The sequence below is a fragment of the Amphibalanus amphitrite genome, unplaced genomic scaffold (assembly GCF_019059575.1).
Source record: "Amphibalanus amphitrite isolate SeventyFive unplaced genomic scaffold, NRLGWU_Aamphi_draft 000054F_arrow, whole genome shotgun sequence".
NCBI lineage: Eukaryota > Metazoa > Arthropoda > Thecostraca > Balanomorpha > Balanidae > Amphibalanus > Amphibalanus amphitrite.
This window is the reverse complement of record NW_024881550.1, coordinates 546,531-618,619: the sequence shown is the minus strand read 5'-3', so window position 1 is coordinate 618,619 and position 72,089 is coordinate 546,531. Positions and strand designations below refer to the sequence as shown.

The following is a 72,089-nucleotide window of genomic DNA, read 5'->3' as shown; positions in this document are numbered from 1 at the left end:
CCATGATACCTACAGTTCAACTCAAGAAGCGATGGTGACGAGAGTGACGCAGCCAATTTTTCATCATAAATAAATGTTAAACACAACAAATCTTAATAAATAATTACTTACGAGTCACACTGATAGATAGCAGACACCACTGTAATGATATCGCGATGAAAGCTAAGTAAAATGTCCATAATTTTACGGAATCATTGACACGTGTCACGTGGCATCACTTCCACAATGGCAGCCTTGCAGGCGGCGGCCATTTGCATTTAGGCACGAAACGCACGGAACTGCATAAAATAAAGTTTTTTTTTCTTTTTTGCTTATGTACACTTAATTAAAAAATATGATGTTCATATTTTGGTATCTTTAAATTAATTCAAGAAAAATTGTACGCCGCTATCGCTAAAAATGAAGAACAGGAAAAACAATGTTGCTCAATTATTTTAAATTTTCAGCTACATCGGGTTTTGGCGCAGCTGCGACATTTAAAAGTTCTTAGATGTGTTCAGTTTTAAACTGCTATTTGCGAATCAAGCCAAGACCCAATCATATTTTAGGAATGCTTTTGATTACATTGCTAGCGATTTCTATCTGTTGAGGAGAGCAGGAAAGAGAACACTAAGTAAAGAAAATAATTATCCACAGGATATTTTTGAAGTTGAACGAAGTTGAGAATTTGTGGGGTGATGATGAAGTGATAAATGCTGCCTTCAATATTAGATGATATTGGTGAAGCTAGTGCTATAAAAAACAGGGTTTTGACTTTTGGATAATGTAACCGCATTGCAGTGAAATGGAGAGCAAGACAAGGTCAAGATCAATCACAGACTTCTCAAAACAAAGTCAAATTTGCTACCGATGAATGCTTTGGAAATTTTGAGTAAGGTAGAGTATGTTTTCCAGTAAACAGTGAGTTAAACATTGATACATGTTTAATGTAATGTATGTAATATTTAATGTACATGTATTGCACATTATCTTTTTTGTAAGATAATTATCCTGATGGTATTGGAATTTGCTGGCACTGATAAGTTGCCATTTAACATTGGTAGACTGATGTGTTTGATGTTGCAGTTAACATCTTTGCCCATTTGTTATGACATCATGCATTTGGGAGAAATTTACATATATAAAAATCAAAATGTCTGTACGTATGTATGTATGTATGTATGTAACGCGTCAGTCACGCTTGGCGGGCTATTGCTCCGGAACGGTGCGGGCTACGGGGGTGAAATTTTGGACAGAAGTCGGACGCGTGCATCTGTTTGTCGTATTAAATTTTGGTGGGGGTGCGCTCGCCGGTTTGCACGTGGCGGGCGCATCTTTGCGGGATTTTGGGCCGCGGCCGGTTTCGAGCAGACGGCACGCGCCGTAGGCTCAGATTGTTCGCTGCGAAAACTGAGCAAAATCAGAGCCGGAAGGTCACTGACCTTTGCCAATGAATACCGGAACAGGGCACCGCCGGCCAAGAGGAGTCACCAAATTTATTCTTGCAATTACTCGGCCGCTACTGGGCCGATTTTAATCAAAATTGATTTATTACGCTGCGCGTAATGCTCGGCACCTAGTTTACATATATAAAAATCAAAATGTCTGTATGTATGAAACGCGTCAGTCACGCTTGGCGGGTTATTGCTGTGGAACGGTGCGGGCTACGGGGGTGAAATTTTCGCGCCGAGTCGGACGCGTGCATCTGTTTGTCGTGTTAAATTTTCGAGGGGGTGGGTTCGGGGGTGAGCACGTGCTGGGCGCATCTTTGCGGGATTTTGGGCCGCGACCGTCGCCGATCAGAGAGCACGCGCATTAGCCTCAGTTTCTTCGCTTGCAAAACTGAGCGAAATCAGAGCCGGAAGGTCACTGACCTTTGGCAATGAATACCGGAACAGAGCACCGCCGGCCAGGAGGAGACGCTAAATTTATTCTGGCCATAACTCGGCCGCTACTGGGCCGATTGCAATGAAACTTGATTTATTACGCTGCACGTAATGCTGGATTTACATATATAAAAATCAAAACGTCTGTACGCATGTATGTATGTATGTAACGCGTCAGTCACGCTTTAAGGGCTATTGCTGTGGAACGGTGCGGGCTACGGGGGTGAAATTTTGGACTTAAGTCGGACGCGTGCATCTGTTTGTTGTATTAAATTTTGGAGGGGGTGCGTGCAGCGGTGTGCACGTGGCGGGCGCATCTTTGCAGCATTTTGGGCCGCGGCCGGCGCCGAGCAGTGAGCACGTGCCTTACTGCCTTAGGCTCAGTTTCTTCGCTTGCAAAACTGGGTGAAATCATAGCCGGCAGGTCACTGACCTTTGACAATGAATACCGGATCAGAGCACCGCCGGCCAGGAGGAGACGCCAAATTTATTGTGGCAACAACTCGGAGGCTACTGGGCCGATTTTAATGAAAATTGATTCAATACGCTGCGCGTAATGCTGGACACCTAGTGTGTCACGATTGTCCTTATTCTTCATCCAATGTCATTTAGCAAATCAAATGTAAGTTCAGAAGGTTTATAAAAAAAGTGTTTTAACTTTTTATGACAGTATAGTTGACTTTTATAATACCGACAAAATACCAAATGCTTTTGGTATAAAATACCGAATACCGAATCGGTATCGGTTCGGTATTGGTATACCGAAATTTTGGTAACCGATTGACACCACTAGTGTGTTGCGAGTTTTGTTTTTGGCGTTTCTGATGTGCTCGTAAAAACGATCCCGGACACGTCGCTTGGACTCACTCACCTATGTAAACTGCTGGATTGTCGGTGCACATGTTACACTCAATTTTGTATACCGCGTTCTTTGTGTGACGACTCTCGAGTCCCGCTTTGCAGGTGGAACAGCGCCTTTGACCAGCCGGGCAGGGAGGGCACTGTAGAGCTCATTTGGTCAAGTAATGGCTCAGTGTCTTTCCACTGACCCAAGCAACGCGGGCCTGTAAGCCTGAGGACTTGAACACCCCCTCTACCCGGCGGGCCAAAGTGTCATCAATGTAGGGCAGTGATACGTATGTCGTGTCATGCTTGTTTTTTATGTCTTTGTTCTCTTTCCTAGCTGATGTCCTAGTGTTGTGGCCGCTGGTGTCACTAATGACTCTGTGTCTGGTTCTCTGTATGAGTCGATGTGGGTATCCATTGTGCTTGAACAAAGTTTCGATGATGTGCATGCCGCGGTTCTGTGTTTCTCTGTTTGACCCTAACCGTTTGGCTCTGAGCAAGGCCCCAAATACCTAAGCGCTCAGTGCAAGCACCGAGCGCTTGCACTGAACGGGATGTGCTGAGTTGAAGTGGATGATTATGGGTGCTGCCATGGGTCTAATATAATGCTCTGTGCTGTATGTGCCTTAGTTCTGGACAGTGATGAGTGTGTTGGGCAGGAGTCTCGTCTGATTTCTCGATGGTAAACTTTAGCGCTGGGTGAAAGTTGTTGAGAAAATGGAAGTACTCATCGTTTTTTTTTTCTGGTCCGTGTGTCCAGACCCCCAGCACGTCGTCGATGTAGCGCATGTATATAACAGGCTGGTACTGCGCGGCGGGTGCGGTCAAAAGCAGTTCAATGGCGTCCATGGATACAATAGCCAGGGGTGGGCCCAAGGGTCGGCCTACCCTTGATCCCATTGCCACTCCCACGGCTTGTTAAAAGTACAGCCCACCGGTAAAGTAATGTAGGGTTTTACCCAAGGCTATAGAACTCCGTTTTACCAATCTCAACGGTTGGCTTTGACTGGCGATTGTTAAATTCGGAGTGATCGAAAAGAAGATGTCAATAGCTAAAGTTGCAGCTGCAAGGGTGACGATACATATAAGCTACATTCAAAGTTTCATTGTAGTCTGGTTAATCGTTCCTAAGCTTCAGAAGCAGAACATACCCATGACTGAAACCGCACATTACTTCTGCTGTGGACTGTACTTCTCACCGAATCGAACATAGTTGTTGTTTAGGCAGTGGGATAGAAGTGTCTCTATATCTTGAAGACTAAGTCCGAATGTATTTATCTGATCTTTGTGTCTTTCAAGGAGTTTGATGGTGGCCTTAATGGCTTCACCAGTGGGGATATTCCCATACAGATTTGCCACATCCACGGAAAATACTATTGCTCCTGCTGGGAGTCTGTTAGGGAACTGTGTTTTTAGTCGCTTTAGGTAGTCCTGTGTATCCGTGAGATGCGCAGGAACAAACATTAACAGCTGAGTGATCAGTGATAATCCTTTCGAGTAGCCATGTCAGCTTATCAAGTGGGTCCCCACAGGCAGAAACTATGGGCCGGAGCGGCGCATTTGGCTTATGCGTCTTAGGGAGACCGTATAGCTCAGCAGTACCGAGTACCGCATGGGAAGGCACTTTTCAGAACCTTTTCGGGGACCTTCCCTGTCAAAGTACTCTTCACTAGCCTTTTGGTTTCAGCTTCTAGCTTAGGGGTGGGGTTCTCGTCGATCGCTTCATACTCGGCTGTAATGGTTTGGGCTTTTTCCACACTCTGTGTCATTGGTTTCGGCTGTGCGAGCTGAAGTGTCGTACTGAGCTACATCCGAACGCGGTTGATTGTTCTTTTTGTCGATGTGATCTTTCCACTGAAGGGCAAACGTCCCTTTCTCTAGCCCAATCTCTACCTCTTTCACAACGTGTTGTTAACTGATCGGGTTAGGACAAAATTTGGGCCTTTGCTAACCATGTCTACCAGGCAGTCTGGAAGTGCTTTGTTTGTGAGATTCAAAAACTTTTACGGTCGTGGAATGGATCGCTACTTAGCCCCTGTGGCATAAGGTGGGACTCGTCACTATCGTTCGCTTGATGTTCAGTTTCTCGAATAACATTCTCTCTTATACCCCATAATTCTCTTATACCCCATAAGCCCACAGGTGACAGCCAACGACTAGCTGGTAATACCTGCATGCGTCGGTCAAGAACCTGACAATATGCCCAGAGGTTTTGTTTGTTTGCTCGATTTTATTGAATGTTTTCGCATGTTTAGACATTCTACACGACAGTGTGGAATCGGTGCAAAAGATTTGTATATTATTAGGTAATAAGGTATTATTATTATATTATTATATAAATATATTATAATAACATATTATTGTACTATTAATATTCCATTAGTTTATTAGGTATTACGTAATATTGTTATTCAACCTGTTCAGTGCGCGACATGCGAAGCTCCTGCGAGATATAGGTACACTGTTTCATTCGTTCAATCGCGCGGTTGGGTTAATGAAATGTTTTTTTTTTCTCCGCTGATAAGATCGTTTTGTGCGATTCAGTCATTACGCATCCGTGCTCAATGTTTGTACCTGTCTTTCCTGGCGTGCCCCTCTGCAGCCAGCACACCCAGCATGGTTTCCAGGGCGGAGCGCACAGGGCTCTCCTCCGCGGGTCGCTGCTGTTCTTTCCGCTGGCGACTCTGCGCGGCCGCCCGGATGCCCTCCCACGCCTCCATCGCCGCTGCGTCCCGCTTCTCCTGCGCCTCTATGCGTTCGGCCAGAGTTTCATCGCGGCGCCGTTTCGTTATGCCGTCGGCCTCGTCGACTGGCCGGTCCTCGGTGGCAGATGGTGGGGTCACGGCTCTGGGTCTCTTGACTCCGGGCACGGTGACGCCGTCCCTCGCGGCCAGCCCCCGTATTCCAGGGACATCCTGTGCGAGCCCATCCCTAGACGGGAGACAGCGTTCTGCTCGCCCTGACGGCTCTTCATCTGTATCTTCGGGTGTCTGGGGCTGCACACTGTCAATTTTTGACATTACTTCAACATCGCCTAGGAGAGCATCCTGTGAAGTGAAATAAATGATCATAAGTTCAGGAGAAAAGTAATGATTACGGATCCCTTCGCAAACTTTGCATTGCGCACTTTGTTTCATTTTATATTTGGATTTGCGTTAAATGTACAAATTGAAAGAGAGAGAGAGAGAGAGAGAGAGAGAGAGAGAGAGAGAGAGAGAGAGAGAGAGAGAGAGAGAGAGAGAGAGAGAGAGAGAGAGAGAGAGAGAGAGAGAGAGAGAGAGAGAGAGAGAGAGAGAGAGAGAGAGAGAGAGAGAGAGAGAGAGAGAGAGAGAGAGAGAGAGAGAAAAAAGACAGACAGGAGAGATGGGACAGACCGGGTAGGTAGACAGGACAGATACAGTCAGGGAGGACGGAACAGAGAGACAGATGAACAACTCACCGGGAACGACGGACCTGCTGCCCGTACGGCGGCCCCACCCGCTGCGATCTGTGTCCTGCACGGAGGTCGGCTCGCTGCAGTCAGTGGCCTGAACGGGGGCCCGCTTCCGGCGCCGGCTCAAACCTCGCAGCTCGGCAGTCCGGGACCGTCTGGCGGCGAGATATCACTGCTATCGCCCCCCTCCCCCCCCCCCGCGTGGGAGGGGTCACGAACCCCGTGAACTGTATGAGGAGCCGTGTCACCGCCGTCCTATCGCCGCCGCCGCCGCCGCCTCTGATAAAAAGATGCAAGGAACGCGCTCGATAATGTTACGAGTGCCTGTCGTATTTACGCACTGATGTTAGAACTATTGCTAATCACCCGGACAAAGTTCAGAAATGACCAGCACTGTAAGCTTTGACATGCTTCAAAATTTCCAAATCAACTTATTATCATTGCTTATCTGATTATTTACTAGGCACTTAATTGTCGTAGAACATTCATAACGCTACAATCATCGTTCAGTGGCGGATCCAGGATTTTTCGAAGGGGGTGGGGGGCGGCGAGTCGAATAGCTCAGCCTTCGACAGCACAGGGGCGCCCTAATATTCAATGTGGTAAAAACAGCTTGTCACTAAGAAACGATTGCATTGAATCTAAGTGAATCCAATTTTACAATGGATTCAAACTATAATTACAACTTTTTATTAGGTGTCAGCTCTCTTGCCATGTATCAGGCTTGTCGATTGACAAAAAGCTTATCACGAATGTCGAATGCTACCAATACAGTACTAACCTGACCAGCATCTAACACGGATCCAATGCGCACCGCGGTCATCGCCGACAGGCACTGTTTTCGATTGCGCTGGGCAGTAAAATGTATTCACCTAAATCGCTGTAGTGACCTAAAATGTTGCAATAGTAGGCGTGACATTAGATTCAGTGGTTCCCACTACGCCTCCGTATCTAAGAATATTGATTGCGCTAATGTTAGCAGAGGGCTCCCAAACATTCGGATCATACACACTGCCCCCTCCCCCAGCTCCAAATAAAAAAATACTTGCATTCATAGCAGTGAACTAGTGAGATGTCAATCGGATACTAACTTCTTGGTATACCGATAACAAAGCGATACCAACTTGGTATTTGGCATTTCAATCCTAGTTTTTTGGTATTTTGTTGGTATTGCGAATCCTCGCTTATGTATAAGAGGCTGTTACTTTGGTAAAAAGTTGACATTTCCCTGGTATTCCCAAGCACAGGACTGCAGGCCATCGACGCCATTACGCGATCGGCGCTCACAGACATATGCAATGTCAGTATAGGAGACGAAGCTTGGACACAGGCTTCCCTCCCCATGCGGTACGGGGGTCTAGGCGTTAGATCAGTCGAACGTTTAGCTCTTCCCTGTCACTTAGCATCTCTGACTGAGGCATCCTCTCTCGTTTCGTCAATTCTTTGCAATCTATGAAACATGTATGATGTCACACTGGCCAGGAAACCTGCGCTTCACCGAATCCTCCCTCTTAGTCTAATCGGTGAGGCAACACTCCCCGACCCCTCTATGCCAGGACAGCAGAGGGCTTGGGACCACCTGGCATCGGAGGCTAGCTACAAACAGTTACTCCGCGAAACAAATCAAATCCACAGAGCTCGTTTACTTGCAGCCACCCAGCCTCACACAGCCGCATGGCTTCAAGCAGTACCGGTCCCCAGCCTCGGTCTTCTTTTGGACCCGGAATCCGTAAGAATAGCAGTGGCTCTCCGTCTTGGCGCCGCTATATGTGAGCCTCATGCCTGTCGCTTATGCAGCCGTCCGGTTGACAGGTTGGGTCATCACGCCTTATCCTGCAGCAAAAGTGCTGGTCGATTCCCCCGCCATGCCGAGCTGAACGATTTGGTGAAGCGCAGCCTCGCTGCATCTGGCATCCCGTCCGTTCTCGAGCCTACTGGCCTTGACAGAGGTGACGGCAAGCGTCCTGACGGGCTTACCACATTCCCTTTTAAAGGCGGAAAATGCCTGATCTGGGACGCGACATGCACGGATACTTTTGCTGAAAGCAGCCTGACAAAATCGGCAATAAAACCAGGATCAGCGGCCCGGGCCGCAGAGGATCGAAAGGTGCAGCGGTACGCCTCCTTATCATCCCAGTACCTTTTCGTTCCATTGGCGGTCGAAACATCAGGCGTTGTTGGCCCCAGTGCCATCAACCTAGTGCAGGAACTCGGCCGTAGGATCACAGCAGTAACCGGCGAGAGGCGCGAGACGGCCTGGTTATGGCAAAAATTTTCTATTGCCGTCATCCGCGGAAACGCGGTAGCAATAAGAGGCTCTGCTGATCATTCCTCCTCCATGAGCCCCGCCAACCAAACCTCACCACCACGTGCAGCTCCACATCATACACCGAAACAACAGACTTATCATGACTCTCGTAACACTCAGGCCCACTTCTCTCACACCCTCCCTCAGCCACGATCACCAGCTCAATCCAACCCAACAGCACCACCATCCCCAGCGCTTGAAACCCACGACTGCGACACACCATCAGCATCCCATTCTTTTGCCGGACACCAAGACATACCATCATCACCCTCAAAATCCATCAGCTCAATCTCTACTCGCCTTATAATGTATAGAAAGATATATGAGGAAATGAGGGCAAGTTTTGTGCTACAAGGTGTCGATCTGAGCCGCGACCCTCTGGCGGGGCGGACCCAGACCTTGCTCCATACCTCATGCGCGGTGTTACTCAGTAGGGTGTGTCATACTAAGGGTTTTTCTCTTTGATCTTGAGGAGACAGCGATTTTTTATGGCCCATGGTATTATGAAATTGATTTATCAGCACCCGAACACTTAGCATGCGTTAATTGAGTGCCGCGAACGATTTTTAGCGGATGGGCCCGAACCGACCTAATCTACCCCAGCGACATCTGTAATGACGATTTTTATTGGTGGCGCCACCTAGGACAACCGTATTTGATGTGACTGATAGTTGACGTACCTCAGTTTTCCTACGACGGACATACAAATAAAATTAGAAAACAATGTTTTTCTTTCCTAAAAATGAGTTCAGGGGACATTTAATTCTTTTTACGTACATTATCTACCATCCAATTAAAAATAATGTTGTTTTACGAGTGTTTTGTTTAATGCGACTGATAAATATCCTACTTTCTATTTAAATTACCTACCTTTAAACGAATTTATTGCGTTAGCAGAAGCACGCAATAAACAAATATTGGATACAATATTCGTTCTGTGTGAGGGATATATGGGGAAAAGGGTGCCGTTTTGCGTGTGTTATGGCATAAGTGCGACACAGCTGATCTCCGATGCCGAAAACCAGATCTAAAACAGAACATTATGTGTTGGGTCCCAGGTTGGGAGAGGGACCCTGAGACTGACAGAGGCCCTCAAGTCGATAGAGGACCTCCCCAGGTGGGGAAACACCCCCCCCCCCCGATTGATATAGGGCCCCTTGGACGAACAAAGAGCCCCTCAGGCTGACGGAATGCCCTCTCGGTCCAAAAAGGACCCCTCGCGCAAATAGCGGTTCCTTTACACTAACAGAGGACCCTTCAGATTTTAGTCAGAGAGCCCCCTCATGAGCTCACCTCATGACCTCAGAGGGCAGCTTTGAGCGTCCGACAACAAGCCTCGCTTCGTTGGGTGCCCTGGGAGCCCGGGCTACACATTGCTGCTGACGTACGCTGAATCTGACCTGAGTTTGATGATGACTTGGCTATGACTGTGAATTCCCCTCTAACTAACCTGCCCCAGTGGACTTGGACACTTTCCCCAAACGTGTATGAATGTTATGAATGTAATGGATGTGTGACTGTGCTGATAAATTGGGTGGGCTTTCAGTAGTGGGCAGTCACCACTGATTGCAGTGTTAACTACTTTGCTTCTTTTTCGTTCCCCTAGTTCGTATGGCTTTCTCCCTTCTGTTTTTTTATGTTACATTTCATTTCCTAGCAGAGTGCCGCGACTTGCAGTTTTATTTAATTAAGTTATTCTGGTGTTAACGTAAGGTTCTGTGTGTGGCGCTGGGAAAGAGGGAGGGGGCACTCCTGGTCACCTGATAACGGGTGGCGGCATAGAAAAAAAAAACTCCACGCGTTCAGAGCTAAGTAGCTAAGAGGGGCCCTTTCATGCACTCAGAGGGTTTTACTGTAGCTCAGAAGGCCCACGTCAATCAATCAGGATTCAGGGGTCCCTTCATGCGTTCAGAGGGCCCTATCGTCTAATCAGAGGGCCTTTCTGCAATTTAGAGGACTCCTGGCAATAAATCAGGGCCCCTTTATGCGCTCAGAGGGCTTTTCTGCAGTTCAAAGGGCCCCTGGCAAGCAATCAGGGTTTATGCGCTCAGGGGCTTTTCTGTTGCTCAGAGAGCCCCCGTCAAGCGATCAGCGGTCCCTTCGTGCGTTCAGAGGGCCTTTCTGTAGTTCAGAGGGCCCCTGTCAAGCGATCAGGGGGCCCTTAATGCAACCAGAGGGTTTTTTCTCTAGCTCAGAGGGCACCCGTCAAGCTATCAGGGGCCTCTTCACTAGCTCTGAAGAGGGTCCCTCGGACGTCAACCAAACTATAAGAAATTAATATTAAATAAAAATTGAAAAGAGGCCGATCAAAAATAAAGTGGGTGAAGTCCGCCCTAAAAAAATTGGGTAGGGTATACGTAGGTAAAGCCCCCATACCTACATGTGGGGTCCCGATTTGAAACAGCCCAACCCGGAACTTTTGAAACTTCGAAGGGTCCTGCCGTCCACCACACGCGTCTTACACTGTTGTATCGCTTCTAGCAACAAGCAAATCAGCATCCTGTCAGAATCGTTCGTGTGCGACTGCATTACCTAATGCCTGGTCGACTATGGCGCCACCTATGTAACTAAAGCCTTCGGAACGGCCGCTACTGTATAAGCTGGGGTCGCTAGTATCGCCAGAAAGGGACCAAGTCGGCGAACAATTTTGCCTCGCGGGACTCAGTTTTTCATTTTTGACTGGTATTTTTCGAGGCAATCGTCTTGCCATGCTATTGGGCCATAAAATATAACTGTCTCCACTTGATTCTTTGTGGTCGACACACCCTATTACTCAGTGTCCTGATTTATCGTGTCTAGCTCAGCCTTAGCTGTAGTTATATGTGCATATCTGTATGCCTATTTGAGGTGCATGCCTGTACTGGTTACTTTGTTTGTAATATATTCTCGTGTTCCCAAGTTGGTTCGGTTTTGGTAGGTATTCTCCCATGCCTCCCATGGTTTTGGTTAGCATTTGATTTAGTATCGGTATCCTGATTTTCTGTAATTGACTCACTACAGTGAACGATGAAAATGCATGTGCTTGTGCATGCATTGATATCGACTCAATACTGCGGCGGAGGCAAACAGGATAAACGAGCCTTGGGATAAACTACGAACGACAGCAACAGCAATAAGAGCAGCAGCCGGAGACCAGGACGGCGGACACGGCACTGGTGACGGTGACGGGCACCGGTGTCACCTACTATTGTCGAGTCCGCGTGTCCAGTGTCGTGACCTACCTACAGCCAGGGTTACCAAAGCTTGGGATTTGTCCCAAGATCTTGGGATATTGAACCCGACCTTGGGACCTTGGGATTCAACAGCAAACCTTGGGATTTGTCCCGAGCTTTCGACTCCCGCTAATTTTAGCACATTTTTTAATCATTGGAAAAAGGAAAAGTATTAATAAAGACCAAACAAAGGAATCAGGAACACATCTAACACAACTTAATTGTTTTGTTTTTTTGTAAACCGTCCTTTTTGGACGAACACAACCGAGCGTTCTTTCGTTTGGTTTCACTGTACCTTACCAAGCAACCAACGAAGCACGAATAAGTTATCCTTATTTGACGCGTCTTCACTTTGTTTCTCTCGTCTCAGCTCTCAAGTGAGGCAGTTAGCGAAATACCCAGTGGCTTCCGCGTCGATTAAAGGAACTATCCCACCTTCTAAAGCTGTCTAAAGCTGTGTGAGCTGTCCCAATATTTGTTCGGGTTATCGATGCTAGTCAAGAGCGCACATTTTGGATGGTTTTGCCGCCAGACTGAAACCGCGTGAAACGGGAAATAAACGTAAAACCCAGACAGGTAACTTGCTGTGTCTCTGTACCTATGCCTGCGTGTGTAACTGTGCCGAATGCAAGTTATGTTAACGATATTGATTTATTTAGTCAACCAAAGATTTGGAAATACGTCAACGGTCAAATACACTTTATTTGCTCTATATTTGGTTTCTATAGACCATGGGATGCACATTGGGCTTTGATCCTGTCGACCTTGGGATATGGAGCTCGATTTTGGGAAATTCGCGCGGCGATCTTGGGATTTAGAAAAATTCCCGTTGGTAATCCTGCCTACAGCACGATTGTTTTCTTACGCGCCTTTTTGGAAATCTGCAGTGCGGTCTCCATCGTCAGGTCTGGGCCCTGCCTGGTGCCTCCAGACGTTCCTCAGACAGTGAGGCGCGAATCGCGGTGGCCGTCAGCAAGGCCGTATAAGGCATATACCCTGGTATAAGGCCGTCAGGTTCACCCGGCTAAAAGAAGCGCTCCGGCTCCGCGGCCGGTGGAGACTGGGAGTGCGGCCAGGATCAGCAGCAGCACGCTGATGTCTGGAGGAGCTGCTGGGGACACTTTTCCAGGGCGGTCATTGCACAGCCGGGTCGCACTTCCTTGGCATCCTTCCACATTGGCAGCCAGATGTTGTGCTCCGCCTTGACGCCCTTGACCACTTTTGCGTTCCCCAAGAACTGCTTGTATCGCAGGATGACTGGCTCACCTCTGCCCATGGCTTCAGCTGCGCTGGAAGTTGGAAGGAGCCCACAAATCTTTAGGGAGAGTTGCTGTTTTTCGCCGAAGCGAAAACGCCTGACCTCTCGCCTGTGTGAACGCCTGACCTCTCTTGAATGATTTCGTGATGGCCTGCACGCCGTCCCGCATGCCACGGAATCTTTTCAGCAGCACCATGTCGGTGCTGTATTCCGTGCTGGCGCCGGAACAGGCGCGCAGCCACCCACTGAGCGCGGCGCAGCGCAGAGAGGATCTTCTCCCCTCTGAACCCCTCACGGAGCTGGTTGAACACCTGTAAAGCAAACATTTGTCAGCTCCAATAGGCACACGCGAAGCGCAAGCTTTTCGCACCCTATCCAAACGAATATATATATACTTATTTTCGAAATTCGTATTTGGATACCTTGCGCCCCTTCAATCGGTGCCGTTTAACGAAAAAACCTGTCTGTCAAAATTTCAGATCCCTACTTCAATATTTACTGGTAGCTCAACGTTCGTTCGTTCGTCAATGTTCGCTCAATGTCCGTTTCGTCAATCAATGTTCGTTCCCTATTCCTCAGTGGTAACGATGTCTACGACGCAAACTTCTGGGTACATTGTGTCCCCCAGTGATGAACTCCTTGGCTCCAAGCTCTCAGTAGCGGCGGAACACGCACTGCCGACTTGGTCCCATTCTTTCCATGCAACGCCCATAGGGCTGATGTTAAAATGACAAAATCAACCCGTTCAATCAACCCGTTCCGCTGTCTATGCAAGCTCCCATCCGCGGCCAATCTCTCGCCTACTTCCTCCACCGCCACCAAATCCTCAAGGATACGGTCCGGGAAGCGGCCAACCGGACGTTAGAGAAGGTAGAGGAATTCTGGGCCAAGGCTAAGATTCCCACACATGGGACAAGGGGAGAGCGGTCAAGAAGGTGGAAACTCTCTTCGACGAGTGGAAACGCCTAAAAAAGAACAAGAACAGGACTTCCGCCACCCAGACAGGCAACGAGGACGCATTCAAGAAACGTCTGGAAGACATCTTTGATATCGCCCACGGTGACGCAATGTCACCGTGGGCGACACACTCCTTGATAACCATCCCGGAAGATAGCGCCTTCCTTCTCGCCCAACGTGAGCCAGGGAGACGGGACAGAATGACAGAGGCAGGCATGGCGCTCCATTCCCAAGAAAAGAGGAAGAGGAGGAGGGATGACGCCGAAGAGAGGAGGAGGAGCAAGGCGTCTGAGGAGGCGCGGGTGGCAGCCGACCAAGTGGAGCTGGAAAGCCTCGAGTAGCTCCGAATCGTCCCCACTTCGCGGAGCCGTGAGACCTGGCCCCAGCATGGGTACAGTCACTCTGTCATCCCGGAAGCGTGGTCGAACCACGGTCATCACGCCGCAACTTTCCGCTAACGTCTAAAGTCTAACGTGTAAGTGGGTGGGGGTGGGGGTGACCCCTCTGCCGTTTGGCCCCTGATCGCGCTAGAGCTTTGCAGAAAAAGCGTGTTGCCCGTGATGAGAGGAAGCCGATGATATCCAATGTTAAGGTCCTAGGTCATTGGTTGACCTTCCAGGTCAGGTCAATGACCCAATGGTCAGCGAACTCGGAACCTGCTAGAACTTCGTAAAGTGAAACTGTTATGTTTTTTTGGGGGGTGCTGATCATGAATTTCGTGTTAGTTTTGATCACATATGATATCTTCATGCAATTAGACCAGGTCGGGTCAGGTCAGGTCAGGTCAACCATTAGGCGTCCTGCCGGCTATCCATAGTAGGTGTCAACTACCACTGACGGCGTCGTAACATGTTACGAAGGCACAAAAACTACTTAGTAAATGTTCAAATGGATCGCTAAATTCGAAATCAGCCCGAAAAACTACTCTAGAAACATGTACAACTCGGAAAAGTGACCCGAGGTCATCAAAGGTGAGGTCAGTGACCTGACCTGACCTTCAGGTGACCTTGACACCCACCGTAATGCAAGGGACGAACATCATTTCACATGTTTCGACGTTCATAATCGCAAAAAGACTAACGCACGGATAATGAGAGCTGACATACGCTGAATCGCGATTCCGGCCAAACATGGTCTCGAGAAATAGGGCAGGGGTCAAAGGTCATTTGGGTCAGGGTCATGAAATTTTTAGAGTTGGTGTAAAATTGATCAACACGAGGGTACTGAAAGTTTCGTCGCGATCGGCCGCTTTTTACGTGAGTTATTCGCGAAAACCCATGGGGGTCCATCTGACTCCCCACATACGAGAGTTAATATGCATTGAGCCACCAAAAAACATCTGCCGATTTCACTATTTTTGCTTTCCACGTTTCTAGACGAATGGCATCAGTTGAGGGGGCGCAAGCGCGAAAAAATACAAATTAAAATTTTGTATGGAAACAAGGACCACCCTAATATATATATATATATATATATATATATATATATATATATATATATATATATATATATATATATATATATATATATATATATATATATATATATATATAGATATATATATATATATATATATATATATATATATATATATATATATATATATATATATATATATATATATATATATATATATAGATATATATATATAATATATATATATATATATATATATATATATATATATATATATATATATATATATATATATATATATATATATATATATATATATATTCAAGAGAGGTCATATATATATATATATATATATATATATATATATATATATATATATATATATATATATATATATATATATATATATATATATATATATATATATATATATATATATATATATATATATATATATATATATATATATATATATATATATATATATATATATTTCGCCGAAGCGCCCCGTATCTGCTCCGAAGTACGGCTGAGAACCGGCAAGAAGCAGTTTAAGGGAATAGTTCACTTTCTCGAAATAAGTTTTTTTCAACGGATTTATGATTTTTATGCTCAAAATGATCAGAAAGAAAATAATTTTTTACGAAGGAGAAAACTATATTCTATATAAAATATTGTTTGACGCGGAAGCATTATTACGCGTTGACCAACCATATTGCGTAGTACAAACCCATTTGCTGTAAGCAGCATGCTGAATGCACGCACACACATACAGGGTGTGAATTGCGGTCTTGGAATTATCAAATGTTCCGACACACTTATTACACTTATTTTCGTGGTAAAGATTTCAACAATTGTCATTCACAAGAAAACGCGGACTTTATTCTCAGTTTCATTCAAGGTCCCTGCCGTAGGTATTGATAGCGGTCTTTGCATTCTAGAACCCATGGCGACACTAAAAGGCTGCTGAAAGTATTTGGCACCGAAACTGACGTAGTAGTCGTTCGGACAATGCCTCAAGATAACTTCTACATATGTCCTGTTGGGTCAAGTGGAACGCATCTGCATCGTCTTAATATCACTGTCCAGTGGTTCAATTGTAGCTTCTGTGGCCTCAGTGTTTAGCTTTTTCTATATTTTTTTCTATATATACAATGCGCATAAAGGTATCAAGTCTACTTATATAATTTTTGTACTAGAACAGTGCGCTATTATCAATACCCTTGCATGCCTTTTAATGCTAGTTTAACTAGAGTGCTGACTCAGGGGGTGTCAAAGAGGGGCGTTGAGCCATGGTCCCGTGTCCCCTCACCCTTTTTAACACGGCGACTATGGCAGTGCATGAAAAGCACTTGACACCCGACCATCGTTGTCCCCTCCCCTTTCAGCCCCGTCTGGAATCAGCAGTAAAAGTCACACTTACTGGCGAACGTCTACGGCGATCATCCTTTGGACACTCGGCTGCAGGGTCGCAAACTCCTCTGGGTGTTCCACGTACGGTTGGAGCAGGTGTTTCGCCTCCACTATGCTGTTTTTGTATACAAAAACGGCGTCATATAGTGGTCTGGGTCGTTTTTGTGGCGCTGCCGGGCTTGTTCGAAGTTCTCGACCACTGAAAATCAAAGCAATAAATTACAGTCAGTCGTTTTTGACAGCCGTCATACGTAGGTACACGCAGTTATAGCTATCCTTCATCGTAGACAGACAGTGTTTGACTTCATCAGACAGTGTTAATGAGTTGCGCAAAAATGAAGTCCCTTCCCAATTTTAACGGAATAGTCTTGTCGTGAACGGTCGAGCAAAGCAAGAAGTGTTTTTGGAATGCTTGCCTTTCTTGTACTTCCGTTTGACAAACCCAGGGTATGTAGAACAACGGGTACACCAACGACGCGGAAAGCGCCCATTTTACTTGGATAAGTTACATGGTAGCTGATATATTTTTTGAATATGGAAAAAAATAGAGTATTCTATTCTGACGAGTAAAGCCAAATTCATAAAGCAGTTATTTTTAAATTATTTGTACCAGAAATAACATACTGACCATAGTTTAAAACTTAGTCTAAAGTTAGTTGAAAAGCGTATAGTTGATACTAAGATGGCAGGAATCACTAGAAGGCGAAAATGGCGCAGCTGTTTCATTCTTTAATTGTGTTCGCAAGCAGGATTTACGTGATGCTAGCGACATCTATTAATGTAATCGGGGGCGCTGATTGACTGACCGAGTCCGTGAGCAGTATCACTAATATACGCCAGTACAGGGTGAGGCAATGTGCGCATGCGCAGGAACTTGTGCTCTCATGGAGGGGCTTTTGGTACCTCGGGCAGCGCCCAATGCTTTTTGGACCTGTTATGGCCTCCGCATCGAAAAACGCTAGATAAAAAGGTTGTAGAGGAAGCTTGAGGCTACCTTTCCCCACAATAATCTTGGCACTTTATCTTTTAGCTTACGTGTGAGGCTCACTTGAAAAAGGTCGATTTAACATGGAAACCCTATGGGGTAGTAGTTTTTGAGCGCCCATTTGGCCTAATGCTACCAACTGTTACTGGCTACCCCTGGACAAACCAGTCGCCGCCCGCCTGCATACACTTTTCCCATCGTTCCGGCCATCGTTTCCGTCTCTTTCACAAAGTTTTTGACGGCGAACATGACTAGCGTGGGTCTCGTAGTGTTCACCATGGACGCCATCCTTCAGGAACCAAAGAGAATCTGAAAGAGCCAGGTCCGGACTGTAGGGTGGCTGCCGGCTGGGGCATGGTATTCCAGCCCCGTCTCGCAGTCTCCTCGCGCGTGGCGTGAGACGTGCGGTCGGGCGTAGTCATGGTGTGTGGTGATGTTGACAACCAAGCCGGGACTCTTTTTCAGGATCGCTCTTCTCAGTCTCCTCAAGACTGTGATGTAGCGATGGGTGTTCATATTCCACCCAGGTTCAAGGAAGTCCACCAGGATGACACCATCGCTACCCCAGAATATGGTTACCATAATCTTCCCAGCAGAGGTGGAACTTTTCGTCTTCTTTGGTGCCGGTGATCCCGGGTGTGTGTATTCCACGGACTGGCGCCTGGTCTCTGGCTGGTAATGGTGGAGCCAGGGGGCGTCGAAGTCTAGTAGGAAAATCTGGAAATCCCCGGCGTGACGTCACGTCGGGGATGACCGACGGCACCTTGCACTGAAAGATACGGCAGAACGGCTATTTTTGAAAAATGATTAAAAATACTTTTGTGTTGTTATGACACAAAACACTTATCAGCATGTGCCTCATCATGTGATAAACGCAAATCCGTGGTCGAAAATAGCCGAGACCCTCCCAATTTCCAACCATCGACCTGATAAGCAAAGGATGTAAGCGTAACCCTTAAAGGAAATAGTTCACTTTTTAACATGGGTTTTGAACTGGAATAGCAGTTCCGTAGCTTGGGCTGAGACGAGCATAAATCAGGAGCTTTTACAGCCCAACGATCACCCTAGGCAAAGATATTCTATTTCTCGTCCTGAAAAAGGTGTCTTGCGGTGAGGATGTGTGACTTGCATATATTTCCATCCAGTATGAAAAGAGCATGGGTCCCGAGAATTCTTCAGAAATTAGAGAAATTATCTACGAGAACTCTAGAGAAATTCTCGTACTGATCAATTAGGACATTCAGGGGAACATTATCAGATCGAGCAGATCGCCCAAATGCCGGTGGCTGCGATAATTTCTCTGTTTCTGAAGAATTTTCGGGACCCATGCTCTTTTCATACTGGATCGCGTGTGCCTTACAGAAACTGAAAAGTTCTTCCTATATCAAAATATAGAAAAAAAATCTTTTGTTATAAAAAGGTTTTGTTTTCTTTGCTGATTATTTTGAACATAAAAAATCATAATTGTTGCAAAAAAAAATAATTTCGTGAAAGTGAACTATTTCCTTTAAGGGCGACTTTCCGTTACATATCTGTACATATGCAGCCTGATGGAAATCGGTAGTTTGGCGATTGGCGACGCGCGCGACATCTGTGCTGCGACTCTAGCGACGCCTGGTGACTGCTTTTCTGCTGTATGTAGGCATTGGGGTTTTGCCAGATGTGGTTCCTACTGCTACACCACTATGTTGACCCAATACTAGACAAGTTAATTTGTTAGTAAAAGGCAAGCAAATTGAAAGTTGATTTATAAAATTGCTTATAAATGATAACGAGATAATAATAAAGAAATTTCGATTGAACAATTATTTAAATAACCAACCGTGAAACTATATTCTGGTAGGTTTGGTAGAAATAAGTCCGTGCAACCTTGTATTTAGGGCCTTGGGTGGAGCCATGATTCGTCCCCGGTTACCGTTCCTCTGAAGAACGCTTCTCCAGCGTCCCTGTATGCACGGCGGGCGTCTTTCTGCTCCTGCGTCAGCATTTTAGGGACCCTCCTTGCCCAGACTCCGGTAGCTCAGTTGGTTGATGATGCTTACAGTGGTCCGAGTTGGGCAACCAACTTGCAGAGCCAAATCCCGTACCCGGGTTCGACGGTTCTGTTCAATCATCAGTTTTCAACTGCTTCAGGAGTTAAGGCACTTTAACCCGCGCACCGTCGGGGGGGGGGGGGCGGATATCCGCCCCCCTGAGGTTTTTCGTAGATAGCGGGAAAACCGCCGCGCTACGTGCCGCGAAATTTAATATGACTATTCTCTCATCAATTTTACACATGGTGTGCAAGTTTGAACCTCCTAACCTTTAAGGTCAGGTCACCAGGTCACTTTGAATGACCCAACCTCAAGTCACTTTTTTGCAACTTTGTCACCGTTCCAGAGCTACAGTAGATGTCGGAGGCCTTTGAAAGTCGCAGGATGTTATAAAGTCATTAGTAGCTACAATTTGTTCATCTCGGAATTTCGATATCGATGACCTAAGGTCAGGTCAGTTCAACTCCCTGTTTTTACCACTAAAACGGGTCGGAATGGCCCCATAAACCATACATGACTTAATATACGATCAACCTTGACTACTTTGAGGTCTGTTTTGCTGTTGGACAGCTGTAAGGTTATGTGACGTCATCAAAGGTCACCAAAGGTTTTTTGCTAATAACTCCGTACAGGAGCAAGATTTTGCCGCGCGGCTGGTCTCATTGTGTTCAGCTCGTCAAGACGCATCGAATGATATACATGATGACATCGAGATCACGTGACCTGAGGTCAACCTTTAACCTTGACCTTTCGAGGTCAACATAAATATCACCGTTGGATATCAAGTGCGCTGCTTATCAAATACCGATGACGATGCTGTTTTCTGGTGCCAAGCCAGCTAGAACCTCTTTGTCACACTACCCGACCAGAATTGAGTTGCTGAGGTCATTTCAGGTCAAGTTGGTCAAGGTCAATTATATGTGTTTGTATGTCTGTGTGTATACTGATGTGTGCACCGCTTGTTTTTGGGTCCATATTACATGAAATCATTATCTGAGAAGCTTTTACCAAAATTACAGTAAAAAAACTTCACAAAAAGTAGGGTAGCCTGGGGCAAGACGCCCCAGATAATTTATTTTGCTGCATAACTTTTGTCCCACATCACCTGGAAGGCCAAATTTGTGCTCAATGCGTTCTTTGGACATTTTACTTTAAATTCCACCCGTCAAATTCGTTCACTTATGATCGAACTCCCAGCTAGGAAGTGATTTGTGAAGCAACTGAAAATGGGGCATTTTGCCCCAACCCCAGGGCAAAACGCCCCACGGCCTGGGGCAAGAAGCCCCATACTCTAGATTAAAGATTAAACATGCTAGTTGACTAAATCTTATATGAGAGGCCCGTTAGACCTTGGGAGGCACGGCTCTGAAGTTAGCACATTCCATCCTGTCAGGTGTTCAGCTATGACACTATTGTATGAGCAGGTTTTTCACCTGGCTCATAAGGCCAAATAATAAATTATTGCAATGCAAATGTTAACAAAATACTTCCTTTGCCATTAATTTGCTGAGAAAAGCACATAAAATTGCATAGAAACTTACTGTTCGCCAGTTACCGAACATAAGGAAGTGGGTATTCGGAACAACACATGAGGTAAAACGCCCCATGGGGCTTTTTGCCCCGCGACCTACTGGGGCGTTTTACCCCATCACGTAGTTCGGTCAGAGAACAACGCCTTGCACTAAAGCAAGAGATAATTTAAAACGGACCAACCCATTATTATAAGCGTTAGACACTAGTTCAAAATACATAAAAGTCGTTAACCTGATGTGGACAATAAAAGAACGCCATGATGCATAATCTGACTGCAAAACATAAAAATCACTCCAAAAACAAATTTTTGGCTATATCTCCCTAAAGAGTTATCACAATTTCTTTCCAGTTTGCTCATATAATGATCATAGTGCACGTTTTATAGAAGATATGATGTTTCCCCAGAACCTTGCCAGTTCCGAGAAACATCGGTGAGGCGTTTTACCTCGCCGGGGCGACTTGCCCCGGTCTACCCTAAATTCAGCTTGCCTAAAACGCAATTATCTTAAGATGACCTAAGTTGACCTTGACCCTGACCTTGACCCTTGTACATCGTCGAACAACATGTTCCATGATAGGTGGGAGGTAAGACTGGCAAAAAAGGCCGAAATCAGGGTGTCAAAAGCTCACAAGGCCCATGGCAAACGCAAGATGTTGAGAATTGGCCATTTGGGTCATGACATGACCTGAAAAACAAGATCATATCTCCGAAACCAAAAATCACAGAAACGTGAAATTTTCAGTAGACATCAAGAAAGGATAGACGAGCAGCTATACGAAAAATCAGCCTTCTAGCTCTAAAAATGTTGAGTGCAGAGCAGAAAGACTACCTGACTACCTGGGGGTGGCAACCACCCCCCCCCCCCCCCCATGTGCGGGCGAGGGTTAACGTCTTTGTCATGTTGCAATGTCCTAACTTATAATTGTATCTTGCGCAACATAGTCTCGCTGAGGATGATATAGGGAGTATATCGAAACCGGTCCGAAAAAATGTATGTAACTTGGAATGTGTTTTTACTTGCTATCATGAATTCTATCTTCAGTAGAGTATCGATCCAAGAAAAGAAGGCGATAAGAAAACTAGAATCCATTGGAAAAGACTTAATCAGGACAAATGCTGCTGTTACATTTAACCAGATCTGCATTGGTGGATTTGCCGACCTTTCCCAAAGTTAGTTAAAGGAAAAGGGCCACCTTTAACATGGGGATTTAAACTGAGATAGCCATCTTGTAGCCCGTGTCCGAAAACCTAACTGTCTACCTCCTTACGGCCGATTTCGGCCTCCATTCGTGGTTATCGGCAATTTTAAAAGAAAATACGCCAGGAATGCGTCCTTATCTCAGGAATGCGTTCTTATCCGACAATACAGCCACCCGCGGCGAGGCTTTGGTTTTTTACCAATCAGCTCCAACCAGCTCAGCTCTAACCAATCAGCTTATCTGACACAATCCGACGAGTCTGTCTTCTGAACGCTGATTGGCTTGAGTGTGACGTCATCGCTATGCCATCATACAGTAGGTGCCGTAGAGAGTATCAACATAGTACCAATATGTTAAATAGTTTTAAATACTTTTTCGCGAATTGTGCACTTCTGGCACCAGTGTTAAAAAGAAAATGAAAAATAATAATGTCAAAATGAAAACAACGATATCTTCATATTTCACGAAGGTGGCCCTTTTCCTTTAAACTGTGTCATATAGTTCAGAAATGTCCATGGACCACGAATCTGCAAATATTTTTCGTTCATGGTGTACAGCGTCGACGCCACATCAGCCCAAACACAAGGTTTCGTGACAAGCATCGTATACCCGTTTTCGTACGGAGAAAAGTACCAGGTAATGTAGGCAAGAAAAAAATATATATTTGACGGCTTTATCAAAATTTTCGGGGTCTAGCCTGATATTTTAGACCATCGGCTTCACGATGGAAAGAAAAACTTTCGGCGGAATATATAAATACGCTTCAAATGTTAAGTTATCTTATATGCTTTTCAAATTGTGAGTTAATTTTGCTGTTATAAATATTCTGGAATGCCGATATACATGGTGTGTCAAAAGTGGAAATAGCCGCCCGGCTTTAGTTCGCCAGCCTTGTCAATAGATGGCAGTACCACAATATGGGCAGCGGATCGTGCAATTGACGTCAAATTTTCGTTATCTGCTAAGAATTGAATGGCGGATCTTTTCATGCAAGAATCAAGTAAATCGGTCCACAACTTTTCTAGCAACAGAGATATGAAGTCAAACACCCTGCCAGAGCGGCGGCGCGGCGGCCGGCGGCAGCCGTTACGCGCCGCCTGGGAGGCTGGCGGCGCTGAACGGTTCCGATTGGCACTGCACTAAAACCTGTTAACTGCTTGGAATAGTTATTATAGCAAAATTTTCATTCAAGTGAGAAATAACCAAGGGCAGGAAGTATGTATGCTTGTGTGCGTACTATGTAAGCCAAGAAACTGCATTAGCAGATACTCGCTAATATTAGATCCAGCCAAGTCCAAACGCATTCCAGGTGATGTGTTTCTGATGGGTCAACAATATTTATCGTTCGAGGGCGGATACAGTTTTAACAATACAAAAAATATTTTTGCACAGCTCTATTCCTTGAATAATTCTGTTCAACGCCTCATTCCTAGTTAAGCGAATTAGCCCACCCTGGTTGAATAAATAAGGCGATTTCGCCACAAGGTCGGGGAAAACCGACCGAAAACGGCCGCGCTCAACGTTAATTTGGGCATGCAGACTCTTAAAAACTCGCATTGGGCGGGCAGGGTTTCCCAGGTATTGGCTCCAAAACATCGTATTCGGCTCCCGAATACGTCCAAGTGACCCGCCTCGTTCCTAGTTAAGCTCTAATTAGATCAAGTGACTCATAGGGAGCGATAAAGCGACAAAAAGCATGAATTTCCCTATGGCGGCGGGCTGCCGGGTTGCCAGACGGCGCACCGGCTATTTCCACTTTTGACACACCATGAAATTATAAAAAGTCCCGCTAGGTCCCGCTCTTCTGTTATCCCGGCGGCCGCTGGGCCTCCGCGCCACCCGCCGGCCGCTGGGGGGGGGCATATAGTTGCCCCCCCCCTTTACTTCTGCGACGATATCGTCGCAACGCGAAGAGATAGAGAAGCGAAACTTTGCACACGTCTTCCTGAATACCTAGCCGAGGTTGTGTCCAAATTTGGTGTCGATCCCATTTGAAATGACGTCACAGTGACGTCATAAGTGAAATTATAGATTTGCGACTCTCATATTCCTTACGATACATCAGATATATGGGACCGAATATAAAGGGTCGATTATTGGTCAGAAACTAGATGGAAGTGTAGTTAGATGTTTTAGAATGACAGCAGGTGCTGTCTAGTTCATTTACAGTTGAGTTTCATGCTCAGCGTCATCAGAAACGGTCCATATCGGAAAACGACAAAACTTTATGACGTCACGGTGACGTCATCTTAGGTACTACAACCACCAAACTTTCCTCAAACATTGCCTAGGTATTCATTTGAAGCTATGCCAAGTTTCACGTTCGTAGCTCATCAGGTTTTGGAGATATTTCACAAAACGTAAAGGGGGGCAACTTTATGCCCCCCAGCGGCTCGTGGGTTATCTTTATGGTGTTAACCAGTCAATTGTCTTTCAGAAAATGTATTTCAGCTGCCTCAGCCTGCCATAGCGAAAATGAGGGGCATTTTTTTTTTTTTACTTCAGGTCGCCGGCGCTGGCCGTGCGCGGTTACCGCGAGCCGGCCGGAAGCTCTAACAGAACTTCAGTAGTTGTACAAGGTTGTCAAGTGCCAACTATATTTAAGTTTTGTCCGGACATATCCGTACCTGCTTTCGGAGTGTCTGATGCAATTTTCTGACCCGTACTTAATTTGTTATAGTCTATTGTTATGTAGCCTGTGGCCATCAGATTCCCATCATGGTTTTGGTGGCTACATTATTTGCTTATCGGAATTTCCGGTGTCGCCATGACCTGACCTGACAGGTGTTGCCATCTTATCACGTGACCGAACCGAGTCGAGGTCAGCGCAGGTCAACTTATTAGTTAACCAATTAATCAAATAAATTACTAATGATTGATTAATTAAATTTCTCAGAGATTGCTTAGAGAGTACACCGACTACCATTTGTATGATTCTATCATCCCTTTCATGTGAAAAGCGGACACGAAACACGAAAAAGTACCGATGTCGCGCTAATTTTCGCTCCGGTCCCATTGTGCTTCGGTACGAAGTTGGCGCAGACCCCCGGCGGTGCGCGGGTTAAGGCTTTCCAGACTTGTGCTTGTCGCTGGTGCTGTGATCTCCGTTACGAAGCCTCATAACCCATCTCCTGACAGAGGAAATAGCCATGGTTTCTTATTGATACACACCACGAAGCTGTTATGGATTTTTGTTGAAGAAACTTCTCAGAGTTTAACCGGGAACTCAATGACGGCGCGTTGTTTCAGTGTGGAATCCATTATCCCGACTGTTTTCCGTATATTCAAAACAGTAATTCGAAATGCTTTAAAAAGTTCAGCGAGATAGTGACAAGCGCGTGATTTTGGCACAAAACGAAGATGTGCATTTTGTAGAAAATCTCTTGAAGATTTCGATGTTTTTTTTTGGCATCGCGCTAGCGTCAAAAATGTCGAAGTTACAGGCTATCGTCCATTACTTATTGAACGACCTAATGCTATGGATTTCAACTATCTTTGCGGTTGATGGGTCACGCACGGCCGTCCTGCAGCCCGGCCGTCTCGTGACAGTACTTTAGTGTCTCGTCTCAAATAATGACAGGATTGACAGATGTGATCAGGTCCGAGCCGGAGACAATTGTTCACTTTAACCTGGTAGTTAAGAATTTTCTCGGAGCAGGGTTCCCCGGCGTCGAGCGGAGGTCAGGCGGTCGGCGTTCCGTGAGGGGTGTGTAACCTGAACCAACATTGACGTTGACTGTGTCCGAGATTAAATATCTAACCGTGTTTGGTCGATGGGTTATCCAGCTCGGCCCCCGGTCAATGGCATTGGCAGCTTCAGCTCTGGTGACGTAAGCAGAGCGTGAAGGTTTTTTTTATTTTCCCTTCACTAGTGCTAAACCTATGGGAGAAACCGATTTCGAGGGCAAAACTTAAAGTCGATTTATGAACTTATTAGTCGAGATACGTAAAAACCTAGTGTACCACACGACTGCCTGGTCTTTCTTCTATCGATACCCGCATCCACTTTGGCGATGGTACATACATAAAACGCTGAAATATGGCGATAAGCGGGAAAATGTCGTCCTAAACGGTATCATTCAATTACATCTTGATGGTTGCTTTCTCAAATGCTCGGAACGTACCGAGTAGTGATTAACCTGACCTCTGATTCAAGCCGGATCTTGCAATACCACCAGCTTTTTCAGGTCAGGTCAGGTCACTGACCTTTGACGTCATAAGTGAACCTCTGCACGGTCCTCAAATACCGCAAGTTCGCAACGCCCTCAGTGTCAGAGCAGATTTCACAGGGGGATGAAACTTGCAGGACCTAGTATCCTCCAGAAGTCTCACAACGTGTATATCTCGCTTTTTTATTCAAGGTCACATGAGGTCAGGCCGGTCATATGAAGTCACCATTATAAGCCAATGGGAAAACTTATAAACAGCTATTTTGGAGCCCAGAACGATATCAGACTAGCTGTAGCACACGCAACCGTGATTATTTCATGCACTCTTTACAAGGTTCGATGCTTCATTTTTGCTCCAAGAGCTTGCGTGACGTCATTGATGACGTCACTAGTGTCATAAGTTTTTCGACAATAACTTCTGATCAAATTGAGCTAGCGAGTCGGGAAAGCCACCAATAGACTTGGGAAGACCTGCCATATCGAATAATATGTGACATGATCTCCTTCAACCAAGTTCGTGCCCTTGGGATCTCTGACCTCACCGTGACCCGAGGTCAACACCCAAAGTTGGTGTTGACCTTTCAAACAGTTAAAGGTCTCAGGTCAACCGGTGACCTCTGAGGTCAGGTCAAGTGATCTAAGGCACGGGTTCGGTTTTTTGGTAAATAACTTCGCCAAAAATGGTCGTAGAGCCGCAATTTTGGCATCATCGTGTTCAGCTAGCTTAGGCGCATCGAGTGATATACTTTTTGTTCGGGTCAGGTCAACTTCAGTGCACTTCATGCTTTCAGTGCAAGGTGCCGTCGGTCATCGCCGACGTTACGTCACGCCGGGGATTGCCAGATTTTCCTACTAGACTTCGACGCCCCCTGGCTCCGACCACCCAAACCACCGTGCTTTCCGGCCGAAGTCGTTTTGCCCGCCGCGACTCGGAGGACGGCTGGGGCTGGCGCGTATTCCAAGGCCGTTCTTGGCCCTCTCGCGTCCCCGGATGGAGGACGTCGCCTACCACAGAGCCGGCATCAAGCACCTGGCCGAGCTCCTTGACCTTGGCGAATGCGGCGCTGATCACTGATCAGGTCCAAGGCCATCTATAGAAGGTACAGTTACTCCCCCGCCGACCAATCAGAGACAGATCCTGAGTGACGTCACCCCTGATGCTCGCAAGGGGTACTCCATTGCTTTACAACGTAAAAATGACTAACTTCATTTGAAGATTGTTGGTGACACTCTACACATATCGCTCAACCGTTGATGTCATTGAAAAGTCCAACTAATTTTCTAGCAATAAAAAAGAACAGCAATATGCTAAGAAATGGCCAGTTTTGAAGATATTGACGATTTAAAAATTCTCTGCAGTTGCAGGAAAGCAACGTAAAAACGCATCGAGCCTATATTTTTATTTTTTACTATGAATAAATCATTTTTCAGTAAGTTTTTAGATATGGCATCGATTTACTCAACAACTTTATTACAATATTTTTATTACTTGAAACTTTATTTCCAAATATTTTCAAAAATGGCAACAGTTGGCAAGTAGCTTTGAAGCGATTGTGGCGCACCGCGCCATTATTGTCATGAGGCCCCCTTATGATGTCACCAAAAGTGGAGTGACATGGGCCTGATCAGGTCTGGCGGTGTCGGGCAGTTCCGCCACCCGCGACGTCATCGTTGCCAGATGGGCGAGCAGCCGCTGTTAGTCGGCGGCGGCGGGTGGCGCTCTGGGAGGTACAGCACCACGTCGGTCAGCACTGCCGCGCTGAGCTGCGACGACGGCCCCTCCACTAACAGGCACGCTAAATCGTGATCTACGACCGTCGGGACCACCAGTTCCTGCTCCGTTGCGCCGCTCTCCGCAGCAGGGGTAGCCAGTAACAGTTGGTAACATTAGGCCAAATGGGCGCTCAAAAACTACTACCCCATAGGGTTTCCATGTTAAATCGACCTTTTTCAGGCGAGCCCCATACGTAAGCTAAAAGAAAAGGTGCCAATATTATTGTGGGGAAAGGTAGCCTCAAGCTTCCTCTACAACCTTTCTATCTAGCGTTTTTCGATGCGGAGGCCATAACAGGTCCAAAAAGCATTGGGCGCTGCCCGAGGTACCTAAAGCCCCTCCATGAGAGCTCTAGTTCCTGCGCATGCGCACATTGCCTTAACCCTGTACTAGCGTAAATTAGTGATACTGCTCACGGACTCGATCAGCCAATCAGCATCCCCAATTACATTCATAGATGTCGCTAGCATCACGTAAATCCTGCTTGCGAACACAATTTAAAAATGAAACAGCTGCGCCATTTCTGCCTTCCGTTGAATCCTTCCATCTTAGTATCAACTATACGCTTTTCAACTAACTTTAGACTAAGTTTTAAGCTATGGTTAGTATGTTATTTCTGGTACATATAATTTAAAAATAACTGCTTTATGAATTTCGCTTTACTCATCACAATGGAATACTCTATTTTTTCCATATTCAAAAAATATATCACCTACCATGTAACTCGTCCAGGTAAAATGGGCGCTTTCCGCGTCGTTGGTGTACCCGTTGTTCTATATACCCTGCTCCGCAGGCTTACTGTGTGAGGCAGGGGACGCTTGGTGCTGAAGAAGGACTCTGCCGGCACACTGTCATCCCGGACTGGCGCTTAGCGCGACACCGCCGGTCACACGCCGATTAGCAGGAGCACGCGGTACAGGAGTGCCGTGGATCGTTGATCGTAGATGTCGGCTTCTGGGCTTTCCGTGTTCTATATCAAGATACCTATAAGAAACAGGTAGGTCCGATGTTTTGAGTAAAGCCCAGTAAAGCCCTGGTGACGTCACTGACATTTCTTATATGGAGAATTTCGCCCATAAGGAAAATATTTTACATACGGAAATTTGTATTTCATTAGGAAAAAATACATTCTTTCAATTTTATCATGAAACTTATATAATTTAATTAAAAAACTTGAAATCCTTTGAGTGCTTGTCCCAACCCCTGCTATACCTTTGGTCACGTGACTTCCATGATAAACTTTGCGTTTTGCAATGTTATGACTTAAACAGAAGCAATAAATGTTACAAGCGTATTATTTATGATGTTTTAGGCAGCAATCGTGTAATAACATCCTTGAATTATATACATTCTGCTTAAAAGAGGTCACGTGATGTTACCAGATTGTGCTCGGACAGCATCTTCTTGAACTTCGATTTTGAGTACTTTTTACCTTCATTGAGTCCTAATAACGGACGTTTTTAGTTATAAAATGAAGCAATGAATCTATTGAGGGCAAAATTTAATCATTTTTGCACTTTCAAGCCGGGCTATCCTGGCATGAACTTCGGCCGGTTTGTGTGTGAAGCCTATGGTGAAGGGAAAACTTCACGCCCGGCTGACGTCACAGACCTCGGCTACCAAATCGTGTCCGGTGGGGGTCGTTCTATATACTCTGGGCTTTCCACAGAGTGATACAGTCAAGGGTGATCTAAGAATCATTCCGACTTCTGGGCCACGTCGTGACAAGCAGTAAACAACATTCGGTAGCATGTCCAAAATATGAAAGAAAAATGTCAATATTTGGTAAATCAAGTCAAAGGTCAGTTGTCCTGAGGTCGTTCAATGTAAGACATTGCATTTTATCACATTTTTCGAAGCACTGGCACACAATTCGGGAACCAGTCATGGAGACAGCCTACAGCGCAGCGCAAAATAATCGAAGATTCGGTAGCGATTTCAACCTTTTCGGTGACCGTTTGACGGTGCCACTGGTTGACTTCCACTCACCTTTGAACAAGGGAAGCTCAAGTTAGTACATGAAATTGACGTCATGCAGGCGTCACTGATCGTGCAAGGAAATAGATACATCCATTTCCTCTCCTTTTTTATAATTTTTGGCGCTCAGCAATCAGCTGTCGGGTTAGCAGTCAGCTCATGGACATGAAATGGCCCGGCCTCCCCGCATCAAAGCGTTACCGGCACTGACGCCGTCCCACCAGGGCCTATTTTAACATGTTAACTGGGGTGGCAAACCCCACCCCAGTGGTGCGGTTTTCCACCCCAGTCGTCTTACTTTGCCACCCCAGTGAAAAACAGCCCAAAAGTCCGCCCACATATATTGGCTGCCGACAATCACGGATGCGACACATTCTTGGGGCGCAACTCAGCTTGACAGGGGGAAAAGGGCTCACTGAGGCGCCACCAGCACCAATGGGGGTGCCCTCTCACTACTGGGGGTGCCCTGCCGCAAGTGCAACTGTGGCGCCCTACTTCGATTGGGACACACTACCGGCAATCGTACCGGGACGGCCCGGACCACTTCTGCGCCTGCCATCTATCGGGCAGTGCTTGGAACTACAGCGGGCGCCGGCCGGCCGGGCCGCGCGGCGCCGTTACGGGGCTATGGAGGCGAATGAAAGGGTGTAAAACCAGACGAATTTTACGCTTGTAAAGCAAAAAACGAAAAATGTACACTCACCACGGTGTTCAGGAAAGTACTGGGAACAATATGGATATAATTTAAAGCTAGTATGATGCGAACTGTTGGTTCCCTAGAGCAGTATTTACATACTTGTCGGAGATAGGACTTTAACATTACCGGAGCTTCTAAACTGCGCTCGCAAAGTACTTGATTGTAAATATTTCCATTTAGAGGCAAAAATCTAAAAATGTACAGTCAGAGCGTTGTTCCCAATACTTCTAGGTACATAATGAGCATAAATTTAGCTTGAAGTGTCATCACACATTGGTTCCCAGTCCAGTTTAAAGCGACACTTTGTGCCGCAGAGCCTATCTCTTCCAGTGGATGGCGGCTGGCTGGCGGTTGTAGTGGTGGACAAGACAATTCTTGAGTGAAATGAAATCGTTTTCTTTCATAGAAGAATTTTGAAGAACTCGTAATAATTGACAAATGACCGTTAATTACAGTGTATAATTTAAAGTTCATGGCAAATGACAAACTTTTAAACAATGATTGTGAACCCCAGTACCGCTGCGCGAGTAAGCAAGTACTCGACGCACGGTCTGCCCGCCACTTCTGAAAATGGTCCGCGGCCGGCCGGCCGCGACCCGACACGATGGGGCGCCCTACCAGCACTTGGGCGCCTACCACGACTGAAGTGTCCTATCAACATTGGGGCGCCCAGACACGATTGGGGCGCCAACCACCTTTGGGCGCCCTATCAGAAATGGGACGCCGTACCACTACTGCGGCGTCGTAACACTACTGTGACGTTCCGCTGGTGCTGGGGCGCCCTAAGTTTCTGGTGCACCCTACCGCCACGAGGCGCCCTACCACCACTGGGGCGCCCACCACTACTTGGGCGCCCTACCACTACTCCGGCGCCCTGCTACAACCGGGGCGCCCTACCATCACTGGGCGCCCTGACACAGCTGGGGCGCCCTATCACAACGGGTGCACCTTACCACAACTGAGGTGCCGTACCACTACTGGGGCGCATTTACTCTAGCAATAAGTCAAGTAACTAACTCGCCCTTACTGCCACTACTGGGGCGCTATGCCACAACTGAGACGCCTTACAACCAGTGGATCGCCCACCGCTGTTTGGGCTCAATGCCGCTACTGGGGCTTCATTACACTACTGAGGGGTGCCCCGTCACGCCTGGGGCGCCCTACCGAGACTGGAGCGCCCTGTCACTACTGGGGCGCCCCTCAGGGACGCCATACCGCTACTGGATTGTCCTACTATTCAGGCGCCTTACCACAACTGAGAAGATATCTCGGTTGAGGTATCAATGGCGCATCGATGACAAATAGCAATATACAAATTACAACACTGGTCAGTGGTCACCAATGCATCTTTCTTGGCATTACAGAGCCATAAGCTCTTCAAAATCTGGAGAGCGTCTCGAGGCAGTGGCGTGGCGAGATATTGGCCGCAAAATTGAATTGTGATGTGGCTTTGAGACTGGCCGCGTGATCAACAGCGGATTTTCAAACGCACGTGCACGCATTGCTTCTGACGAGGGTATTTCCAAGGCCCTAAATACAAGGTTGCACGGACTAATTTCTACTAAACCTACCAGAATATAGTTTCGCGGTTGGATATTTTAATAAATATTCAATCAAAACTTCTTTATTATTTTCTCGTTATCATAAATAAGCAATTTTATAAATTGACTTTCAATTTGCTTGCCTTTTACTGGCAAAATAACTTTCTAGTATTGGGTCAACATAGTTGTGTAGCAGTAGGAACCATAACTGGCAAAACCCCTATGCCTACATACAGCAGAAAAGCAGCCACCAGGTGTCGCCACAGTCGCCACTTGGTCGCCACACAGATGTCGCGCGCGTCGCCAATCGCCACACTACCGATTTCCATAAGGACGCATATGTACGATTATGTATTGGAAAGTCACCCTTAAGGATTACGCTTACATCCTTTGCTTATGAGGTCGGTGGTTGGAAATTGGGAGGGGCTCAGCTATTTTCGACCACGGATATGGCTTTATCACATGATGAGGAACATGCTGATAAGCGTTTTATGTGTCAAAACAGCACAAAAGTATTTTTAATCATTTTTCAAAAATAGCCGTTCTGCCGTATCTTTCAGTGCAAGGTGCCGTCGGTCAGTCCCGACGTGACGTCACGCAGGGAATTTGCCAGATTTTCCTACTAGACTTCGACACCCCCTGGGTATTTCCAAGAGAAAAATCTGGCGGGCGGCGGTTTAATCCTCGCCCGTATTGGTGTTTTTCCAGCCGCGGACGTATAGGGGAAGGGGGGGGGGGGGCGTTAGACCCCCCACCTTGCCGTTTTGCCCCTGATTGAGCTAGAGCTTCGCGGAAAAAACGAGCGTGTTGCCCGTGACGAGAGAAAGCCGATGATATCCAATTTTAAGGTCCTAGGTCATCGGTTGACCTTCCAGGTCAGATCAATGACCCAAAAGTCGAGAAAATCGGGACCTGTTAGAACGTCGTAAAGGGTGGCTCCTATGGGTTTTTTCGGGGTGCTGATGACGAATATCATGTTAGTTATGATCATAGATGATTCTTCATGCATTTAGGCCAGGTCGGGTCAGGTCAGGTCAGGTCAACCGGTAAGGGTTTTGCCGGGTATTCGTAGTAAGTGGCAACCGCCTCTGACAGCTTCGTAACATGTAGTGAAGGCACCAAAACTAGGGGAGAGCGGGGCCAGTTGAACCACTTTTTATATATTGACATGCACAGCTAGATCTAGTTGTCATATCGAAAAATGCACAATGCCATGAAAAAATATGCTCTTTTGGCTTTATTTTAAGGTATGTAAAATTATGTTTCAAACATATTTTGCTGCCAAACGCATGCTTATAAAACAGCTCTACGCCCGTTTCAAATGACCCCGATGCGAGGGTCAATTGAACCAGCCCATGGGGTCAATTGCACCTATCCTTAACAGTGGGATGTTTTCCTCTTTAAGGCCACTTTCTTAAGGAGATATTTTGTCCGGTTTACTTTTCCAAATGCTACATTCAATAGGTCGTTGGAAAGCTTAAAGTGCAAAATTCCTCATAATAGGTGACATAAAGTACATAGACTATGGTAAAATGGGCGGATGAGAAAAATGAGAAATATCTCAGGCTATAGTGTGCTTTCAAGCAAAAGGCTGGAGAAAAAGGGGTAAAAAATTAAGCTCTTTTAAACTACTATTTCAGTTTAAAAGCTCATTTCAAAGGTGGACTATTTCCTTTAATGTTTACAGCCCCTGAACAATAACCATTGCAAAGGTCACCGGGGTCCATTGAAACGGCCTGTGGCCCTGTTTCAACTGACCCTCAGAGAAGCGTTTCAATTGACCCCATCCGCTCCCGCCATCTCGCACGCGCCGTAAAGCACATGTCAAACGAGCTGGAGAGACGGCATCATGCTGAATGAAAGGCCAAATAAGGTGTTATTCCGGAGCCAGGAGTTCTTCTTTCAGCAAACAAAGGTATATGAGATATCACAAAATATTCATAAAAACGATTTCTCCCAAACGCCCCTCAAAAACACAAAAACAAGTGTCAAATCAAAATTACCGTCCGTTTGCCGCCCAAACGCCGTTGACAAAGGAAGTGGTCGAGCGCGGATGCGCAGTGGTGTCGGCAACGCCATATGTTGCATAGTGTTGAAAATAAAGCCATGTTTCATCTGACCCCGTGTTTCAACTGGCCCCGCTCTCCCCTACATCGTTAATGTTCAAATGATTGCTAAATTCGAATTCAGCTCCAAAAACTATCCTAGAAACAAGTAAAACTCCAAAAAGTGAACTGAGGACATCAAAGATCAATGACCTGACCTGACCTTCCAGTGACCTTGACACCCACCCTAATGCTGGCATGGGAGCAACATCATATCACATGCTTGAACGCTTGAAACCACGAAAAGACTGCAAACGCGCGCCTAATGCGAGCCGACACGCCGAATCGCGATTCCGACCAAACATGGTCTTGAAAAGTAGGTCACTGGTCAAAGGTTATTAGGGTCAGGGTCATAAAATTTTCAGGGTAGGTGTAAAATTGATTATCGTGAGGGTATCAAAAGTTTCGTCGCGATCGGTCGCTTTTTACGCGAGTTATTCGCGAAAAAACGAGAGGGGTCCGTTTGACCCCCCTCCCCTATCCTGGCGACCGGTTAAGTGACCTCGAGTGACGCCGCTGCCTTGGGATGGGAAGGTGTTTTGTTTATCATGGACGGATCGGGGGGGGGGGGGGGGGGGATTTTAGGGCCATCGGCATAAGCAGTAAAAGTTCTCTGACGAAAGGGGGTTGCACCATGCACAGCCGACTTTTGGCTGAATTCTTTCCATGCAGCGCCCGAAAGGGCTATGTTAGAAAAAAACTATGCCAATAAACGCCTCCAGACACTTTCCCGAAACATTAGCCCTTACGTACTACCGTCACAAATAAAAGATTCTGAGACTCGATTGTGTCGCCCCCCCCCCCCCATCGAAATGCTGCGCACATCAGCATTTCGGTGGGAGGGGGGGCGCCCACACAAGAGACAGGGGCGCCACCACTGCCTGGCCACCCCAGTCAAATTGTCTTAAAATAGGCCCTGCGTCCCACTGCCGATCTACCCCCAAGCGCCGCCGGGTGAGGGGTTTCGGCGGATTGGGGGGACGCTACCCTGGCCACCAGATGGGGACGCTGGCGCTCAAAGGTGTGGGAAGGGGCGGGCTGCCATCTGTACCAGTGCCGCCGGGACCGTGGTTTGGGTGATGCTGGAAGGTACTAGATTTGCCAGACACGTGTTGCCAGCGGACAACCACGGCGACCACTTGGTATGTCATTGGTCGTCTTTATGAGAATCGCCGGCCGGCCGTCCGAACGTTGGTCGAACCTTTGTACCTCCTTGCATATTTGATGAATAACGTTGGCATGAGTATTACGGTTGTATATTCTTAGAACCACTCCAATTCATAAAAGAAATTAATAAACCTTTCTGTATTTGTCACTTTAAACACGTTTTCAAAGCTTATAACAAACCAACTGCCGGTTCTGACTGGCGGCGGTTTACATCATTGGCGGTTCTGAGCGCGGTGGCAGGAACTTCGTAAAAGCACACCAACTGCCGGTTCTGACTGGCGGCGGTTTAGCGGCGCTGAGCGCGGTGGCAGGAGCAGGCACACGACGGCCGTGGCGGCGGTGCACGATCACGACCTTTGAAAAAAGGACAGTGTTAAAAACTTGCATATTAATTGACCAAGTGTATTTTCCGCCTTAAGATCACTACGCAAATTATAATGTTCAATAGGCTTTTAAGTTTTCTATGCAGGTGATAAACGGTCGTATTGCGAAAAATGGATCAAAGTACACTGCTTCGCCGTGATTTCTACTCATAGTCAGCAAGCTGCTTCTCTAAATATATAATTAATTACTATAATATAATGTTTCAGCTCTTGTCCTAATTGTCAACACCGCAATCAAAAACAATATGAAAATACTGTATTGCTGGTAACAAAGGTTTCGGACAGACAAGGCTGAAATTTAAGTAGGTAATACCTTATGAAACCTAACTAGGTCACGATAAATTAAGCCACGTCCAAAAGCGCACTTGACATAACTTGACAGTTCGTAGTTTCGTACGATCTTGATTTTTCGTTTCGTTTCTTTCGTTATGTTCAGTTCAGTTCGTTCGTCCGTTTCTTATCGTTTCTTATTCAACTTAAACAAAGATAAGTCTAACTAAACTTAAAATTCGAAAAACAGTAAAAAGACGTAGATAATATTGGTAACCCAAATTCAAATTTATATGGATGTCTCACGTGACGAGCCTTCTTTCGCACTAACCACTTGCAAATGACTGTTCGGCATTTACATTCTCCCCCATTGCAAGACCGAGAGGTCGCAATCAGGAGTCTTGAGTTGAGCGCCATTCTACGTCAACAATCTTTACCAGCTTTGTGATGGGTCGGTCCAGGACAGAACTCTTCGTCTTGACACGTACCGAGCGCACCAGACCATCACGACTCTTTCGTACCTGTTCTACTCTTCCTAGTGGCCATTGTCCCCGGGGTACGGAGTTATCGATCAATAGCACGATGTCTCCAGGAGTCAGGTTAGGTCTTGAACGCGTCAATGGCCCGGGTCTTGTTTGAAACAGTGGTATATATTCCCTTCGCCATCTAAGCCAGAACTGATCCGATAGGTACTGAGCTTGCTTCCACATTTTTCGACCGATCAATTCGTCGCCAGTGCATAAACAAATCTGGTCTGATGATTTTCCCTGAAGAAGAAGGATATGATTTGGTGTCAGCGGCTCTAGATCACGGTGGTCAGCTGATACCGGGGTGAGAGGTCGATTATTCATGATGGCTTCAATTTCACACATAAGCGTTTGCAGTGTTTCGTCTGTCAGTGGTTGGAGGTCGATGAGTGCGTCCAGTATCTTTCTGACGCTTCTGATGAGCCGTTCCCACGCTCCCCCAAACCTAGATGCCCCTGGCGGATTCAGCTTCCATTGAATGCCCTTTTTTGACATATCATCCTCCAAGCGATTTCGATCGTTCATCAATGCCTTTAGTTCCTTCCTCAGTTCTTCCTTGGCACCAACAAAATTTCTACCTTGATCAGATATGATTGTTCGAATTTGCCCCCTGCGTGACATGAAACGCCGAAGAGCGCAGATGAACGAGTCTGTTGATAAGCTCTCTATAATTTCCAAATGAACAGCTCGAATGGACATGCACGTGAAAATTACACCGTACTTCTTCAGCTGACCTCTTCTCCGTTTTACGTAAAACGGACCGAAACAATCGACTCCCGTTACCGAAAAAGGAGCCTGACGAAATTGTAGCCTCTCGTCCGGAAGATCGGCCATTTTCTGTGACTCTGGTGGGCGGAGTCGTCGCCGACATGCAATGCAATCGTTTAAAACCCTCCTCACTTCAGCATTGGCTCTCAATACCCAAAATTTCCTCCTCAAATCGGATAGAACGTGGTGACGTCCTTCGTGACCAGCGATTTCATGTGTATGCCGTATAATTAACTCAGTAGTTCTGGTCTTGCTGGGAAGGATAATTGGATGCTTGCTTTCACGGTCAATAAAGGAGCGAGTGAGTCTGCCTCCTAATTCAGCTTCTTTTTCCGATTTTACAGATTTTAAACAGTCATCAACGTAAAAGTTGTCAAAAATAGTTTGCGCTGCTTCCGTTTGGAATATGTAGCCAAAATCGTTAGCCGTTCTGCGTAAAGCGTAGTTGGCGCAGCTGGGGGAAGACGTTGCGCCAAAAATGTGCACCGTCATTCTATATACTCTTGGGGGCGTGTTTTCATCACCATTGGGCCACCACAAAAATCTCAAATAATCTCTATCGGCTTCTGGGACATTAACTTGCAAAAACATTTCAGATACGTCCGCTGTGAAGGCTATCTCTTCCTGTCTGAATCGGAGCAACACGTCCATCAAAGAGTTGGTTAATTCTGGACCCTGTGCCAGAACGTCATTCAGACATATATTGGTGTACCTTGCGGCGCAGTCGAAAACGATTCTTACTTTATCTGGCTTCTGCGAGTGATAAACCCCATGATGTGGTAGATACCAGCGAGGACCTTGTCCCATTCGATAATCAGGGTTCTTATGAACTCTCTCCGCATAGCCTTTACTTATGAGTTCTCTCATTTGTCTCTTGTAGTCTTCCGCAAAAGATGCACAATTCTTAAATTTAGTCTTCAGAGTCTCGAGCCTCTTCCGTGCTACCCCGTAATTATTTGAAAGCATCGGCTTGTCGCTACTGAATGGGAGGCCGATCTCGTATCTACCTTCACGCCGCCGGCATGTTGTAGCCACCTTTTTTAGCCAAAGCCCGTCCTCCACAGATGATGCCGTCCGAGAGTCTGCTAAATTATCTCTTATCTCTTGTCCATTCATTACGTTCCTCACCAGTATATTACTGACCCTCACCGATGGTCTCTGCTTCCGTGCTCCACCAACGATCCATCCATACCTAGTACGAATGGCGTAGGGCCCTCCATTTTTACTCGGTATAACTTCCAGAGGCTCCATGGCATACCCACAATCATTGCCGAGTAGTAAACCAACTTCAGTTTTGCCATCGTACAGTGTGATGTCACTCTGCGCCAAATAGTCCCACGAACTTAAATCATTAACTTGGACGACGTCATCTTCCGACACTGGAATATGGTCCAATGTAAACAATGGGGGGAGGTCTACAGGATAACTGCGGTCTTCATTGGTCATGCGTAATCCTTGAACTACGTATCCTTCAAGTTGGCGTTCACGATCCACGGTGGTAAGATTTAAAGCGATGCGATTCCTCCTCACAACACCCAATTGTTCGAAAAGTTTCCCCGAACAGAATGAATGTGTACTTCCCGAGTCGAGAAAGGCGCTTGTCCGTAATTCCTTATTTCCAAATTTCACCAATACAGAAACGATCGGCAATTTAGCTCCCATGTGACATAACTGATCTGCCGACAAATGACATGATGTAATAGCGCTTGGCTTTACTTCTCGGGAATCCTTTTGGATGTGTAGAACCGTAGGATGCTTTCCCTGACAAATGCGACATGTTTGGCGATTGCGACAATTTTTACTAATGTGCCCTTTGCCTAGACACCCAAAGCAAAGCCCTTGTTTCATTATAAAGTTCTTCCGTTCATCTGGCTCCCAGCGCAAAAACTCCGGACACTCATGAATCGGATGTTCTTGCGCACATACCTCGCATCCACCGGCTGAAACTGTGGATTTAAGGCTATCAAGAGGTCTTGTTCCGGAGTGAGAGGGTAAAGCCGACGAAGAGGATGCTGCCAACGAAGCATACATCTGACTATCAAATTGTTGACCGTAAGATGGATTCATATTGATTCGTACTTCTCGTTCTAATAATTTTACCAGGTCGGCAAAGGTCGCGATGCGGGTTTCTTCGTATTCGATTCGGTCGACCAGACGCCGCCAACGATCCTTTATCGACGGGTTCAGTTTATCTAAAATCGTTCGTATCGTTTTCGAATCGATTTCGTTAATCCCTTGTGGCATAGCCTTCAACGCATTCCAAGTGCCTCTCAGAAATATCACAAACTTGTCTAAATCATCGGTTTCGGATCTGATAGATGGCCACAAAACAATTTTTTCGATCATATAAGCCACCGTTTGAACAACATTTCCGTAGCGCTCTTGAAGGAGTCGTCGCGCTTCAGCATAGCCTTCCCCGGGCGGCATATACAAACAGGACGAAACAATGTCCTTTGGCTTCCCAATTGTGTACTGATCTAAATAATACAATTTTTCTTCTTCATCTTCAACTCTACAAGCAATTTTGGCATCAAATCCCCGTATAAAGTTGGTGTATAGAGTAGGGTCCCCGTTAAACGGCTGGAGCTGTAATGTAGGCAGTTGCATCTTTCTGACCAGCTCGATACTTGACCTCTCTATGGATGGACCTTGTCTCGCAGTGGGGTTTTCGTGTAGATTCGGTTCGGCTGGTTGGAATTCGGTTTTTATTTCAGTCGGTTTCGTAGAAAGTCCGCCTCGATCATCGTAATCGTTTCGTTCGTTCGTCATTAGATTTTCGTCGTACTTCTTTCGACTGAATAATTCAAAAATCCCTTCCTTCGCCCTGGCTTGTTCTAACTGCAGCTTAAGTTCCATTTCCTCTTTTCGCTGTCTAATTTTGGTTTCGGCGTCTTCGAGAGCATGCAGTTCTTCCATAACTGCCAGCTTGGCCGCCAAGCCCGCCCTTATGGCAGCTTCACGAATGCGTTCAGAATTTGCGTACGATTGGGAGGAGACAGATAAATGGTCCACCTCCCCTTCACTGCCACAGCTACTAACACTTCGTGATCTTCCAGACATAATTTAATTACTTTAGGACCTGGTAGGTTCGAGTTTACAGTTACCGGTTACAACTACTTTACGTTACCCTTACTTCGAACGTCGAAACGAACCTTTGTTACTGTTTCAGCTCTTGTCCTAATTGTCAACACCGCAATCAAAAACAATATGAAAATACTGTATTGCTGGTAACAAAGGTTTCGGACAGACAAGGCTGAAATTTAAGTAGGTAATACCTTATGAAACCTAACTAGGTCACGATAAATTAAGCCACGTCCAAAAGCGCACTTGACATAACTTGACAGTTCGTAGTTTCGTACGATCTTGATTTTTCGTTTCGTTTCTTTCGTTATGTTCAGTTCAGTTCGTTCGTCCGTTTCTTATCGTTTCTTATTCAACTTAAACAAAGATAAGTCTAACTAAACTTAAAATTCGAAAAACAGTAAAAAGACGTAGATAATATTGGTAACCCAAATTCAAATTTATATGGATGTCTCACGTGACGAGCCTTCTTTCGCACTAACCACTTGCAAATGACTGTTCGGCATTTACATATAATATAATTAATTACCTTCCTGGTTTTGCTGAAGACGGAGCCGCCGAGACTCTGCAAGGGCGTCCAGCTGCAAAGAAAAACGAAAATTTAAAACGAACGACAAACTGCCGGTGGGGCAAACTGAAAGGTAATTGCACACCATAATTTTTTGAAAGAATCAAATCTAGATTAGCCAGATAGGACACTACACATAATGCAGCTTGCAGTTTCTATCGAACAAATAGTGGCCCTAGTATGATACACTGTGTTTCTACTTACGTGTGGGTGCATAGGCGTAGGAACGTTTTTAAAAGTGGGGGGGGGCCAGGCTCCCAGAGGCCCAAAACCTAACCTACCCCCAAAACCCATTTTCTCCTCGGATTTCGGCCACATTATTTTCTCAATCATGCTCGAAGAGGTAAAAACAAAATCGAGACAAAAAAAATTGGTCAAAATCTCAGGGAGGCCCCGTCCAGAAACCAAAACGAATAGGAGCGTCCCCCTGTACTTTGCAGCCGTCGGCACCATAGGCTTAGGAACGTTTTTGAAAGTGTGTGTTTGTGGGGGGGGGGGGGGCAGACAGGCTCCCACAGGCATAGGTGCGAGCATTGAGGCCAAACCTCACGCTATCCCAAAACCCATTTTCTCCTCGGATTTCGATCACTATTTTCACAAAGATGTCCGAAGAGGAAAAAACGAGACAAAAATAAACTGGTCAAATTTCAGGGAGACTCCTGCATAAGCGAAGGAACATTTTCAAATGTGTGTCGGGGGGGGGGGCAGAAGGGTCCGACAAGATAAGGTCACAAAAAGATACGTATACCTAAGGTATGCATCGGAGCTCACATTAATCGGGCCTTAACATGCACATTGTACGGCATAGGGCTCATAGCATCGAAATTCTTCTGAAGCGAATAAGGTATTTTTTATTGCAATCAATCACCATGTGTACTGGTGCATGCTTCATTCATTTGACTTCGCATATTATTGGGTCGCGTCCCTTGGTGACGTTATGTTAACCCGACAGCTGCCAAGGACCACTCGCAACTTGCTGGGAAGGGCGGGGCGTTAAATGCCCCCAGCCTCGATAGCTCGTGAGCCAATATAGGCGCAGCGAAACGCGCGAGGCGGCAAACGAAAACTCGCGATGACACTCTTACGATGTGTAATTTAAAGTTTGATTTGGAGGTCACGGGTCGGTTCAAGGTACGGTCAAACACCGTAAATTGGGTAAATGGACGTTGGAACATCCGACATCGTGTTGGACGTCTCTCGTCATTAAATATGGTAAAGATTGTGTAGAAGCTTTCATCGCGGTACTAAATTCATGCAGGGATCATTTAGGCATAGGTCAGGGTCAGGGCCAGGTCAAACAAAACAGGTAAAAACGTATCCCCAAAGTACAATTATATGAAAGAAATACATTGACCTTTTTCCTCGAATCTATAGCAAAATTAATGAAAAGTTACCTTTTTATTTACGTTATATTTCGGCCAACAGACCATTATCAAAGGAAAGAAAGAACAATGTTCTTTGTTCTTTCTTTCGTTTGATAATGGTCTGTTGGCCGAAATATCACGTAAATAAAAAGGTAACTTTTCATTAATTTTGCTATAGATTCGAGGAAAAAGGTCAATGTTTTTCTTTCATATAATTGTATCAATCATGTTCCTCGCCAGAGCACTGGCAAACATTAATACGTATCCCCAAAGATCTAAGTTTGCAGCGGCGGCACGTTACATGGTCAAAATATAGTTTTATACGTAGAACTCGGTGGTGACATCAATTTTATCATACGAGTATGTAGGTTTTCAGGCAAGGAAAAAGTCAAACATCACAAACAAAACATACCTAATATCAAATAGTCTGAGGAAGTCGTGGACACTGGACAAGATCAGCAGTTGCAAAAAAAAAAAAACTTCTACTAAGAAAGAACTTGATCTAGGTACAACTAACGCCAGTCAGCGGATAAATTGCACCGGATTTTTATCCTGAAACCAATGTTGCAGATTTATTTCTGGTTTCTCTTATACTCTTCCTTTTGTTGACATTTTGTCACAGAATACCAAAGTGATAACTATCGAGAATATAAACCCGCCAGTCTTGTGGCCGCGGTCCACAGAAGGCATTCTGACGCAAGCATATATGTATTATCAACACCGATAACTTCACAGGACAGTAGCAAGTAAACTGTCGGCAATCGAATGAGTTGACTTAAACGGGACAGAACAGGACACACAATAACTTGCAGACGCTTAGTACGCTGCGGCGGCAGCCTAACTGGCGCACGGTCACCTTGGCAGATTACTGTCGGACTCGACACGGACGGCGGCGCCGGCTACTGCTTGCCAAAGAAGAGCCGGCGGCGCTCGTTGGCCGAGACGAACTCGTCGAGGATGGCGTCGACGTCGAGTTGGTCTGTTCGATGGCGGTGAATGGTAGCCAGCAGCGCTGCATTCAGCCGCGCCTGGCCCATCGTGGTGCGGAGGAATGTCTTCGTCCGACGGAGGGTCGAGAACGACCTCTCAGACGTAGCTGTGGTCACCGGCAATGTCAGGTAGAGCCTCATCAGTGTCAGGACTTCATTCATCATCAGACAGAAGACTTCACCGCCAGTCGTCTTGGCCTTTTGCAGCGCCTGGCACACGGAGTGCACGCTGATGACCGATGAGTTGCTGGTCTCAGCGACAGAAGCGTCACTGGTCGCCTGAGACATGATGTCCGGCAGCATCTTCAGCTGCACCTCCAGCCGCTTCACGTCCACATCCCTGCCGTGCAGTTCTTTCACGGCATCCGGCACCGCGCACGTCTTTCCCGCGGCCGCGTCTTCCAGCAGCCGCTCGACTTCACCGACTTTGTTCATTGACGGCTGGTTGAACCGCTCCTCCAGCTGCGTGTCCAGCAGGTCCAACAGCTCGAAGAACTGACGGCGGTAGAAGGCCGTCGGGTCTGCATCGTGATGCTCGCCCCCTCCGCCCAGCCGCTTTGGGACCTTCCGTTTCCGCGGGAGTGTAGGCTCTTCCACACGATCTTCATCATCTGCCATCGCTTTGGCCGCCTGGTAGATGGCGTCGAACTCCTCCTCTGTTCGCATGCGGCGGAACTGCAGACGGACGCGCTGAGCCGCCTGTGTAGCCTGTTGCGCTGTCGCCGTGGCAGACTGGAGGCCGCGGGACAGACCTTCAGCCACGGAGAAGACCGCCACGGAGATGTGCAGCCCCAGCACAGTGCCGAACTTTTCCATGACGGCCTTAATTCCGCCTGCCCGCTGGGAGTGGTCATCACTAGCCGAGCTGTTGACCTTCTCGAACGTGTCCAGGAGGGCCGTGTAGTTGCCCAGCACGCTCTGCAGGCACGCGGTGCGGCATGTCCACCTTGTTGGACAAAGCGGCCGCAGCGACGTCCCTGCCGAACCAGCTTGCTGGGCCATCACGCGCAGGACCTCTGTCGTCTTCGGTGAGTTTCTAACAAAGGTGGTGGCGCTGTTGGCAACGTCAAGAGCGTCCCGCACGATCTTTTGCTGCCGCGATGCCTCCTGCAGCACCAGGTTTACACAGTGTGCCAAGCAGTGCACGTGGAGGGCGGACGGACACTCTTGCTGTAGCCTCGTCGCCACACCCCTGAGTCGCCCCTGCATGTTTGCGGCGCCGTCATAGGCTTGGCCGCGGCAGGCTGCCAACGGCAGCTGCATCCGCAGCAGGGCGTCCTTGAGTGCCGCCGCCAGAGCATCTCCGGTCGTCTCGGCTACCTGGATGAACTCCACTGGGTCCTCGTGGATGATCAGGTCGCTGTCGACCCAGCGAATGGAGAGGCTGAGCTGCTCTTCCCTGGCGGCATCCGTCGTCTCGTCGGCCATGACGGCAAAGAAGCTGGCTGCTCGGATGTCAGTCAGGAGGCCGCGGAGGAGACTGTGGCCGATTGCGCGGATCAGCTCGTTTTGGATGACAGGTGAGTTATAGCTCTCCCACGTCCGCAGATCGGGGACATCCCTCTGCCGCAGCGCGAGGAGCTGGTGTAGGTTCCCTTCCTCTTCTTTCTTGCCCCTGATTGGCAGGTTTTGCCGAAGAAGAAAGATGAGGGACTCGATCTCCTTCTTCAGGCACATCCTCCGCTTGGCGTGCTGGGCGGCAGTTTGGGTCACCAGGCGAGCGCTGATCGGCTCTGTTTTCTCCGCCGCCTTCTTCGTGCAGGCTTCACGGTGGGTCAGCGAGGCCTCATGCTGTTGGAACGCTGCCATGGCCTTTTTCCAGTTGGAGAAACCATCACTTACGAAGGCAGCTTCCTTGCTCTTGCTCATCGTGAGCTTTCCCTGGCGTGCCATCGCCACGCACGTATGGCAGAACACTTTGCCGGTCGAGCACACACTCAGCCATGAGTACTTCTTGTACCACTCAGGGCACACAGTGCGCGAGCGGCCACCCTGAGAGCGCGCCGTTTTAGCGAGCGTGGCCGCATCGCGCGGCTGGTTGGGCTGGGGCGAGGAGCAGCAGGTAGAGGAGCAGATCGCGGCTGAAAGAAGAATCGTCGAAAGTTGGACGTATCTTGTGTATATGGCACATTGGTTGTTATTCTTGTTGTTACGAGGCTTCTTTGTTTTGATGAATTGCAAGTAGCCTTTTTCAGTTTTTATCTTTTCCGCAACATGCAAACAACTTGCGTTTTATTTCATTGCTTCGTAACAAGACACGGATTTTATTTTCTCATTTTATGCACGTTAATCATCTAACTGTAATTCTCGGTTATATAACTGGTTGACCTGACCTGACCTGACCCGACCTGACCTGACCCGACCAGCCCCAAATGCATGAATACGTTATTTGTGATCAAAACTAACATATAATTGATAACTCGTGATCAGGACCCCGAAAAGAAAACCCATGGTAACCTCAATTTACGAAGTTCTGGTAAGTCCCGATTTTCCCGACTTTTTGATCAATTGACTTGACCTGGAAGACCAAACAATGACCTAGGACCTTATATTTCAATATTATAAGCTTCCTCTCGTCTCGGGCAGCACTGCTCGTTTTTTTTCGCAAGTTCTGGGCCGAGCGGCAGGGGTCTAACGGACCACCCCCTGCCGTTAGGCACTGTGAAAAAGCCAACACGGGAGAGGCTTTACGCAAAGAAGGACCACATATATGGATATTTAGCACTTCTTTAGATACTTCATATTTTCCCTCATTTGCCTTCACGGGTGTTCATTGCCTCGGCTACGGGCGATGAAAGTGCTCGATTACAGCGACATCTATATATAATTAATGTTGTCATTTGCCGCTTGAGGCACTAGTATTTCATAGCCGTGCGCGGGTTGTGGACAAAAGTATGAACATATCGCGAGAGAACGCGCGACAAATGTACTTAAGCAAAAGTCAGAATGGTTAAAGTACGTATACCTATCGTTGATGTATGTAAGGGTATACATAAAGTTGGGGTTAGCGTTTAGTTTAGTTTTGGCAAGGTTAGCCACAGGTTAGATGAGTCAGGTTAGGCCTGTTTTCAGCCGTAGGTAGATATGTACGTATTTTTGTCCTTACGTGCTTCGTTGCCTACGTAAATCTCATAAACATTTGCGTACGTACTTTCCTACGTACGTTCTGAAGTACTCAAGTGATACGTAATTTTGTCCGCGAACCGTAGGTACCTATTAGTGATACGTATCGAGACGTATCCCTGATATGTAATAAAACATTCCACATTTGTCTTTGTCTTGGTCATTCAAGTACATAGAAAGCAAAAGAGCATAGGTACATGAAAAGTAGTGTGGATGGATGATTTGGTCTTACAGGCAGGAGCCGACGAATCCGTTGGTTCCGCATCGGCGCCATCGCCGTGGCCGGAGGCACTCTCCGAGGAAGACGCGGTTTGGTCTGGAGCCGGAGTGGGACCAGACTGGAATGATCAGACAACAGGATTGGCAGTTAGCCGGAGGTGCTATATGATCGCCAGCAGGCTCGGGGTGGAAACCAGAACAGGACCAGATTGGATGACATAATTGTTAATTATGACGACTATGACAATAGTACCGTACCAATTCTGGGTAGACACTAGACATGACTACTCTGACTGCAGTCAAAGCTAAAAGCTATGGGTTCGGCAGTAGAGGTGCTTGTGCCTATAGAATGAACAAGTCTTCTAAACAACAAAATTTTAGCTGATTTATCTTTCAACAAGTTTGCCGACTTTTTGCTAACGCATAACAATTGATTTACGATCTGTTTTGCTGGCAACATGCATAAAAAACAGTCCACCCTCACCGTGGGAGATCGAACTGGCTCTTTACCCTATCAGGTCAATTTTACCATTTTTATTTATTAACATACAAACCCTTGAAGTCCAGCCGCATTCGGCTGAAGTCACTCTAGTCTTCTACCAGAAATATCAGACGTTTTAAATCAGCGGGACAGTACCTAATTAACTTCTAGCAGTCGCAGTGCGTAGGACGGTGCATACCTTTGGCTGTTTCTTGAAATACTTGGTTATGTCCATGTTCGACTACGATCTAAATTATAATAAAAACAAGACACATTACACCTACACCAGTAGTAGTAACCGAGTGTCGAACGCGTCGAACGCAAGTAAATCTTGAGTAAGTCGTTTGTTTACACCACTGTTTACGCATTCTGCTGCGCCAGTATTGTCTCCCTCCCTAGCGCTCGCGCTGCCTCTGAGCTGCCACTTTTTGCTTCTGCTAAAGTTTCCCTTCATTGAGTGGAGGAAATTTGCACTCAGTAACGATGCCCTCAATATCTAGAAATCTTCATGGAAGTGCAAACTGGAGAAGCGTCAAGTTTTGGTGTTCAGGGTGGTAAAAAGACACTTATAAGTTCGCCAAAAAGTGGGGGGGCCAGTTAACATTGCTGGCCCCCCCACTCCTGAAAGTGGGGGGGGGGCCATGGCCCCCCCGGCCCCCCCTGTTCCTACGCCTATGTGTGGGTGCACGTCCCGGAAGTGTCGCGGCAGGTCTCCCAGCGCGGTCTCCCAGGTGCACGGAGGCACCGTGCAACGGTGGTGGCGTCGCTGGCACGGGGCCTCGCCGGAGGGCGGCTGGCGGTCCGGTCGCACGACGCCGGCGGGGCCGCCCCGGTGCACCGCGGCTGGTGCCCGCGGCGCGGGCGGCCGCAGTGACGGCGGCAGGGTCTTCCATGGCGGTCGCAGTAGGGGCGCCCAGCACCTCGTCCAGGTCCAGTGCACTCAGCTCACCAAGGCTGGTGAGCGCGACTGGGACGTCCACGCCCCAGGTGCCGTCCAAGGCCCTAAATACAAGGTTGCACGGACTTATTTCTACTAAACCTACCAGAATATAGTTTCACGGTTGATTATTTAAATAATTATTCAATCAAAATTTCTTTATTATTATCTCGTAATCATTTATAAGCAATTTTATAAATCAACTTTCAATTTGCTTGCCTTTTACTAGCAAAATAACTTTTCTAGTATTGGGTCAACATAGTGGTGTAGCAGCAGGAACCACATCTGGCAAAACCCCAATGCCTACATACAGCAGAAAAGCAGCCACCAGGTGTCGCCACAGTCGCCACTTGGTCGCCACACAGATGTCGCGCGCGTCGCCAATCGCCACACTACCGATTTCCATAAGGACGCACATGTACGGATATGTATAGGAAAGTCGCCCTTAAGGATTACGCTTACATCCTTTGCTTATGAGGTCGGTGGTTGGAAATTGGGAGGGGCTCAGCTATTTTCGACCACGGATATGCCTTTATCACATGATGAGGAACATGCTGATAAGCGTTTTATGCGTCATAACAGCACAAAAGTATTTTTAATCATTTTTCAAAAATAGCCGTTCTGCCGTACCTATCTTTCAGTGCAAGGTGCCGTCGGTCATCCCCGACGTGACGTCACGCAGGGAATTTGCCAGATTTTCCTACTAGACTTAGACACCCCCTGGTGCCGTCCGTGGTGGGCGCGGCTGGGGTGCCCAGGCCCTCCAGGGCGGCCAAGCCGTGGATGGGCATTAGGGTGTCCCAAATTACACGAAGTTTTCCAATTCACTTAGGATACACCGGGATCCCGTTCCTTGGTTCATTTGAACCTCACACACCAATTTATAGAGTAAACTACCGGTAAACAAGGTTGCCGCTAGTGCTCTGAAGTTTTGTTTGCATTTTGGTGTTATATGATAGTGCAGCGTTGTAGTCTCCGAATGCAAAATGGGAAATATGTGTAAGCAACGTAGCAATATTAACTTCTTCGATGCTCAGTGATGCTCAGATCCCACGCACATTGCACAATGATGAAAATCCGGGCTTATGTACGCATACATACGTGTGAAACTGTGTGTGTGCGTGCCCGATGCCTCTGTGCGTGTGTGTATATGTGTGTGTGTGTGTGCGCGCGCGCGACTGCGTGCGTGCCTACCGGATAGAAGGCAATGCCAGTTTCAATCTTGGTATGGGTGATTTCATGTGCCGCTGATTTCGTTTAGGAGTAAGCGATCAAATAAAGGTCTCAGGTTAGTGCTTCAAATGTCTCCCTTCAGATCGAACCGTCTGCGGCAATGGCACACCACATAAACGCAGATTGAACAGAATCAAATTTACATTGCAGCTATGGGTATCAAGTTCACCGTACCCTGTCCTGAGACCGTCCACGCGTAACATCACCGTACCCTGCTCCGAGATCCGTCTAAACAAATATCATGCCTTGCTCTGAAAACCGTCTGAAACATCGTACCCTATTCTGAGATGCGTCTAAAACATCGTACCCCATTCTGAGATCCGTCTTAAGCATCGTACACTGTTCTGAGGTCCATTTACGCTCTACGGTCTACACGTAACGTCATCGCATCTAAAAAAACCCTGTTTAATATCTGTCTACCACTACAGACCCATGTAACGTCCTTCTTCGTGTGACCGTAAAGCGACCTGTGCCATGCAACCACCTGAGCCAGCGCCTGCAGCTGGTCCTCATTTTTCGTTCTGTCCATCATCTCCTGTGCCAGCTTCACTCCGCGATCCACTCCATCATTCACAACTGCCAGGCTGTTGATGTATTTGTGAACTGCGTTGTAACCTGAGATACTTTTCCATTTTGACAGGCCCTTGCAACCATTCGAGGGCGCACTCATCCATATTATGGATGAGTGCCTAATGCCTATGATTCTCACAGCCGGGTGCCCTGTGCAACCATTCGAGGGCGCACTCATCCAGATTCTGGATTAGTGCGCCCTCGAATGGTTGCAAGAGCCTGTCAAAAAAATGCAGTTACAACGCAGTTCACAAATACGTCAACAGCCTGGCAGTTGTGAATGATGGAGCGGATCGCGGAGTGAAGCTGGCACAGGAGATGATGGACAGAACGAAAGATGAGGACCAGTTGCAGGCGCTGGCCCAGGTGGTGGCATGGCACAGGTCGCTTTACGGTCACACGAAGAAGGACCACGTGGGTCTGTAGTGGTAGACAGATATTTAGCAAGGTGCGATGACGTTATGTGTATTGTGTAGACTGTAAAGTGTAGATGGGCCTTAGAACAGTGTAGGATGTATTAGACGGATCTCAGAGCAGTGTACGATGTTTAAGACGGATCTCAGAATAGGATACGATGTTTTAGACGAATCTCAGAGCAGGGTACGATATTTTAGACGGATCTTATAGCCGGGCACGATGCTGTTGACGGATCTCAGAGCAGTGTATGATGTTTAAGACGGATCTCAGAATGGGGTACGATGTTTTAGACGCATCTCAGAATAGGGTACGATGTTTCAGACGGTTTTCAGAGCAAGGCATGATATTTGTTTAGACGGATCTCGGAGCAGGGTACAGTGATGTTACGCGTGGACGGTCTCAGGACAGGGTACGGTGAACTCAATACCCATAGCTGCAATGTAAATTTGATTCTGTTCAATCTGCGTTTATGTGGTGCGCCATTGCCTCAGACTTTTCGAACTGAAGCGAGACGTTTGAAGTAACAACCTGATACCTTTATTTGATCACTTACTCCTTAACAAAATCAGCGGCACATGAAGATTAAAAGATCACTCACACCAATATTAAAACGGGCATTGCCTTCTCTCAGTAGGCACGCACGCAGTCGCGCGCCCGCACACACAGACACACATACACACACGCACGGAGGCATAGGGGCACGCGCACACACAGTTACACACGTATGTATGCGTACATATACCCGGATATTCATCATTGTGCAATGTGCGTGGGATCTGAGCATCATTGAGCATCGGAGAAGGTAATATTGCTACGTTGCTTACACATATTTCCCATTTTGCATTCGGAGACTACAACGCTGCACTATCATATAACACCAAAATGCAAACAAAATTTCAGAGCACTAGCGGCAACCTTGTTTACCGGTAGTTTACACTATAAATTGGTGTGCGAGGTTCAAATGAACCAAGGAACGGGATCCCGGTGTATCCTAAGTGAATTGGAAAACTTCGTGAAATTTGGGACACCCTAATGGGCATGGACGGTATAGCAGCAGGGGCGGCTGTGGCAAGGGCGACCGTGTCAGGGGCAGCCACGGCAGGGACGGCCGCACCTGGGGCGTCATCACTGAATACGCATCTTGCGATTGCGAAGACACATTTCATAGGAATGGCCAGATACCTACATATAACACAGGCAACACATACACTGAGCACATTTATTAATGTAATTAGCGACGCATTTTGCGTATACGAACAGCGACGTATACGCCTAGCGACGTATTTTGAACTCTTCGCAAAATCAAGCAAAAATAGAAAACACTAATTGTAAATAAGTTAATAAGCTTCCATGGAGACGACTTTAATATCTAACCTGATGCGTCTTACAGAAACGACAAAAGTGCATCGGCTGAGTCGAGGTCCATTTCTATTAGAAAGAAAGACAAGCAACTGTATTTAGGACCTTGAAGCAACTGAAGCAACAAGAAAGCTTTAAACCAGGGCTGCGGAGTCGATGGATTTTAGGGTGACTCCGACTCCGACTCCGACTCCGGCTTCAAAAATCGACTCCTACTCCGACTCCGGACGGTTCTATTAAAATCCTGCTTTGTGACCGAGCGGGTTAGGGGCCGCGCTTGAAGGCGATCGTAGTCCTCGCCCGTGATCGGCTCGGACAGTCCTCGCTGGAGGGGAGGGGTGGAGGGTGACCGCAAAGGGAGGGGGCGCTGACGATCGTTCGGTCGTTCTCTGAGTCGGACTCAGCAAGCTCCAAGGGGATAGTATCGGCTTCCGACACTGGGGTCGCAGCGCGGGGGTTGTTCGGAGAGTGAGAGCCCGTGGTGTGTCGCGATTGGTGGGGATCGCGTGGTGTCGGCTCGTCGTCGTCTGCTGGGTCGTCGCTCTGAGTGGGCGTAGCCTGGGTGGGGGTGGACAGAGTTTTGGCGCGGCTCGGCTCGACTGCGCCCCAGGGGTCCATGAGCGGGCGCGGTCCGGGTGCCGGCATCGGGGCAGCGGCGGCGGCGGCGGCGGCGGCGGCGGCGGTCGGGCGAGGCGGCGGCGGCGGCTTCGGCGCTGACGTCGCGGCGGCGGCGGAGCGGGGCTGTGTGTCGCGGGTCGGGAGGGCCGGCCACTCACGATCATCCAGAGCCGGTGCCCAGAGTGGGGCACTGGGGTGGCGGCCCCGAGCCCGGTGCTCTTCCCGTTGGGCGCGCACTTGGTCGCGGTGCCTTTCTCTGGCGTCATGCTGGATGGGGCAGTGGCGGTCCCAGGCTGAGTGAGGGCCGCCGCAGCCAGCGCAAGTGGGATCGCGCACGCACCCGTCTGTGGCATGTTCGGCGCTGCACCGGCCGCAGCGGGCGTTGCGCCGGCGGCAGGCAGTCTAGAGATGCCACTTTTGAACCCGCGAACCCGCTTTATTATTATTATTATTATTTCACATCGTGACTGTCCTTTCCATCATACAATGGCTGTTCTTGGCAGTCGTGTCCAGTAATCACGGAATTGGGAATCGTATGCACATCATTCAGGACAGACAAACAATATACGACCATACAGCGTGTAAAAATATACCTCATCATGCAGTGTTCTTCTTAAACAGGGAGAACTAGTCATCGCCATACTGTTCCCTCAGCAGCATCGCCCGGTACTCCTTCTTAAATCTGTGCAGGCCTAGCTCGCGGAGTGCTGCTGGGAGGCTGTTATATATGGTCACAGCGCTATACAGAAATCGACGGCGGCCGGCCTCCGTTCGGATCATAGGCGTGTCCAGATGATCGGCTTGTCGAGTGCCGCGGCCATGCACGCTCCCTCGACACGCTATACTAGCACGCAGAACCTCGGGCTGTCCCGTGGCGAGCATCTTCTTCAGCAGCATGACTGATTGAAATCGCCACAAGTTCTCAGCTGAGAGCCATCGCAGTTCTCTCATGACGTCACTTATATGATCGAACTTTCGGCGACCCGAGACAACGCGAGCGCCGAAGTTCAACAGCCTCTGAAGCCTACTGGTCTGCGTGACACCGCAGACACCGTAAACACTGATGGCGTACCGAATCGTTGACACAGCCAAAGCCTGCACGAGCGTGACTAGCGTGTCCCTGGGTAGGTAGTGTCTGGTGTGGCAGACACTACCTAACACGCTTTCTGCGGGTTTTCAAAACCCGCAGGGTTTTTGGCGGGTTCGAGAAGCAAAACTTGTCGTATGGCGGGTATTTGGCGGTCAGACTTAACAACCTATAAATTTTATTTTTTTATTTTTTTTTAGATGCAAAACACAATGCCAAGTGCATTTGCTCAGGTTAATAATACAATATTCATCAAAACAACTTTTAAAACAGAACCAAATATAAAAATTTTTCAAGGAAGCACATTTCAAATGCAAAACTGAAAACAACCAGCAATAGCATCCACAGTCTAGCAATGACCAAAGGGTACAAGCAACAAACTACAAAGCATAAATAAATGCTGATGAAAGCATTCCATAAAATATAAAAGAACCTGAAAGCAAACTTATAGGAAGCTGAACTGAAGTCTATGTGCAGTGTGCACTAGATATACATTATGGAAGAACCCAGACTTAAATGAGATGTTGAAAATCAGAGCAAATGCCACATGTTACTTTATTTGCGTTTGGTCGGCATAAAAAAGAGCTATCAGCTAAACAAAATTTGCTGAAAATTCATTGATTACCTATCCTATGTTCTGTTCCACCCTATATTACGAAAATAACACACCAATTACCCTTACAAAAAATCAAAATATTGACTGGCATGCGGCCCAAACATAACGCAATACAATACTGGCGCACTTCCGACATTCTGACAAGGATTGGCATTTGACTGCGTCAATTTTGGCGATGGCTCTGAGGCGAAGGAAAGCTGTCATTGATGACGCAATAATTTTACAATCAATTTTTCTGTCTTGGTTTTTGAATACCTCAAAATATGTAGCAGTTATACATGTTACAAAACCACGTAGCTGGTCGCATTTATTTCTTTTGTCTTTTTACGTTCTTATCATTTGTATGCCGAGAGAGGACCAGCCGGAGGGCATTACCAAGACCATCTATAAAATTATTACATTTAATTTAGTATTTACTGTCTCTTTATTTCTTAACCGGTAATTAACCTCTGAATTGTAAAACTTTAGCTATTGTGTAAAATAATTTTATCAGAATGGCACATGAATATGCATTATACAACGGTGTTTTCGCAGCAAGTTCGCACTAGCTACGGCCGCAATAATTTAGTCGCTGTAGCATTCCTTGCAATCAGCTGTTGGTGACGCTTCTGACGCATGTTTCCAGAAATGCGTGGTTCATTGGTGGTTAGTTGGTTTTTGCTGGGATTTTGCATGATTTGTTTTATGTGTAGATCGACTGGATAATCATTATTCACCGTGTCACTATTTATTTTTAACTGGAAATCGTATATCTTTTATATCAACAGTTTTCATTTTGATAACAATATCATTCCAGAAGCCTAACATTGAGAGGGAGCCAGAGTGAAATTTTGATCCTCAGTCAATGCTGAAGGGTAAGGTGAGAGAAAGATTTTACCGTGAACTCTTTTCAGAAAGGAATTTCAAATGTATTGATGCATTATTCATTTTCCACTATCCAGTGTGCGCTTCCTGAGGACTTAGCATAGCAATTTCAAGTTCTTACTATTTGTTTGGCTGTCTTTTTCTGTACAGCAATGAAGCAAGTAAGGTTTATATAGCTCTAGCATTGACCCAGCTATATTTTTTTTCTTGAAAAAGCAGGTTTCAAAAATGCGGGTTTTTTGCGGGTTCGGCTCAGCCAAAATCAGCTTGCGGGTAGTTGTGGTTGGGCAAGGGGTAGCTGCGGGGCGGGGCGGGTAATGAAATTGCAAATTTGTGGCATCTCTAGCAGGCACGTTTTGAGTGCCCGAACTCCCAGCATAGGGGGCACGGTCGGGGGGCGGGGACCCATGGGTCAACAGGTACCCTCAGGTAGCCACACGTGATGGACAGCGGGAGCACGCGGCCGGTAAAAGATAGACGTATTGTTGGGTTGGGCCCCAGGGTTTTTACGTCGCGTGTTCTCAGACGCTGTACACGGCAGACGCCCTGGTCCTTCAGCTCATCGAGGAGCTCGGCGTTGCTGAGCTCGGTGAGGGCCTCTGATCGAACTGAGCCCTCCACGGAGTTAAGACGGTCGGCCAGGATGGTTGAAACCTTTAAACTCCTTTAAAGGAAGACTGCCACCTTCAAAAAGTTTTCTCAGATCGGCCTATGATTTATTCCCTGGACAAAACAAAATTTTAGAATTCACCTGACAAAGTATCATCACGTGAATCGCGAACAAAATTGTCGATTATCATACATTTATCAATCGGTTAATGTCTAGCGACAATGTTTACACATCACTAGACTTCAAGGTCATAAGATTATTACATTTTATTTGAAAAAGTAAGGTATTTTATGATTTACTAATATATGATTTCATAAGAAATTGGCCATGTTTAATTTATTTTGCATTTAAGTTCGTAAAACATTTAAAAATCATGGCTCATTTGGAATGGGTCTGGCCCATGTTAAACCCCATTTCCCACACTTTTTTGGAAAAAATGAACTACTGAATATATAAGTTTAACTTTTATTTTGACACTCCAAAATTCTTCTCTGATCTCGAAACAATCAAAGTTTTGACATATATTTACCAAAAGATAAGAAAATTCATGTTTCAAAGTTATCGATAAACAGTAGAGATGTCGGTTTTCTTGGACTAAAAAAAATGGCATCAAACTGAACTTTAGTCTCAGATTTCTCGCAAACGGGTTCGAATTTCGGAAAACCGACTTCAGTCTGGGACATAGGTGGCTCAGCTCTAGTGAAAACCGTTTTGTGGAAAAAAGGTGGCAGTCTACCTTTAAGGTTGGTGCTGGGCAGAAGGGCGTCGGTCTGATTTCGGTGAAATGTCTCCACCAGCAGGGGGCCGGTACGGAGAGCCTTTACGCTTTGGACGGTCCCGCAGATGGAGTCGATAGCGCGGCGTAGGCTGAACGGCTCACGGCTGAAGGGGTTGGTGTGCCGCCTTGTGTTTTCCTGATCAGGACGAACGCCGGACCTTCAGGTGTTGTCGCAGTCGGGGGGAGGGAGGCTGCAGCCAGAGTCGCGAGTCGTGGGCGTCATTTTCGGTGATGAGAGTCAAATCAGTTTTCCTCAATGAGGCGGAGCCTCAACTCAAGGCTAAAGCAACGGTTTTGTTTAAAGGGACTATCCCACCTTTAACCCGCGCGGGGCTGGGGGGTAAATTTTACCCCCCCTCGCGAATTTTTGCGATATGTCAAAATTCAGTACCTTTTCTTACATCAATTTGACACGTTCCCTGAAAATTTGAGCAAAATCCGTCGGAAAATTTTTGAGAAATTGACGTTTTAGTGACGTCATGTTCGCCATTTTCGCCTCAAAAACGGCAAAAGTTCAAACGCCGCTAACATCTTCATTTTTAAAGGAATCAAGACGTAACAAAAAAGGTTATACGTAATTTTACTTTGTCTATCAAATGGCTATCTCGGTGTTTTGAAAATTTTGGATTTTGGCCTAATTTTTTTCAAAAAACTGACTTTTTTGGGAAAATCATTATAAAATCCAAAATTTTGAGTCTATCGAAAAAACCGGAATATATGTCAGAGAAGTGGTCTATGTGCACCTACATACCAACTTTTAGAAGAATCTGTTCAAAAATGTGGGAGTTATTCAAAATTTTATGACGTCACGACACACAAATTTTTTGAAAAATGACTTTTTTGGAAGTTCTAGACCTCGTACGGAAACAAAAATAGCACCATTCGATTCGCCGTGAAAAACTGCATCAGATAGACACCTTTTAGGCCTTAACAACCAACTTCAAAATTTGACCTCACTTGACCTGACCTTGACCTGACCTCGACCTGAAATTCATCCAGAGGTGGTCCATGTCACTTATTGAGTGTGCCTATTGAATTCTGTGAGTAAAATGACCCATAAAACATGTGTCGCATATGCTCTTTTCTATATTTTGTTTTTTGGTGACCTGACCTGATCTGACCTTGACCTTGACCTCTGAATGATATTGTATGCAACGAATATTGTCTTGGTAGCCTAAGAACACGTTTTGGGCGATCAGTCTCAGTCCATGACTCCATTCTTCGGCAACTACGGTGCAAGGCCGATACTGTAGAAACTTGCAATTTGTACCCTTGACCTGACCTTGACCTTGACCTCAAACTTAAAATTAAGTACATGTTTTTAGTAGTTCGTGATGAGAGCTTTCGATTGCCGTTTGAATTTTCCAAATCGGACCATTAGTTCGGGAGATAACAGGGGGGGGGGGTAAAATTTACCCCCCCCCCCCCAAGCCCCGCGCGTTCGGCTGGAGACCCCAGCCCCGCGCGGGTTAACATGGGGTTGGAGTTGAGATAGCCAAGTTTGCGGCGAGGTTCAGAAACCACTATCTATCTAGGTTGCAACCCCCGCGGCCTCTTGGTGTTGAAGAAATTCGTTCCCTTCATTTGAAAATGGGCCTTTTACAGGGCCCTATCTTCAACATGGAGCGACCGTTAGTGTGACGTCACCTCGTTTAGTCATTCTGATTTAAATGGGTTTGTTCGTTGAAAAATCGCTTAAAACTTGGTCTGAACTTTGTTGTGGTGCCTACAGAGTAAAAAGAATCAGCTTTATGACAGTAATGTGGCCTGGGGAAGGAGGTAATTTTGGGCTGTGACGTCACATATTTGAAAGTTTGTGTTTGGAATATGGGAAGCCTAAGATGTTTAATGAAAAATAAATGCCAGAACCGTGTTCCTGGTCATCCAATCTATAAAGTCGGGCACAATTTAAATGGTTTTAACAACATTTTAGAAGGTGGGATAGTCCCTTTAAGGGGGCCTCAGGACAATAATGGCGCGGTGCGCCACAATCGCTTCAAAGCTTCTTGCCAGCAGTTGCCATTTTTTGAAAATATTATTTTGAAATAAAGTTACAAGTAATAAAAATATTGAAATAAAGTTGTTGATTAAATCGATACCATATCTAAAAACTTACTGAAAAATGATTTATTCATAGTAAAAAATTAAGCTCGATGCGTTTTTACGTTGCTTTTCTGAAACTGCAGAGGATTTTTAAATGGTCTATATCTTCAAAACCGGCCATTTCTTAGCATATTGCTGCTCTTTTTTATCGCTAGAAAATTAGTTAAACTTTCCAATGCCATCAACGGTTGAGCAATATGTGTAGAGTGTCACCAACAATCCTCAAATGAAGTTCGTCATTTTTACGTTGTAAAGGAATGGAGTACCCCTTGCGAGCATCAGGGGTGACGTCACTCAGGATCTGTCTGATTGGTCGGCGGGGGAGTGACTGTACCTTCTATAGATGGCCTTGGACACTGCGGAGTGCGGGGGCTTACCCCAAAAAGGTTTCTCCGAATTATTTATAAAAAAACTCGGATTTCGATTCCTTGCGCACTGCTGTGCAGTGTGATAAACCAACATTTCCTGAGAAAAGTTGTGAAGTTTTATTTTATTCTCGAAAAGCGATTTCGGGCGCTGCCCCGGTTGTGGGTGAAGACATTTGCCCAAATGCCTTCCCCAGCCCTGGATTCGCCAGTGGGCTGCCCCACCCCGAGCTTTACTAAAACGTCTTCAAACCCCACCAGAAACCGATGGTAAGGTGAATTTAAAGGGACCCTCCCACCTTCAAAAAAGTTTATGAATTGGCATGAAAGTGATGTCACTCGGTTCAGAAAGAGCGAAAACGAATATCTACTAAATTTCACCGAAAAATATTCACCGGTTTTCAAGATATTTGACTTTTACTTTTGTTTACTTTTTTGGGATCTCCGCTGTTTCTAGCGACTTTATTTTAGAAGTGCGGCGTTTGCGGCAGATGTTGCGCGCAAATAGCATATACCACCGCGTGCTACAAAACGTTTTAGTCAAACATTTAAAAATCGTTAGATATTTGCGCTGACGTCACACATTCAGAGGGGTATTCCTAAGCATTAGCCCCTCTGAATCAAAATGCTGCAATTTTGAAATTCAATATTTCCGATTTAAGGCATTTCTCGATGTTGTGAGTGCCGAAACCGGTAATTGTGAGCCAGGGACCCCATTTTGGCTATCTCAACTCAAATCTAATGTTAAGGTGGGAGGGTCCCTTTAAATCCAATACCTCATCTCTGTCTGCCCGCGTTGATATACTACACATCGCACGGCATCCGGCCCTGTCGGAGCTCTGAGCCGATCGTGACATTGTCGGCTTTCCCCATCCCAAGCTCGATTAGACACGTTCTCCCTCCCCACCCGATTGTTGATGTCAATTTAAATTCAATACCTCATCTCCAGGGGTAGCCAGTAACAGTTGGTAGCATTAGGCCAAATGGGCGCTCAAAAACTACTACCCCATTGGGTTTCCATGTTAAATCGACCCTTTTCAGGCGAGCCTCATACGTAAGCTAAAATAAAAAGTGCCAATATTATTGTGAGGAAAGGTAGCCTCAAACTTCCTCTACAACCTGTCTATCTAGCGTTTTTCGATGCGGAGGCCATAACGGGTCCAAAAAGCATTGGGCGCTGCCCGAGGTACCAAAAGCCCCTGCATGAGAGCACAAGTTCCTGCGCATGCGCACGTTGCCTCAACCCTGTACTGTGTAAATTAGCTATACTGCTCACGGACTCGATCAGCCAATCAGCATCCCCGATTACATTCATAGATGTCGCTAGCATCACGTAAATCCTGCTTGCGAACACATTTTAAGAATGAAACAGCTGCGCCATTTCTGCCTGTTGTTGATTCATTCCATCTTAGTATCAACTATACGCTTTTCAAGTAACTTTAGACTACTATGGACGTCAAACCCCTTGAAACCCCACTTTTTTGCAATTATTTTTAAATGCGTCAACTCTCGTTGACGATATTCTGGCAATGTGTGTTTCAGAACCTGCCGAAACTTTTATTACTAAGGTATTTTGACGCCAAACGATTATGAAAGGTACTTCTCGTTCACTCGTAATGTTAAATTTCACGGAACTGAGTAGAGGCTACGCGCTCATGGGGCGGAGCAACGTAATGACGTCAGCGCTAAGCTCCACCCTACCCCTCTGGCGCTCCTTGCCCGGCGACCGGTCACTCGCGTCTCGCGCTCCATTCCGGCTTGATGCTGGGCGGTAGCTGGTAGCGGTAGCGGGCGTTGGTAGATTCGAGTATGGCCGAACGCAAGCCTCTGCCCGGGCCTGAATTGACCTTAGCATTACGAGTGAATGAGAAGTACCTTTCATAATCGTTTGGCGTCAAAATACCTTAGTAATAAAAGTTTCGGCAGGTTCTGAAACACACATTGCGATTGCCAGAATATCGTCAACGAGAGTTCACGCATTTAAAAATTATCGCAAAAAAGTGGGGTCTCAAGGGGTTTGACGTCCATAGTAAGTTTTAACCTATGGTCAGTTTGTTATTTCTGGTACATATTATTTAAAAATAACTGCTTTATGAATTTCCCTTTACTCATCACAATCGAATACTCTATTTTTTCCATATTCAAAAAATATATCACCTACCATGTAGCTTGTTCAGGTAAAATGGGCGCTTTCCGCGTCGTTGGTGTACCCGTTGTTCTATATACCCTGCTCATCTCTGTCTTCCCGCCCATAACACATTCATTGCATACCGCTCAGCGCCCGGCCCCGCCAGAAGTATCCTAGCGCGCTGAGCAGTTGCCTCCAGCCGCGTCATCGCGAGGCCCCGCGCGGCCCATAACTGAATACATTGCGCGAATAGCCGTGTCGCCCCCCATGATACAGTAACAGCCCAGAGTTAGAGTTAGGGTGGGAACAGTGGGGCGCAATTGGTGCGCACTGCGCTGAAAAAGGGCTCCAATCAAGGCCTTCGATTTGTTTTGCTCTTGTTTCGGTCAGTTACCGACCGACCGCCGTGCTGTGGAGACTGGAGAATATATATATATCTCTCCACAGTCTGGAGAGACTGTGGAGACGCCGCTGCTACCGTGGAAGGAGTTGAAGATTTGTGGCTCGCACCCTTCCCCTGCTATAGCCTTGTGCTAGCGGGGATGCAAAATTAAAAAAAAAAACGTATGAAAATCTAACTTATATTTAGAACTTCCTTTTCAAGCTGTAGTTCATGAGCCAGCAAATACTTATATTTTATTTACATCAATCATTGCACCATCCTGATACAAGAGGCTGTGTCCTGATACAGGAGAGCGGTGAGCACGAACTGAAAGTTGTCCTTCCTATCTTTGCACAGAGCCAGCTGATGGTTGGACTTATATCCTTCCTATTTGTTGTTCTGATTTCCTTCCTCGCAATCGCCTTTATCTTATCGGGTTTTAAAGTACAATCGTAGAAGTCAGTATTCGTTTTTCCTATTATCTTCGTTGGTCTCAAATATTTTAAACGTTGGTAATATAACACAAATCCGTATAAGGTATTGCATTGGTAAACACAGCTGGTATCCCCATTTCCCTTCTTGAAAATGCCGCCAGAAAATGTTAAAGTTTATATTTTAGGTACAGGTGGTACAGTAGACTGCAGGCACTACATTTAGCTAGTTAGTCGTGGACGACGGTCTTAGAGGCCGACATATGCCACGGAACAGCGCCGTCGGAGCTGAGGTAGTGGCAGAACTTAACGCGCACCTGCTCTGCCGCCTGGTGTGGTTGTGGGAGCTGCTGCTTGCCATTCTCACCAGGGCTGGCACATTATGCGCCCTGGAGGTTGGTGCGACCGGCCCCCGCCGAAGTTAGTTGGTAGCACTGCTGCTCCACGGCGTACATTTCCTACCAGCCCATAGGGTTTACATGTTAAATGGCCTGTTTTCGGCGAGCGATATCTCGGTCAACCTTTGAAGGAATCAATGGTTCTTGGTCTCAAATGATAGATCGATGAATTTTCTTTCGACAATTCCTCTACCATTTTTCACGAAACCCAGCCAATCTTCTACGGCGTACAGGGTAAAGATTTCTCTGCACGCCAGCACCCGCGATCCGCCTCTCCGATCGTCAGCGCGCGGTCTGCGGTAGCGCAGTCGGTAGCGTATCGGCCTACGGATCCGAGGGTCGTGAGTTCGAATCCTGGGAGCGCCGCGTGATTTTGGCTAGAATTGAATGATGTAGATTCTTGAATGTTTGCATAATCAATTATTAATAGCTAATTGAATGTATCTGTCCACTAATCGGCCCCTAAAACCTGTTACTTAAGGAATTTAAGAAATGGATGTCACGTGCGCGTCACGACTGCCAACCATAAGCGCTACCATATTCTAGTTTGAGCTAACTTTTTCCTAGTCCCGACCACATATAGTAGGTTTTCTAGTAGTTATACTAGAAATTCCTACCAAAGTTCGTCCTACCCTTCACTCAATATATCCTGAGTGCGACTGCGTCAGGGGCGTTTTCGGTCGTCATTTCAACGTGCTTGGCAACTTCGCTGCGCCGGAAGTTGTGGAGGATGACGACCGTCATAACGAGCAGCATGACGTGCTCCGGGTCCACGTTCAGCGGACGGAAGGACAGCCTCCATGTCTGGACGAAGATACCGAAAGCATTTTCGCACACTCGGCCGCGGTCGCCCATCTTTCCCTCCGTCCCGGATCGGCGGATTAGGCTGCATCAGGTTGGGCAGGAGAGGGAACGCCGAGAGCAAGTGCGGAACCTACTCTCACCCGCCCGGTAGTGGGGAAGGCTGTGGCAGCCCGATGCTGCCGTCCGCCAGTCGCTGCGCCAGTCGGAGGCTCCGGAAGATGCCGCCGTCACTCTCCGTCCCCGCACTCCCCACCGCGGCAAACGCAAAGTTATACATGGCGTCCACGGCGGCCATCAGTACCACCGAAAACTGGTGCTTGTAACTAAAATACTCGCTACCAGAGTTGGGGGAGGCACGAATCAGCACGTGCTTGCCGTCGATGGCAGCCACGCCGCAGGGAGACACCGGTTGGTCACGTGACTCGGAAACAAAAATCAGCTGATAGAGTGGCGGAATCGACGTAATCGAACACGAATAATTCCGGACGATAGAGCAGCAGTATAGCAGTATTCTTCACAACAGGCAAACATTGCAATGTTTTATCATTCTATGATCAAGAAACGTTAATAAATCATATATTTCTTCGATTATTACTGCCGCAACCGACACGCACATATCGTAGCCAGCGCATAAAGCTGTGCTTTGCAATATTATATGTGAAGAAACGGCCAACACTATGTTTAACAAAGCTCGAAAAAGATAGCATTCTATCTTGCTTCAACCTTCTACTTCCGCTTTTGTAATTACGACAGTGACACCATACGGCCTATCAACGCTATGCAACTCCATGGAGTGTCCGGCCGCACTCTGCAGAGCGTGCCGAGATCGGAGGCGGCGGACCATCCGCGGCACGTCCAGCTGCGCTGTCCGGTCGCAAGAGGGTGACGCCTAGCGCCGCTCTGGCCGCTCGCTTCCGCGCATAACTTAGCTACCTGGCTACGCCTGTGGGAGGGGAGGGAGAAAACCGACAACAGCCTGATAAGCCAATGGAGTCTGTGAGCCGCGTCAATCTGCGCCCTTCCGCGCGCAGACGGGAGCTAGAGCTATCCATCTCCTTTCCTGTTTTCGCTGGTCCGCCAGTCACCAGCATCGTTCCGTGCTCTCCATCGTGGCCGATTCGGCCGTATTGTCCTGTGTGCGTCAGTAACAACAGTGAGAGAGAGCCTCGGATCGCGCCACTCAGCCACCTGGGTATCTATTGTTTATTTACTTTTCACTTTCAGTGATCGCAAGCGTTTTTGTTTGGAACCGGGTGTGATCAGTATTTGACGCATTTGTGTGATCTGTATGATAAAACGGAAAAAGATAGTGAAATATATTCACTTTAATTCACATATCGCTTTTGATTCATGGTACGGCTGCTTGATTTTGCCACAGCGTACATACAGCCGATTTCGACATGTTTCTGTTCCAGAACAGCAGCTGCAGTGGATGCACCAAAAATGCACTTGCTCTGACAACTTACTCCAAAGATACACATATTTCACGGCGAACTGCTAACAGTGCTAAGTTCCAGAGAAAGTATTTTCTCGCTCACAGATGCTCAGCAAAAAAAAGCGCGAGTGATTACAACTAGCACGCTCACGACTTTTAATATCGCGCTGGCAAAAACCTGCCCCTTACATCCAAATATAATATAATCTTAAATGAATATAATTATATCTTATATTATACATCCAAATATGGAATATAATCATCTTTATTTCAGCCTCTGTCCTATTTATGATTTATCAGCGTATCGAGAGTGAATGAGACCACACCACGGCATAGCCGTCATATTACATAGCACAAATTGCGAGACGACGTCGAGACCTGTATCGACGTATCCTTCACAGATCCGGGTGTCCGCCTCCACTCTCAATCAACCCCGGCGCACCATCAACGGAGCCACGTCGGCTCCGACCATCTTGATCTCCGCACTGAAAGATGATGGCCGTCATTTCATCCTATCCGTCAGCGCGCACTACACCCAAGCTCAGCCTTAAGTGCCCTGTGCGACCTTCTTCGGATGACGCCTCTGAGCATGGCGCTTGCTTGCACCTGGATGCTTAGAGCCTCTTGTTCGTGTACGGCCATTATCATTTCAGGAGTCGGATGGTCTCGGCGGTGGCGGCGCTGGTCACCGTGGAGCCGTCGGAAGACACCGTCAGCTCGAGCGCCCGCGACCAGTGACCTGTAAAGCAGCGAGTCGCGGCACGTCAAGACGACCGTCACGTTTCAGTCACGAAGGCCGTTATAGAAGTCACGGCGGCCGTCATATACCAGCCGCGGCGACCGTCACATAGCAGTCACGGTGACCGTCACAGGTCACGACTCACGACGGTCGTCATATACCACTATGAGCCACGGCGACCACGGTTCATAGCTCATCATGTTTCCTGTCGCACACTCAGCTAGAATAACAGTACATTAGCCTGTATGTACACACATTTCTCACTCGATAAATTGAAGCCCGAACCTGAGACCCATCATACGTCACGACACTTCACGTTGCAACGGCACCTGCATTAGCAGACATCCCATCCCGGCAACACAAAAAGTTCCCCCGAGCCACCCACCTAAGGACGCGGCGACGGGTCACAGAATTGCCGTGACGTCGCTGACCTAGTTTACTGACCTGGAGATGATGTGATGGTTTCTGGTCAATGTCGATACGCGCGCCGCGTGGCTGGCCATCACACTCTTCCACCTCCAGATGACATTGACGTCCTACAGCTGGATCGACCCGCTGTCTCCAGAACCACCATCAGAAACAAGCCTGGTGGAGGATGATATGATCAAAACTAAAAAACCACAAAGCACACAATGAAGACGACAAAAGCCGCAGCAGGCACATAATGACGACCTTCTATAATTAAATTAGGCTTATTCAACGTCACATAAGGCTGAAACGTCTATATTTTACTAGTCAAACGCCCATGATGGGCTGATAAAAAAAGAGGCCGATTGAGACGAAACTTTCAGCACCCTCGAGCTGATCAATTTTACACATGTCCTTAAAATTCCATGACCCTGACCCAAATGACCTTTGACCAGTGACCTATTAAGCCCAGCTGCCAAGACCCATGTCAGCTAGTTGGGGAAGCTTCAGTCCAGATAGCAGGTGCAGGTAATAGCCATTCAGCAAGTCTGGCGGGAGGCACTTTCAGCAACTTTTCAGGCGTTAATTGGATGGACAGCCTGGGCGCACCAAAAAGCAGCAACTGTACATGCAGAACATTGACAAAACCTGGGTAAAGCGAAAGAAAGAGGGAGTAAGGACTCAGAAGTACAGGGGTAGACAAGACAGCTGACACAGGTGAGAGCAGCGGAGACCGAGATTAGGAACTGAGTGAATGCTTTGTGCTTGCTTTGCTTTGTGCTTTGTCAACCATCTGCAGTGCAAAGGGATGAAACACCAGCATAAAGAGATAGACTGGTGTTGGTGGTGCCAGCACCACTGTTAGCAACATCTTGACATCCATTAGTACCTAAGTTTGTAAAAGGATACCAAATTTAATGTCTAGCTCTGCTAAAAGACAAAAAGTTACTTATATTTCAATACCAGCGGCAGCAACTCACTCTTCATGGTGCTGCTCATCATGCTTGATGCTTCCGTTACCAGTTACAAAGAAATCAACATCTACGACCAGAGCCCTGTTTCACGGTCTGGATGGTGCGTGCACTGCAGAGCGCTGGTGCAGCGTTCAAGACGAATTCGGCTCAAAGCTTCAGCATTGAGGCATTCGAGTTTGTAATGTTTCCATGAACACCCAACGCGCTGCTGGTATGCTATAGCTCCCAGCATGCTGCAGCGTGCGCAGTGTCAGAAGCAGAATGGTGAAACATGAACAGGGCCCAGTTGGTATTTTCAATACATCAAGTAATCAGCATCCTTTTCTTCACGGTCGTCAAGTTAGATGTAAGTGAATCCTAATCTATAATCTAAGATTCGGAATCAGGTGAGCCCTTACGATTTGGACCAAACTTGGTCAGTGGATAGTACGTAACGTCCTGATTACGATGCACCCAAAATCTAAGCTCGGCCCGCCATATTTACGAAGTTACGGATGTTTGAATTTCAAGGTCATTTGGGAGAGCCCCTACGATTTCCGTCAAAATTTGTGTACGGACACTCTAGATGCTCCTCATTACGAATATCACAAAATTTAAGCTCGGCCCGCCATATTTACGAAGTAACGAAGGTTTGAATTTCAAGGTCATTTGGGTGAGCCCCTGCGATTTCCGTAAAAATTGGTATACGGACATATTCCATCCTCCTCATTACAAATATCATAAAAGTTAAGCTCGGCCCGCCATATTTTTCAAGTTACGTAGTCACAAAGTTACGGAATTTCAAGGTCATTCGGAGAGCCCCTCCGATTTTCGTCAAAATTTGTATGCGGACACATTACATGCTCCTCATTACGAATATCGTAAAAGCTAAGCTCGGCCCGCACTATTTCAAAAGTTAATGAAGTTTGAAACTCGCTGAAATTCAAACCTCAGTAACTTTTGAAATAGTGCGGGCCGAGCTTAGCTTTTACGATATTCGTAATGTGGAGCATGTAATGTGTCCGCATACAAATTTTGACGAAAATCGGAGGGGCTCTCCGAATGACCTTGAAATTCCGTAACTTTGTGACTACGTAACTTGAAAAATATGGCGGGCCGAGCTTAACTTTTATGATATTTGTAATGAGGAGGATGGAATATGTCCGTATACCAATTTTTACGGAAATCGCAGGGGCTCACCCCAATGACCTTGAAATTCAAACCTCCGTAACTTCGTAAATATGGCGGGCCGAGCTTAAATTTTGTGATATTCGTAATGAGGAGCATCTAAAGTGTCCGTACACAAATTTTGACGGAAATCGTAGGGGCTCTCCCGAATGACCTTGAAATTCAAACATCCGTAACTTCGTAAATATGGCGGGCCGAGCTTAGATTTTGGGTGCATCGTAATCAGGACGTTACGTACTATCCACTGACCAAGTTTGGTCCAAATCGTAGGGGCTCACCTGATTCTGAATCTTAGATTATAGATTAGGATTCACTTACATCTAACTTGACGACCGTCTTTTCTTCACTGTTACGTTCCAGTTCCAGCTTTAATTCAAATGAAAAGGTACCTACCAACCAAATATTTATCAAATATCAAACAACTCTGGTAGGTATGTGAACTGGCTAGCCAATGTCGCCAATGATACTTCAATATGGCTTTCCAATCCCTCCAACATGGCATTTGGAAGAATTTCATAATTGCACTGCAATGACACAACTCTTACATCCACTTCTAATTTGAAATTTGCTGAAATCTCAAATTTAAACCCCTACCAATACACTACAATACAATACAAACAATGCTTGTCAAACTGTTCATAATTTGAATCTTGGCAATGAGCTTAGCTGTTCTGAGCCAATCACGCCTCGAATTTCGTCTTCAAACGCTGAAATAAAAAGCAAAAGCATCATGAGCACAAACATCGAACACCAGCATACGCCATTACGAACTGATGTACCTCGTGTAAAATCGTTCTGATGCCTTTGGGGCCGAAATTGGGTGCGTTTCAAGTTTGACCTGGTATTGAGATTTACAAGGTATATTAAATGGATAATTCTGTACATTTTTCATCTTTCAATAGATCGCGACTCTCTCTTGTTTTTGAGTATTCATCCAGACAATGTGAAGGCGTCACCCAAAGCGAAGCAAACAGTGACATACTTCAGGCGTAAATTTTATGATCTTTCAAAGATTGATACCCAATTTGTTACATGCAATAAGCGTAAAAAAGTTTGCTCTTTCAGAAAAGGTATAATTTTTCAACAATTACGTTTAACTTTCCAAAAGATGTGCGATTTTGTTCAAAGTTGAGTACCAGGTAAATGCAAACTTTCATGTTTGGAACCAAAAATGAGTACGTTTCAAGTTTGACTTCGTATCAGGAATTGGCCAACTTATAGAATGATCAATTCTGCATTTTTTCGTATTTTTTATAGATCGCGACTCTCTTTTGTTTTTGAGACAGCTCGTGTGAGGTGTGCTGCGGGGACCTGATAGAACTGCAGCTCTAATTTATGTTTCTTTGAATATTTTTGAATGTCGGGCATGAACCTTGATAATTTTTAGCTAATATTGTAGAAAAATCTTTTTTAAGGCTAAATATAGCGCGGTTGTGGACCGGCGAATGATGAATAATCAAACCATTGCTTTGAAACATTACTACGTCGTGAATGAGAAGTGGGCATAGGCCATGGTTTCCTTAGAAATTGAATAAAGCTATTATTGTGGATATTTGTGTAGATCTACTATTAATTTTATTATTTGAAGACACAAAATGAAATTCAGATGCAATAAACATCCGTAACGTTAAATAAACTATTGGGGGGAAAATGGTCCAAATTGCTTGATTTTATTTTCTTTATTATCACACAGATTTACTCGTCGCTTCCTCTGTGATAATGCTCTTCAAATTAATATGTGTGTAATTATTATAAGCCAAATATATGGGCTACTTTTCGTTTTTGGTTCTAAAAGGTCAGCTGAAGAAAGTGGTCAAAATACCTTAGTGTTGTGGCGGCGAACCGGTTTTACCTAGTTCTCTATATACCGTGCCACGCCGTTGGGGAACTGCCACCGCTCTCCGCTCTCGGCGCCAGGTGGCGGTCACCGCCAGGCGCTGCGATGCGCTCACCGGGAGAGGCGTATTTGGAATTTCCGACCTCGACGAGCGTCTGTAGTAGAAACCACTACTTTGGTAGGGGAAACTACTGCTGTCTGCTACCATTTGCACTGCATGTGTCGCTACAGTAGCGACGTCTATGCACAGCACACACATAGGATAAACATAATATAGGTACATATAACTAGTAACTACCTAAGGTGCAAGTACTGGTCTGGAAGGTCGTAACGTGATGTATAAGTAGTAACGACAGCGTTCCGCGTCGTTTTTTTAACTTTAAGAACTTGGGTCTGAAATTTTAACAGCATGTGCGGAAAATATGTAAGTTTTGAGTTTTCTTATAAATTTAGTCCACTGCTGCGGATCTTTTGAATGGTAGGATTCAAAAGGAGCTAAGCAGATCTTGTTGCATTGGCCGGCCCCTGCCCTCCATCATCCGATCGCGTAATTCTTGATATAGGTATGACAGAATTTAGAGTCCGAAGTCGTGCGCACATATAGCCGCGCACGGCCGGTCCCCTCACTGACTTAAAGGGACTATCCCACCTTTAACATGGGGTTTGAGTTGAGATAGCCAAGTTTGCGGCGAGGTTCAGAAACCACTATCTATCTAGGTTGCAACCCCCGCGGCCTCTTGGTGGTGAAGAAATTCGTTCCCTTTATTTGAAAATGGGCCTTGAACAAGGCCCTATCTTCAACATGGAGCGACCGTTAGTGTGACGTCACCTCGTTTAGTCATTCTGATTTAAATGGGTTTGTTCGTTGAAAAATCGCTTAAAACTTGGTCTGAACTTTGTTGTGGTGCCTACAGAGTAAAAAGAATCAGCTTTATGACAGCAATGTGGCCTGGGGAAGGAGGTAATTTTGGGCTGTGACGTCACATATTTGAAAGTTTGTGTTTGGAATATGGGAAGCCTAAGATGTTTAATGAAAAATAAATGCCAGAACCGTGTTCCTGGTCATCCAATCTGTAAAGTCGGGCACAATTTAACTGGTTTTAACAACATTTTAGAAGGTGGGATAGTCCCTTTAAGCTGGCTACGGCCTGCCACCAACCGCAGCCATACCTGTCAGGAGGCTCATAAACATCGAGTGTCCCTGGCGCTTCAAACCCGGACTGTTATGTTATGACCGGGACGCGAGATCTCACCTCGCGGAGTCCAAGGCTCTACCGACTGAGCTACGGGACCGGCTCAGTCGGTTCCGGAAGTTGAGGTTAACAAAGTTAAAATTGTCAGGCCACCAGGTCAGTCCAACTGACCTCACCTCGAAAAAAAAAAAACTTAAAATGTTCGGCTATAGCTACACCGACGGCACGATCGCCTTGAAACGTTCAGCGATTGATATGAATAATGTTAGGATTAGTATGCATAATATATTATTATTTGTTAAGTTTAGCACTTTCAGACACTTGGTATTCCTAACTTATCACGCATGGGGTCACTGGCGGGCTCCTGGGGGCCTACACCATTCTCTGGGAGCCCCAGGCGGGCTCCTTTGGGTCTTTCCAGTTGACTAGCATATAGGGCTTCACGCGCGACTCAACTTCTGAGTTATTAAACTGCAGCTACAATGGTCTCTGAGGAGTCCCACCTGTCTATTTTTGGAAGAAAACGTTTCATTGGTTTTATGTTTTCTTGCATGATAGGCACTTTGAGAAAGGTATCCTCAAATCGTCAACTCGATGAATCGATAAAAATCACGAACATCTCAGGAGGCACACTGCTAAATGCTAATACTAATGCATGCGTACCTATATAGCTATAGGCAAGAGGCATGTCTTTTGTGGCATCATATTGGACCTTCCTCCTCCCCCCCCCCCCCCCCCCACCTCTCAGCAACTTTGACTGCCGGGGATCGGGCCGGCCATGAAATGATCATAAGCGGTTTGTTTGCATAGATGTCGCGACTATAGCGACACATGCAGTGCAAATAGTAGCAGACAGCAGTAGTTTCCCCTACGAAAGTGATGGTTTTCTACCACAGATGCTCGTCAAGGTCGGAATTTCCAAATACGCCTGGCAGGAGGTGTTGTCTCGAGAAAGTTTGAAGCGTTCGTTTGAT

The 72,089-nt window shown here is 46.6% G+C and overlaps 2 protein-coding genes and 2 long non-coding RNA genes across 4 annotated transcripts; all 4 read right to left on the bottom strand.

Annotated features, from left to right (window-relative positions):
* Window positions 1–4,921: 4,921 nt before the first annotated feature.
* Window positions 4,922–6,300, bottom strand: LOC122378043. Its single transcript, XM_043358747.1, has 2 exons — window positions 6,151–6,300; window positions 4,922–5,758 (listed from the first exon to the last, which is right to left on the bottom strand). Exon 2 carries the CDS (start codon window positions 5,729–5,731, stop codon window positions 5,273–5,275), a length of 459 nt encoding a protein of 152 aa, XP_043214682.1. The 5' UTR covers window positions 5,732–5,758; window positions 6,151–6,300; the 3' UTR covers window positions 4,922–5,272.
* A 37,449-nt stretch (window positions 6,301–43,749) lies between these two features.
* On the bottom strand, window positions 43,750–45,732 carry LOC122378019 (zinc finger MYM-type protein 1-like). The gene has a single exon (XM_043358727.1). The coding sequence runs from the start codon at window positions 45,730–45,732 to the stop codon at window positions 43,750–43,752; it is 1,983 nt and encodes a 660-aa protein (XP_043214662.1).
* A 1,370-nt stretch (window positions 45,733–47,102) lies between these two features.
* Window positions 47,103–48,198, bottom strand: LOC122378042. The gene is made up of 2 exons (XR_006255963.1): window positions 47,862–48,198; window positions 47,103–47,300 (listed from the first exon to the last, which is right to left on the bottom strand). It is a non-coding gene; the product is annotated as an uncharacterized LOC122378042 (long non-coding RNA).
* A 17,016-nt stretch (window positions 48,199–65,214) lies between these two features.
* On the bottom strand, window positions 65,215–67,174 carry LOC122378041. The gene is made up of 3 exons (XR_006255962.1): window positions 66,925–67,174; window positions 65,981–66,121; window positions 65,215–65,536 (listed from the first exon to the last, which is right to left on the bottom strand). It is a non-coding gene; the product is annotated as an uncharacterized LOC122378041 (long non-coding RNA).
* Window positions 67,175–72,089: the final 4,915 nt, after the last annotated feature.

Bases quoted from the DNA above. Each gene is read 5' to 3' on its own strand.
- LOC122378043 (XM_043358747.1), bottom strand. From the start codon at position 5,731: ATGTCAAAAATTGACAGTGTGCAGCCCCAGACACCCGAAGATACAGAT.
- LOC122378019 (XM_043358727.1), bottom strand. From the start codon at position 45,732: ATGGCACGCCAGGGAAAGCTCACGATGAGCAAGAGCAAGGAAGCTGCC.